A 57,791-nucleotide genomic window follows, 5' to 3' on the forward strand; every position below is an offset into this window, starting at 1 on the left:
GCACAGCCTAGGTAGGGGTAGCATGACCCAGGGCACAGAAGAGCGAGCACAGGGCTGGGACCAGAGGCCACAGGAGGGGAGACGCAACAGACTGCCAGCCAGGCAGGTTTCCTGGAGGTGGCCCCTCGGAGCCCCTCCTAGGCCCTGGGTCGCCATTTACTGTCCCCTCAGTCACAGGTCAGAGTCAGGAGACACCCTGGGACACGGCTGCTCAGTTTGACCCGGGTCCACCACTGCTCTGGACACAGCCTTGGATGTTTCTGGCTCTGATGACGGCAACAGTTTCCTAACAGGCTGCAGCGGGTAAGGTGTGAGCTTCGACAAGAGCTCGGCCAGAGCTGGTGCTCTGCTGCCAGGGACAATGGACCATCGTCCGCAACACCGGACATGCCGCATAGGCTTCTGGGAGAAATAGACGGAGATCCCCCAGATCCTAGACCCAGCCTAGGTATCCCACAGGGACCCTCCCTGAGGAACATGAGGAAGAAGCCCAAGTGAAAACTGAATCAGAATCAGACCCCAAAATGAGACAAGCTAAAGCAGGACACGACAGTGCTGGGCGGGGCTGCCACGAAGTAACTGTCATCAAAAGCAATGCGTTAAGGCAACTGTATTTCATCCCTTGTTTACATTTTTCTGTTCTTTTCTTACATTTTCTAAGGTTATTTTAATCCACTTTTTTTTTTCATTAAAAAAAAAAAAAATCTGTGAACCATCTGCCACGCACGCGGGTGGAGGTGGGGGCAGTGGGATGCTGGTTTCGTCTGACTCCCACCAGAGCCAGTCATCACCTTTCCCTCGGTTCAGGCTCTTACTGTCCCTCACGGAGTTCACACCGAGGAACCTCACCTGCCCTGCTCAGGGGACAAGGCTCCCAGGAGGCGGGTGCTCTGAGAAACCGGGCCTCTCTCTCTCCACGTAGACAACAGGAGCCTGCGATGCCCCCAGACCCTGCCGCGCCCGTCCTGGCTGTGAGCAGAGCGATTCTTGTAGCACTGGGACTGGGAGAGGCCACGGTGACTGAGCCTCTAAAACACCTCCCAACTCTTACCCAGAAGCCAGCCTTGCAGAGGATAAGGTGTGACATTTAACAGCCACAGCCAGGACTGGTACGACCATGCCAGGAGCGGCTGGGGGAGGCGAGGGTGAGAAAGCGCACCAGCTGGCTTCTCTGGCTGGCTGAGGCCCAGCGTGGGCTGGAGCTGCCTTAGAGGAGCCGGGCCAGTTCCCTCCCTGTGTCTCTGTCATCTGTGTCACCTACGACCAGGTCTCACCTGGCAGAAGCCAGACCCTAAGCCACCTCTGAGGGGCCTTGCTCACCTCCACATTCCAGGTGAGTGAATGAAATGAGTTCACTTAATCATCGCAAGACTTCCTATGAAGCAAAGATGTTTTGGTCAAACAAATGGCAGAACTAAAGCCCAGAGAGGTTCAGTGGCCGCCTGAGGTCACACAGATGACGACGGAGCCGGAGGGCAGTGTCGCCATGCTCCGTCTGGCGCCGCCTGTCCTCTTCCCAGGTTTGACCCTGGAACCTGCACCAGGACCAGGGGGGAAAAATAAGGAGGGAGCTTTATTTAATATTAAAGTTGGGGGAGGGATCAGAAGGGAGACAGCCTTCACTTGGTGATGGTGTTCCTGCAGAGAGAAGAGGAGAGTGAGGCTGCAGAGCAGCTGTGACCTGCCCCCCACCGCACACGGGCACCACGCCGCCCCACTCACGCGTTCATGCTCTTGCCGCTGCCGCTGAGCACGATGTACGGGGTCTTCTGGGCCTTCTGCTTCTCCTGGAGCAGAGCCACGGTGCCCAGGGGCGTGTCGCTGGAGCTCATCTTCTTCAGGAGCTGTGGGTTGGGGCCAGTCAGCACAGCAGTCTGACTGTGCCTCAGTCCCCCCGACCCCACACCCTCAGAGGCCACGGCCACCTCCCCGTGGGCACCCACCGCCTCCTCGTCCAGCTTCTTCATCCGCCGCTCCGTCTTCATTTTGCCGGAGCCCTTTCCATGGAAGCGGTGGGACAGCTGCCGGAAAGCCTGCGACCCGGGCAAAACACCGTTAGAGCCACCGGAGCCCGCGGGGCAGGGAAGGGTGGTGGCTCCCCAGTCCCAGCTGAGCCGAGGTGGGGGTGGTGCGGCTGGGAAGGGGCTGGAAGATGGCCCCGGGCCTGGCACCCTCTGGGAGCCCCCGAAGAGAGGGAAGGATGTGCAAGGGGGCAGCAAACCCCAAGAATGTGGGCAGAGAAAGGCGAACAGCTGCCACCAGCTGAGAGCTCGGGGGGCTGCTGGGGAGGGGGCAGGCAAGCAAAGACGCCCTCCTGCCAGGCCTGCAAGGGGGGACCGCTGTGCCCCCAAGCAATGGACACCACAGTCCCCTGGCCCAGACTCCAGGGCGCGGCCCCGCTCACCTCCTTGGGTGTGAGCTTCCGGCCCGTCTCGTCCACGTACTCGATCTTCACGTCGGGTTTATAGCCGTCCTTCTCCTTGAAGTCCTGGGTGAAGCCGCGGTACTCCTCCCGCCGGCTGTACTTGTCATCGATGGCCCTGTGGGAGACACACGGGGCCTCAGCGCTGCCCCCCCGACCCAGGCTCCCGGCGGCGTGGCCCCGGTGGGCCCGCACTCACATCTTGTCCTCGATGCAGTACACGGCCGACGGCAGGGACTTGTTGGGCGCCTTCACCCGGGCCACCTTCTGCACTGTTGTCTCCAGCAGCCCTGGGGGTGGAATCTGTGAGAGCCAGGCTGCCCAGCGCCCCCAACAGCAAGGTGGCCCCTGGGGGACCCTCCAAGCTGTGCTATGGGAAGGGAGAGACATCAGTCCCCTCGTGCAGACAAAGGAAACGGAGACCCAGGAGAAGTCAGGCGCCTGTCCAGGGCCACTGGCTCAGTACACAGCAGGGCTGCGATCTAACGTCAAGGTCTCTGTGCCACCGCCTGGACTGCGGCCACTCCACCCACTCCCCGCAGAGGAGAGGCCGAGCCTCCGGGGCAGTGGTGCCTGGTGGGGCACATATGGGCGCAGGCACTAAGGATGGGGGAGGCGGCAAAGGCCAGCAGCCACTGCGACTGCTGGGCCCGGGGCGGGGGGAGGAAGGGGGTAGGGGGCCGGAGGGCAGCAGCTGCCCAGCCCGCCTTCCGCCGCGGCTCCCAGGCCACTGCGGGGCAGCCCGAGCCCCTTACCTTTGTTCTGACACAGGAGCAGGGCGGCCGCCAGCCCTCTATTCACGATGGGCTCCTCATCCAGGATGGTGGTGGAGGAGGCAGAGAACTGGGGGGGCGGAGCACACAATGATGGGGGTGCTAAGTGGGCTACCCTCCTGCCCGACAGTCACCCCTCCCAGGACCGTGGTCCTTGCTGTGCACCAGGCCCTGCGCGACGAGATGCCTCATTTAATCCACAACACCCAACGAGGTCCATATACCCCATTTACGCAGGAGGAGCCCAGGGCTCTGAGACATGGCAGCCCCATGGCGGGGAGGGCAGAGCTGAGCCCCCAGCCCAGCGCCCACCCCTCCAGGCCCCTGCACCTGGCAGCGCCCCCCGGCCCCCACCCCGGCTCCTCGCCCTCCTCACGTCTTGCTGCTGCTTCTCCTCGTCCAGGTTGACGGTGCTCCAGCCCATGTTCTCCTCCCCGTCAGACTCGGAGCCGCCGTTGGCTGAGCGCTCCTCATCCCGTTCAAAGTCCTGAAGGAGGGATGACCAGGCTCAGTCCAGGCCCCGGCGAGCCCGTCCCCCTTGAGCACTGAGGCTTGTCCCTGAGGACTGGCAGGGCCGCCATGCCCAGTGCCCAAGAGCAGAGCAGGCCCGGGGAGTGTGCGGGGGGTGGGCTGCCCGAGGACCCACCATGAGCTCTTCCTGGTCCTCCCGGTTGCCGGCCAGCCCGTAGGTGGGGATCTCCCCTAGAGTGCGGCAGAACTCAGACGTGGCATTGAACACGATGGCCCCCTTCCGCTCTGGGTCCTCCTCCTCCCAGCCCCGCTGCCGAGACTCCAGCCTCTTGACGATCTCCACCACCTGGGGGAGGGAGCAGCTGTGGGCAAACCCAGAAGTTTCTAGGGGGTTGCCATGGAGACCCAGGAACCACCCCTGCCACCCTCCCTGGCGGCAGAACAGCATGCCATTCCCACTGCCCACAGCGGACCAGACTGCGCTTTCCTCTTCCCTGACCCCTGGTCTGCTCTGCACGATCTCGCTCCATCGCTCCGAAGTCGGCGATGGCTCCCCACTGCCCTCTGAATTAATATACAGAATCTGGCACGGCCCCTTGTGACCAAGCCTCTGTTGCTCCTCCTCCTCCACTCACTCTCGCACCCCGCGCCTTCCTTCTCCCACCGCTCCTCCACCCACTCCTCCCCGAACAGACTTGGCTCAGGACTCAAGTAAACATCCCTCCCCCTGGAACCCCGGCCCTGCACAGGCTGGATGCTCCATGGATCTGCCCCCTGCTTCCAGAGCTGAACCACCAGCCACCCACCCTGCCGCCCCACTTCTCACAGCCAACGCCTGACCTTGCGCCCACCACAGGCCACCCCACCTGGCAGGGCTCCGAGGGCCGCCAGAACTCTGCTCCCGACACCATGCCCGTCCTGTGTAACTCCCACCAGCACACAGGGACTGTCTAGGATCTTCCCCCCTTTTCCCTCTTTTATTTTTGGCTGCTGGGCATATGGGATCTTAGTTCTCAGACCAGGTATCGAACCAGCACCCCCTGAGGGAAAGCATGGAGTGTTAGCCACTGGACCATCAGGGAAGACCCTCTCTGCTCTTCGAAGAATCCTCTTGCAACACCACAGCCTTCCTGCTCTGCCCCTGACAGCAAACTCGTCAGAGAAGTTTCCAGTCTCCGTGTCCACCTCTGCACTCCTTTCCTTACATGACATCACATTTTTAAATAAACGTCATCCTACACATAAAAAGGTTACTTGTAACACACGCGTATGCCTTTAAAAATCACCGCCACCAAACAAACAGCATGTCCCCATGACCTGGCTGAACAGCATTATGAACACCCTTTCAGGCCCCAGAGGCCTCCTCCTCACATAGCTGTGGTCACGATTCACGGCCTTTCCTTCACAGTTTAGCACGTAAAGACCCACCCATGAACAGTCTGTTGTTCTGTTATGCGATTTTCAAACATTACGTAATCGGAAGCACACTGTCTAATCCTATGTTTTCAAGTATACGCATCTGTTTTAAGGTCAGTCTTGATGTAAGCGGCTCCAGTTGAACAGCTCTTCCCCACAGAATCCCGTCCCGAGCTGTGACTGTACCGCGGTGGAGTTCTCCAGTGCACCAAAGACAGCCTCTCCCCGGACCAAGAACCCGACGTGAGCATTCACACGGGGTGCGGTCCGCTGAGACACGCGACCTCACTCTGCAAGGCTCATCAGTGTCCCCCCACTGATGAGACTCCTTTACAGGCCCCTGCTAAGTGTGGACAAGAACTCTGGCTGCCCCACGTCCTCATGGACACCTGACATTATCAAGCCTGACACTTCTGCCAAGTGAGGCGGGTGGGACCTGATCTATCGTGTCAGCTCGCCCTTCCTCCACTGCTACCCAGGCTGGGCCTCACCTTGTGGTTCAGGGGTCAAGCACCCTTGCACCTCTGTGAACTGCCCTTCTGCATGTGGACAAGTATCTTCTCCATTTGGCCTATCTTTTTACATTCTTCACGACATCTTTTTCTTTTTTTTTTTGCTGTGCCACAAGGCAGGTGGGATCTTAGTTCCCTGGCCAGGGATCAAACCAGAACCCTGTGCAATGAAAGTGGGGTGTCCTAACCACTGGACCACCAGGAAGTTCCCTTCATGGTGTCTTTAAAATAAAACTAACTTTTTAAATGAAAATCAAGTTTTTAATTTCTAAGTAGTTAAATGCTGCACACAAGGTGAATATATTTGACACCACAGAACCATATACCTAAAAATGGGTAAGATGATAAATCCTACGGGTATTTTAACACAGTTAAAAAGAACCTCTACCATAGTCATAAACAAAATTCTTCACGCTTTTCTCAAATATTACGTTTTGAAGTTCTTAACCTTTTAAGTGAATTTCTGCACAAGGTGTGAGGTACAAACCGCATTTCACATTTTTTCAAATAGATAACTGATTGTCCTGATACCGCTTATCGAGCTGAGCTCCTTTTACACTGGGCCACGTCGTGTCCTATGGCAGGAGTCTGTTTCTGGGGTGTGGGGGCCACATTTAATGCCCCCAATATCACAGGGCCTCAATTACAACTGTCTAAAGACTTGAAAGTGGCTTCCCAGTGGCTCGGTGATAAAAAATCTGCCTCTCAAGTAGGAAGTGAGGGTTCGATCTCTAGGTTGGGAAGAACCCCTAGAGAAGGAAATGGCACCCCACTTCCGTATCCTTGCCTGGGAAATTCCATGGGCAGAGGAGCCTGGTGGGCTATGGTCCACATGGTCGCCAAAGAATCGGACTTGACTTAGCGGCTGAACAACCAAAAGACTAGGAATCTATTACAGCAAATCCCACCACCTGATTAGTCTGAGGGTCTTGGCTATTTGGGGCCCTTTGATCTTCTGTGTAAATTTTAGAATCACCTTGCCAGGTTCTACAAAAACCTACTGGGATTTCTACTGGAACTGCGAGGATACAGACATCTTTACATTACTTTTATCCATTAATATGGTTGTTATGGACATGCTGTGTCCCCCCCCAAAACATCTGTACATTGAAGCCCTTGCCTCCAGTGTGGCTGTACCTGGAGACAGGGCCTTTTTTAAAGAGATAATAAAGGTCAAATGAGGCCCTAAGAGTAGGCCCGAATCTCATAAGCTGGTGTCCTTGTAAGAAGGACAGACGCACCAGGGAATTACACCCCAAGGCCATGTGAGGACACCGTGAAAAGACGGCCACCTATAGGCCAAGGACAGAGGCCTCAAAAGGCAGCAAACCTGCCAACATCCTGACCTTGGACTTGAAGCTTCCAGAAGTGCCGGAATACACTGCTGCTGTTTCAGCCACCCGGTCTGCGGTATTTCGTTATGGCAGCCCTGGGTAACTGAAACAACATGTCCTGCTTAATCCCTTTCAAAAACGGACTACAGTTTTCCTCCTAGAGATCTTGCGTGTCTTCATTCCTTTTAACTTTGTTGCTAAGCTCATTATTCATTATCCATAATGCCTTCTATTGTTCGTCCGTGTTACTTCATTATCTATACTGCTTTCGTGAATGGGCACTGAATTTACAGTCAATAAATCTTGTTATTCATACAGAATAAGCGTATCCCTTATGTAGACTGACATACTCTAAATTGTTTTTACCAGCTGAGCATGGTAAATAATACACAAGATATCTTTTAAATCAATAGTACCTCAGGAGCACAGTTTGTAACTCACAGTGTCTCTAAACCTTTAACATTTCCTTCTTTTGTTATAGAAAGTTCACTCATTGAATACTTAATATGTACATAATTAGCTTTCCTTCCTTAAAATAAAATTACATTCTCCATCTCTTGCTGGCGTACAGAACAGAGTCAACTCTCACCTACTAATCTCCTGTCCAGCAACCTTGCTAACACCTGCATGATCTGGCCCCCGTTTCCTACCGCCCCACCGAGCCCACCTTGGACGGGAGCATCAGTGACCTCCGTGCTGGCTGACCCCACGGTCAGTTCCCCTCCTCCGGATATCAGAACCCTCCCGAGTCTGCGTCACCACTGCTCACACCTTCCCTCCAGCTGGGTCTTCACGTGGTTTCCAGGACAGCAGCTCTCCTCTCCGTCCTCGCCTTACCTTCTCTTCCTTATCTACATCACTCCCGGTGATCCCATCCAGTCCTCTGGTATAAACCCCATCTACACACTGACTTCCATGCTTCCATCTCAGTCTCTCCCAAGTATACATATGAAGTTCAAGGTCATACATCCAACTGTCTATTCAATAACAATCACCTCCAATGAGGAGACATCTCAAACCAAACTCAACCGAAAGCAAACACTCACTTTCTTGCCCACACTCATTCCTACCCTAGTCTACCCCATTTCAGAAAATGGCCCAGCCAGTAGAAAATCCAACCTTGATGAATCCCACTGGGTCACATAACTGGCATGATCCTTTCAGCCATAAGCTCTTGACTCTGGAACATAACTTTTAAATATAAACGCTATACCTCATTAACTACAAAAAAGGCAAAACTTCCCTCACCTCATGCCCTCTTCAGCTACTGACCCATTTCCTCATTCTCCTTAGGGCAGGGGTGGGCAAACTGTACCCCCCCACCCCACCCTAGTACATTAAGTGGCAATGGCGCTCGGCTCCGCCCCCGGCTACCCAAGCTGGAGGCAGAGCCCTGAGCCTCAGATATTTTCTTCCTGGCCCGTGAACAAAGCGCGCCCACTCCTGGGCTAAGGAATCGTCCCAATGCCCCTCCTCCTCCAGTCCCAGCTCTTCTCAATCCTCTCGAAGCTACTGTCTCCACAGTGGCGTTGTCTCCACCAGGGCCAAATCTGATCTGCCCCTCAATACTGTTTGAAGATGCTCCCTCCCTCTCCTTGAAACCCTTCCCTGGCTTCAGGAAGGCCTCAGTCCGGTGGCTCCCTGCTGCTCTACCCACACGGTGGGCACCCTGGGTTTGCTGCTGCAGCCTGTCTCCGGCCCCACAGTCTCTCCTGCTGGGAGGTGCAGGGTTAAAGTGTGGGCTCTGGAGCCAGGCTGTGCTCGGCCACCTCCCAGTCACGTGATCTTGGGCAACCTGCCTACCACCTCTGTACCCCAGTTTTCTCATCTATAAAAAGGAGGTAACAGAGCCTTCTTCCTAGTGCTGCTGCGAGGATTAAGTGAATCCACACACAAAGCATTAAGCGGTGCCTGGCACGCATCAGTGCTCCGAGAGGGCCAGCAATGACCACGGCCTCAAGGCCCCACTCAACTCTCCACCTCAGCTCACACCATCATTCCCTTCCTCCGCTCCAGCCCACCTGGTCCTCACACATTCTAAGTCATCTCGCCAAAGGACATCTGCTGTCCCCATGGCCTGAGTGCCTGGCACTCTGAGTCTGGGCAAGGCAGACTCCACTATGTCATTTCAGTCTCAGCTCAAAAGGCACCCCCTGAAAGGCCTTCCCGAACACCGGACCTAAGAGACCAACCTCCGGTCGCTCCCGTGTTGTCTGCACAGCCATCACAGCAGAGACCACTCAGCTTGCTCGTGTTCACAGGTTCACTGCCACTTCTGCCCCATGAAACTCAGAGGAGCCCTTGGCTGTCCTTTCCCCCAGTGACCTCCCAGCCCTAGGATGACGCCTCACTCTCAGCGAGGCAACAACACACACCCCAGAAGGAAAGAAAATGGAAACAACAAACCGCTAAAGCACCCCACAGTGAAAACATGGCAGAAACCCAGAAACCCATCAGTCACACGACGTGGAACAAAAAGGGGGTGCAAACCAGAATACGGGGACCGCCTATGATGGCGTGGGACTGCGTGCCCCTGAGGACAAGCGACCACAGGCACACCTGTCACACTGGCCCCAGCGCCCGCCCGCGCCCGACCCCTGGAGCCCCCTCACCTTCTCGCCACTGTCCCGGAGTTGCTGCAGCTGCCGCAGGCGGCGCCCCTTCTCCAGCTGCTTCTGCAGCTCCAGCTCTGCCTCGTCCTCCTCCAGCACCTCTGGGGACCCAGACTGCAGCGCGGCGCCCTCCTCTGGGGGAGACACAGGAGACGCCCGCTCAGACCACCGCCGGCTCCTGCCCAGGCCCTTCGGGTCCCCCACCCCACAGGCCGGGCCCTCACCCTCATCGCTGATATCCATGTTCTCCACGCGGGTGTCATCTGACGGTGGCGGCTGAGGCATGGGCTCCTTCTCCCCCTCCTCCTGGGGCTCCTCGTCCGCCTCAGGCACCCGGCGCCGCCCCCGGCCCCGCAGTCTGTGGGCAGAGGCTTCTCTGTGAGGCTGGCTCTAGGGCCGGCCCAGCTCCCACACCCAGCCGTCTCCCAGCCCACCTGGAACCGAAGTCCCCATCCTGAGTCTGGTCCCCAAGTGGCAGCAGGTCATCGGCCCGCATGATCACCTCCTTCTCCTTCTTGCGGATCTTCTTCACCCTCCGCTTGGTCTTTTTAAAGGTCACCTGAAAGGAGAAGAAGGTGGGAGAGACGTGAGGGCGAAGCGAGGCAGCAGCACAAGCCCATGGGAGTGCACGCTGCTTGCTGCTACGCAGCAGTTCACACACAAGTGAGACGAGAGTAACCATCATCCCATCTGTGAGATGAGGACAACTAAGGCAGCAAGAGATCAAGTACCTTGTGCAAAGTCACCAGCTCCTAAGCAGGAGAGCCAGGACAGTGAAATCCCGGAGTCTGGTTCCAGAGTCTTGCTCTCAACCACACAGGCAAGCAACCTACTGAGCCTGAGGTCTACCTGCATGTCCACACAGCACCCCGAAGGTGACACCCTACAGAACAACCGCTTACCAGACCACCACCAACCCTTGGAACAGTCCCCGTGAGGTGGCTCCTGCCACCCCCATTTCAGAGGAGCCTCAGGCTCACAGCTAAATGACACCCCAGGCACAGGCTGGCGATGCGGCAGAACCTGCACACCAGCTCAGGGGCACCTGGCTCACAGTCCTTGTTCTGTCTGCACTGACTGCCTCCCCGCAGCACCCCGACGGGGCTGCCGGTTACTGCTCATCCACAGGGACCACGTACCACGCGATTACCCGATCCCCCTTCTAGTGCCTTCTGGCAGCCTGTGGCCCCTGAGGAGAGGAAGGGGCAGGTCTGGGCGGAGACCTCAGGACTCACCATCTCCTCTGGCGTGAGGTACTCGGAGGCAAGTCGTGGTCCGACCGTGCTCAGGGACTGGGCCTGCAGCCGCAGCTTGGCACGGATCTCCTCTAGCTCCCGCTCCCGGAGGCCATCAGCCACGCCGCCCTGCTCCAGTCGGAAGGACTGCGGCCGCTCGCCTTCGAGTTCCTCGTCGTACTTGGACAGGATAGAGCGAGGTTTGTGCTGCAAGGCAAGAGGAACAGGTTGGAATGCAGTCTGGCTCCTGAAAAACCACAGAGCCACCATCTCCTCCCAAACCAGCCACCCGCCGCCAACACCCCCTGCCCGGTGCCCACGCTGCCCGCCTGCCTGGGCCAAGTCGTCCACGCTCTCGTCCTCCACGTACGGCAGGTAGTCGGGCTTCTTCTTGCGCAGCTCCACGTTTTTCTCCGCCCGCTCCTTGTCCAGCAGGTTCACGTTGACCAGCACATCCTCCTCCTCCTGCAGCACTCCTGCAGACACAGTGGAAAAGGCGGGGCGGGTCACGCGCCCTCCACCCAGCAGGGCCTGGGCCCCCAGCCAGAGTGCCCCAGTGCAACCCACCTTTGTCCTTGAGGGTGAGGATCACCGTCTCCCCCTCACGGAAGGAGTCGATGGCATGCTCCACAGTGAGGCCCTGCAGGTCCCGGGCGCTGTACAGGTCCTAGAGGCGGAGCAGAAAGTGCAGCCCAGTCTGGACCCCGCCCAGGGATCCCAGCACCTGGGACAGCAGCCTCCCCGGCCCCTCCCCGCAGCTACCGCAGCCCCACCTGCCGTCTCTGCTCGAACTCCTCCTCCACCAGGGTGCTGACACCAAACTCCTGGTCCATCTCCTCCAGCAGCTTGGCCTACGGGATAGGGATGGGGCGGTGACCCATGACCTCAGGCTGTTCTGGATCACCGGAGGACTTGGGGCCTTACTAAGTGGGGATGCAAAAAGCACAGACCTAAACAAGCAAGCCTCTGGGAACCCAATGCAGGCGCCACTGAGCACAGGCCTCCCACTGCTCTGAGGCCCCGCCTCACGGCCCCACAGCCCATCTGCGGCCCCCTAGCCATCAGGCCACCAGAGGCAGAGTGACCCCCAGCACCTCACCCTCTTCTCTGCCAAGTCCTTCTCCTTTTGAAGCTGCCGGCTCCTCTCGATCCAGGCCGCGGTGTCATCCAGCCAGGGGTCGTCCTCCCCCAGGGTCTTAATCTTCCTGAAGACAGAGGAGAAAGATGCTCTGGGGAACCAGCTCCTGCTCCCCCAACCCCGACTCCAGATGTCCTGGGTGCCTCCTCAGACCCTGCCTGAGCCCACCTGGCGGGGACCCTCACCCCAGTTTTTGGTTCAGGATGCGCTTTTCTTTGGCAGCCGCCAGCTTCTCTCGTAGCTCCTCTCGCTGTCGCAAGGCCATGGGGTTGATGACATCGGCGGTCACGGGCTCCTCCTTGGTGCCCGCCTCTGGAAGGGAGGCCCAGGCGTGAGGCTATGCCTGCCCAAGGCTGGTGGGGAAAGGAGGGAGCCACTCACGCTGCCCCGTCCCACTCAGGGGCCAGAGAAGCCAGAAGCAGGGGAAGAATCCTCTGCCTCCTAACTCCCAGGCAACCCCACACTCCCACATCACCCCTACAAAAAGATGGGACCCTCCATGCCTTCCAAAGCCCCTCTGGTCATACTTTAAAAAAAACAAACTAAAACAAACAAAAAAAAACCAACATGCACAGCGCAGATGAGTTTGCAGCGCTGTGCGCATCTCTTGGCCCCTTTAACGCTACCTCGCAGCCATACTGAGGCTGCCACACTGACTGCTCAAGCTTAAAGAAGCAGCCGAGTCCCAGACCCATCACAGGAGCAAGGAAGCCCCAGGCCCGCAGCCAGCACCCACGCGGGACCACTGAGTGGTGCTGACCTGCACTCCAACCCCACTTTCTTCAAAAATCCCTCCAGACAGCCTCGCTCCTTGACCCCAAATGCCCTCCCTCCCACCACCCTCAGCCCCACACTCACCCTTCTTGACGGCATTGACCTCCAAGGGTTTCAGCCCCAACTTTGCCCGGAGTTTACTGAGGACAAGAGATACAAGTGTTATGAGCTGTCCAAGAAATGGGGGCACCAAATGCATTTCTGTACAAAGAGGGGGAGAAAACAGGAGGGGACTGAGTGGTCCGAAGGGTCTCAAATCTATGCCCTGACCCAGCAGTGGGAAGAGCACTGGCCTCCCAATCAGGCGGAAGGCCTGGCCTGCCCCCTAGCCGGGGCAAGGCCAGCCTCTCCTCGGCCTCAGAGTCCACTTTGGGAACTCGGATGGTTGGCTGGGATGATTTACATGACGCTTCCCACTTCAATCAGAATGTGTACTACGCGAAAGCCTCCCCAGACAGCTACCCCAGAAGCTGCTTGTCCCACAAGAAAACACAGAAGTGAAAAGGAGACAGGACTTACTTGGTCTCCTCGATGCTGAGTGACGAGGCATCGCCTGAGCTAGCTTTGGAGCTGGCAGCTGGAACAAGAAGCAGCAAGGCTCAGGAGCGGAGCACTGGGCCCAGGAGCCGCAGCCCTGGCTCCAGGTGCAGGGCCAAGATGAGGTCAGCACCTGGGCCTGCTTCCTCCCCGCCAGGAGCTCCTTCCACCCGAGTCCCAGGCTCTGAGAATGCTGCTTCTCCCCACACCTTCCTTTCCTGATCCAAAGGGTCCAGCTTTCTACGTCCTTCACTTTGCCACCTCTCCACTTTTGCGTATCCTGTGCTTTCAACCTACACTGCCCTCTCTGGCCTCAGGCTGTTAACAAAATCCTATCAGACCCCACTTCCTCCCTGGAGTCCTGCTCCGTTACTGATCAGCATGAACTGCTCTCCTCTGCACAACACGGCCACAGTCATTTCTGGACCTGCTTCTCCTCACAGGGTAGGGACCGTCTTGGCAGCATAACTACGCCCTCTGTGTAATTCATGCAGTGAAGAAATATACTTTATTGGAGCCTCTTCTGTGATGCTGCTGAGATCACTGAGGTAAAAGAGCATTTAGGACATCCTCTACTCACCTCACAAAGAGCAAGTGACTTCACTGAACACCACATGCAGAAGTCAGATTCCGACTCAGATGGAGCTGCCCCCACCAGGCGCCACCACAGCTCATGGTTCCAGCATGTTCACCTCACAACCTACCTCTACCTCTTATCCCACTTGAACTCTGAACCCCAACGACTCCAGGCTCTCTCCAAGATCACCAGCCTCCTTATTTCAAAACCCCAAGGATTCTTTTCAGCTCTGGTTTTCATCTGGTCTCCAGTAGTGTGTGACACAGATGAGCACTCCCACAGATCCCCTGACACGACATTCTACGGTTTTCCTGCTTTGGGGGATAGCCTACCTCCTTTTTTCGTGGCCTCCTGCTCAGCCTTCTACTAAAACACTGGCATTTATCAGGTTCTGCTACCACCCCTGGCTTCCTAATCCTAGTCTCTCCGTGGACTTCATATGCCACCTAAACACTCATGATTCCCAAACTGCTCTATCCAGCCCAAGCCCTGGGTTTCTCCATGCACATCAAATTCAACACTCTCCAAAACAGAATTCAGTTGTCTCCCTCCAAAAATCTGTTTCTCTTCCAAACTCCTGAAGTTCAGTCGACTGGACTGGGCATGCGTGCTTCAGTCAATTCAGTTGTGTCCAAATCTTTGAGACCCTATGGACTGTAGCTCTCCAGGCTCCGCTGTCTATGGGATTCTCCAGGCAAGAATACTGGAGTGAGATGCCATGCCCTCCTCCAGGGGATCTTCCCCACCCAGGGATAGAACCCGTGTCTCTTTTGTCTTCTGCAGAGCAGGCAGATTCTTTACCACTGAACCACCAGGATAACATCAGTAGAGATCACTACCACTCAACTAACTGCTCAAGTCAAAATTCAAGGCGCACCCTCAATTCCTTCTTCTCTTTCCAGCTCTCATCCAAACGCTAAGCTCCATCACCTCCTCCTCCAAAACACCTCTCCAATCTGTCCACGTTTCTCCATCCCATGGCTAATGCGTCCGTGCAGGCCACCATCAGCCTTCATCTCACCTCCAGTCTCTACTGCCCTTCTCCCAGTTCTCAACACAGTGATCTTTGCAAAATATGAATGTGATCAACTCACTCGTCAGTTCAAATTCATGGCTTCATCTCAAAACACGTTTCAATTTCTTAACAGGGCCTATACGGCCCTTAGTGTTCGGAACCGGGTCTCTCTTACAGACTGCTGTCTCTGCTATGAACTCTACACAACTTTGACAACACGTTTGTTCTTGCCTCTGCCCATGCTGCCATCGCTTCATTCATTCAACACATTCAGGGAGGGCTCGTGATATGCCAATTGAGGAAAACAAAGAAAATCTCTACCCTCAAGACAGTTTAACAGAGAAAGACAACCTTCAGTCCCAAATAGCCACAGAAAGACCCTTTAAAGAGTGCTGACGAAAAAGCCAGGGGATGCCTCGGCCTGATGCGCTCGGCCTCCATACCCAGAGCCCACATACCCGGGGCACCTCCGGTCGCCCCGCCCTCTGCACAGGCCCCTCACCGGCCTCGTAGCCATCATCCCGCTTCTCCCGTTTCACGCGCCGCTCGGAGGGCTCTGTCTGGCTGCGCTCCCGCCCATGCGTGCTGCTGCGGGCCTCATTTTCGGCCCCGCGCCGCCCGCTCCCGCGCTCGCTCCCACGCTCTCGGCTTCGCTTCCGTCGTTCGCCGCCGCTGCTGCCGCCGCCGCTGCTCCGATGCTTGTGTTTTTTGTGCTCCCGGTGCCTAGGCGGCTGTTCGGTAGCGCCCCCGGTGCTGGCCGCTGCTGTAGTTCCTGCCGCCTCCTTTTCCCCGCGGTGCTTCTTTGACGACCCCATGCTGATCTGTCCACCCCGAGCCCGGCCGCCGCCGAGCCCCGACGACGCAAAATGGGAACACTTCCGGGTCGCCCGACAGCCGGTGTCCTGTTGCCGGAAACCAAGAGCGGCTGCTTCCGTCGTTTGCCTCGGAGCCCGCCCCAAAGGCTCCTGGGAAGGCCGGGATCTGAACCCGACTGCGCAGTCGCAGCCAGCAGAGCCGGGGTAGCGGTCTTTAAGCCGGTGGGTCGACTGCGCGTGCGCGCCTCAAGGTTCGCGACTGGGTCTGGGGAAGACTGTATCCCAGAATGGGACCTAGGGACCATCCAAGCCAGGATCGCCAGAGCTGGAAGCCCCTTCCCGGTTTCCCTCCGTTTTCACACCCTCAATTTCGGATATTCACTGGATCACGGACTCTCCCTGGGCAGCGCCCACCTCTCCAGTAGGCGTCCTCCTAGTGTACTGCCTGGGGTCGTGGCTCCATCAGGTGTTAAACGACTTAGCATGTTCTCCTCCAGAGACCCCCAGCTCCACAGTCCAGCTTCCTTCCAACTCCTACATCTAGTATTGTCTGCCAACGCTGCCTTGCCACGCTCCTTGGATTGGGTTTTTTAACCTGAGCTCTGTGACTGCCCCGGAGGTCGAGTTGAGCTTCTGTGTATCTGTAAACCCCCTGAAATTGAATGCAAAATTTGGCACATCCGTGTGTGTGTGAGCTTTTCTTTTCTTTTGAGGAGACTGTAACTTGTAGTTACTTAAGTGTAAAAGCTCAGTTCACACAATTCCTCCTGACACCCCCACTTGCCAGTTGCTCGATCTGCCAGCCCATCTGTTAGCGTGTGATTATGCGCCCTCTTAAAGGCCCGCCCCCTCCCGCACAGGACTGGGCGTTCCCAAAGGCGGAAGGCATTCTGTCCTGTTCACTCTTGAATTTCCAGGACCCAGCATTGGTAGGCGTTGCAGCTGTTGCTCTTGGGAGATGCCCCACTCACTCCTCTGGGCAGAGATAGAGCCCTTTGTACTGGGCGGGGGCCGTCGGAACAGCCAGAGTTCCTGGGGGATGTGAGCACAAGCCAAGCGTGCTGCATACCCACCTGTCACTGCCTGCTCCCAACCCACAACCACTTCCCACCACCGCCAGAAATCCCACACTGTATTTTCCACAAAGCATTTAATTTTTCTCTCAGGGACTCAACTCTTGGTCTGGATTTGGGGCGAAGTGCTGGTCAGCCTGGCTGCCAGTGGGTTCCATCTTTGGAGGACTCTGAGAAGAGGGCTCCATTCTCGCCCCCACTGACCTGTGGCTCCTTAAAGATGAAGACACAGATAGAGACCACTGGGCTCTGCAACTCCCCACCCCCATAACCAAGGAGACCAGGGCTGTAGGGGGGCAAGGCCTTCATCACCAATGTCGGTGGTTTCAAATGTGGCTCTTACACTCTGAGACCCTGAGCGGGAGACTACCCCCGCCCCCCAAGCCTGATAACCTCTGCTCTGCACCAAGTTGTTCTGAAGTGTAAGCGTTCTGTGGGGAAATAACCTTGGCCCTTCCTTTCTCAGGTGATGTTGAGGACAGGGCCTGGGGACGGCCCTGCTGACTGCGAAAGCTAGACTGAGTCCTTCTGGCCAGGGAGTGGACAGGGCAGGACGGAAGTCTAAATTCAGGGTGGACCCATGCGGCTGCGGGGGAGGCCCCTGGGCAGGCGGCAGCTGAGTGAGACCCCGAGGGGCAGGCGGCAGCTGAGCAAGACCCCGTGGGGCAGGGTGCTGGTGGCCTATCTCCCCACAGCTGGGCCTCACCTGTGCCTCCTGGGGGCGCCCTCCATGTCCCTCTTGCCCGCCTTGGCCAGCAGCTGCTCCTCATCCAGTCCCAGTGCCGACAGCACCTGGGAGAAGCGCCGGGTCACGTTGAGCCGGGCGTTGGCCTGAGGAGAAAGCAGAGGGGTCCCCTCTCTCACCTGGGCTGCCCCAAGCACACAGTGAGACTCTGATTACTGAGGGGGTCCCAGGGCTTTTCAAGGGTCCAAACTGAGGGGGCCCCTCCCGCCTCATCTCCCTACCCTCTCGGCCGGTGAGAAGCTCTGCTCTCAGGGAGCCCACACACTTGCCCAGGTGCCAGCCTCACCTGCATGGCCTGCTGGAACAGGTAGGGCCGGGCCTGCACCCGATGCTGGATGCCTTGCAGCTCTGCCTGGTACTCAACAAAGCGCTGTCGCTCCTGGCGCCTGAGGGAAGACGGGCCTCTGGGCAGCTGACCGTGGACTCGAACCATCCCCACTCATGAGCCCTCACTAAGGACTTCCTGTTTGTCCTCCCGCCCTTAGCTTTACAAAGTCATTTCATTTCCGTCTTCGGCTGGGATTCCCCCTGACGTGAATGGAGTGAGAATCATCTGCCACCGTTTTGTCCATGACACGCCTGAGGCTCAGGAGGGACAAGGGACTTGAGGTTGCACAGTTGGGAAGTGAGGGGCTGAGCACGGAGCCTGGGTTGGCAGACCGTGCCAGGCTCGCCCATCCTCCCAGCCATCCCCGAGGAAGAGGGGCCAGCACTGGCTTCTGAGCAGCTGGACGTCTGTGTGCACAGCCCTGCCTTCCCCTCGTCCACCCCTGCACCCTCTCTGCCTGTGAGGAGAAGCTGACTGTTGGCTGTGGCTTTGGGCAAGATCACGCTCTGGACCCTGGGTTCAGTACAAGCTTGCCAGAATTCTCTGTGCTTCTTGTAAGCCAATAGTTTAGAAAATGGGACAGTGGAACTAAAGAAATGTATTGCAAATGAAGAATTGATGCTTTTGAACTGTGGTGCTGGGGAAGACTCTTGAGAGTCCCTTGAACAGCAAGGAGATCAAACCAATCAATCCTAAAGGAAGTCAACCCTGAATATTCACTGGAAGGAATGATGCTGAAGCTGAAGCTCCAATACTTTGGCCACCTGATGTGAAGAGCCAACTCATTGGAAAAGACCCTGATGTTGGGGAAGATTGAGGGCAGAAGGAGGAGGGAACAACAGAGGATGAGATGGTTGGATGGCATCGCCCACCCAATGGATATGAGTTGAGCAGACTCCAGAAGATAGTGAAGGACAAAGGAGCCTGGAGTACTGCAGTCCATGAGGTTGCAAAGAGTCGGACACAACTTAGCGAGTGAAAATCAACAACAAACTGCAAGAGAAAGAACACATCCCAGAAAGATCCAGATTCCACTGGAGAAGCACAATCCCATTTACAAAAACGCAGTTGGTGCACTTGTCAGAAATCTGTCAGCTCTACAAGCTGCGAGTCCTGGCCGTGAGTGAGAAGGGTCCTCTGACCACGTCACACGTGGGACCAGGCATCCTTCTGCCAAGCACACAAGAGAGGCCGAGGGTTGTGGCAGCAGCACTCAGAGACAGGGCAGGAGGGGAGAGGCACACAAGACTCAGCCTCTGCTGGGAGCCTCTGGCAAATGTGCGGGGCCCCACGGGAAAGCACACTGGCTTGCTGGGCCAGGACCCTTGGCTATGCGCCAGGTAAAGAAACTTCCTCCATTCAAGAAAAAGATGGACTTGAAAACCATGACCGGAAACAGAAGTCACTGCGAAGAAGAGTCTTCAATATTCAAGGGGGGATTTTACAGCAGTTTCAAGGAGCAGAGGTGGGGGAAGCCTGAGCTATATCTCTGTCTTGCCCGTGATGTCGCGTACATTTTTCCTGTGTGGTTCTTGAGGCTATTTCTGTTAGAATTGAAAGGACATTCATGTCTTGGAGCTCTAAGTGAGAAAGGAAGTCGTGTTAGTGGGCTTTTGCCCTATTATGTCAGAATAAAAGGAAAGTTTGGAGCCTCCCTGCCACAGGGCAATGCCTTTTGTGCCCTCCCTCCTAGGAAGAGCAGAATCTTGCATGCAGCACAGAGCTAAGGTCGAGGGCTGGAAGCACTGAGACACCCTCCATGGGAAATATCTGCTCCCAAGTAGAAAATGAAAGGATTGTGTTTGGAACACTCATCTCACTGACCCCTGCCACTGGAGTGGGAGACTTCCTCTTCCTGCCTTGTGAGAAAAAAAAGGTGAACTTGAAGTCCAGCAGGGAGAAGGCATCTCCTGGTTCACTGATCAAGGATTTCCTCATTGGCAAAGTTGGGGGTGATATGGCTGAGCCTCAAAGAGTAGGTGATCGGAGCCCCACTGGATCCTCAGTGGCCCCATCGCAGGGTAGAAACCCCCTGGTCTCTGAGCAGTACCCCACTCCCCTTGACCTAGTGCTTCTCCCCAGATGGAAGGGCTGCCTTGGTGCCAGCTGCACCCTAGAGGTGCTCAGTGTCAGTGGCATCAGTGATCATATTTCTTTGAGTTATCTGGTTCACCAGCTTGGGCTTTGCGGGGAAGATCCTGGTATACTATATCTGGAGACTGGGCATTTGGGCCCTTCATGGTGGCCAAATGGCTGCCTGGGTTGGAATCCCAGCACTGATGCTCACCTGTGACTTTTGACAAATTATTTAAGCTCTTGGAGCTTCCTTCATCTGTAAAATTATGGGAGTGGTGATAATACCTATTCTTATGAGTCCAAAAAAGATTTGCTTTTAAATCTTAATTTGCTTTTTTATGATCAAAACATAAGAAGAAAATGAAATGGATGACTCTGCCCCTGACCACGAACAACTGTCTCCAGGACTCAGACCATAGGCGCTATTCACATTCTCCACCAACTATCTCTGTAATACATGAATTTTTATAGTATGCACACCTGGCATCTGAAATCAGAAAACAAGATTTGAAAGTGTGATGATGCATGTAGAACAATTCAAACTTGAGCCTTTGACAGCTGTTGGGATGGTTATTATTAGCCAGGTGACCTTGAGAATTCCCTGGCTATCCAGTTGTTACGCTGTCCAGCTGTCCACGCTTCCACTGCAGGGACCTGGGTTCAATCCCTGGCCAGGGAACTAAGATCCCGCATACCACAAGGTGAAGCCAAAAAAAAAATAAATAACAGGGTGACCTTGTCCCAGCCCCTTTTCCTCCTGGGCTTCAGTGTCTTCATCTGTAAAGTGGCCCAACCTGCCTGCCTGGCAGGGAGGATGGTCCTGGGGGCTCAGCCCCATGGGTGGGTTGAGGACAGGGTCTCCTTGGTCCTTCTGTCTGACACTTAGCACCACCTCCCTGCGCTCTCCCCTCCAGGCCCCCCACAACCCTGGGTTTCCTACCTCAGCTCCTCCAGCTTGCGCTGGGCAGCCCCTGGCCCCCGGCTCCCTCTGGGTGCGTAGGCTGCCAGGCAGCGAGCCACCTGATGCTGTACTCGCTGCTCCCGGGCCCGCCGCACCTCGGCCTGCTGCTGCTCCTCCCGCTGCTGCAGCTCCCAGGCCCGCAGCAGGTTTCTTGGGTGAGGGGAGAGGAAAAGCAGAGGGGTAGGAGAAGTCTGCAGGGAACAGGAGCCTCGTGGAGGCCCAGGGGTAGATAGGGGCCTACGGGGACCTAGAAGGAGAGATTTCCACAGTCCAGAGAGCCAGGGGCCTAGGGAATGGGGTTTGTCATGGAAGTCGAATTGGATGGAGGCTGCCTCTGGGAGCTCAGCCCTCGGGCCCAGCTCAGGCCTTTCTCAACTCTTCCTGGAAGCCTTCTGCCTATTCCAGCCAGTGGTGTGCCCCAACTCTGACCGTCTTCAGCCTTGTGGAGCTTGGCACACATACCCGTGACCTCACCTTCCCCTTGCAAAGCAGCTTTCCTTGACAGAAGGGCCCAGATCTTTCTTTCTCTCACCCCACATCTAGTAGGAGCTAGAGTAACGCCTGTTGGTTTGAGGGACAGACAGATGAATGAATGGGAAAGAGAAAGAAACGGTGAGAGGATCCGTGCGTGTAATGAATGAATGGTGTGGATGGTTGAATAAACAGAACCTAATCCACCTGAAACACCCTTCCCCCAGGTCTGATGATCAGTTCTTCTTGCCAATCAGGTCTTTGCTCAAAGGTCAGAGAAAGTGAGACCTTAGCACCCCATCTACCTCCCAGAGATTTTCCATCTCTAGCTCTACGTTTTGTTCATTTCTTTATTGATTATCCTTCTTTCCAAGTAAAATGTAAGCCTCATGAGAGCAGGATTCCTTGTCTGTCCTCTTCACCGCCAGTGTATCCCAAGCACATACAACAGTGCCTAACATAGATGGAAACTCAATTTGGGTGAGTTCATGCATAATTGTTGTCACGGAAACTCAATATGGGTGAGTTCATGCATAATTGTTGTCATTCTCTCCCTGAGTTGTGTCTGACTGTTTGTGACCCCTTGGACTGCAGCACACCGGGCTCTTCTGTCCTTCACTATCTTCAGATTTTTTGCAAATTCATGTCCATTGAGAAGTGACACCACCATCTAACCATCTCATCTTCTGCTGCCCACTTCTCCTTTTGCCTTCAATCTTTCCTAGCATCAGGGTCTTTTCCAATGAATTGGTTCTTTGCATCAAGTGGCTAGAATATTGGAGTTTCAGATTCAACATCAGTCCTTCCAGTAAAGACCATGAATCATAGTCAGATAGAAAGATGGAGAGGTAGACAAACAGAAGGGTAAATGCAAACATACACTCAGCACAGGTTTATTGAGCACCAACTCTGTGCAGACCCTTTTAGGGCACCAGATGGGGGCTGTTATCAAAAAGATCCGGCAACTTCCCTGGAGGAGCCTTCACATTGTGCAAAGGGATAGACAGATAGCCCAGCACCTTCCCAAGGGATCTGGGCTTTGTCCTTGGGGTGCTGGGGAGCATGGGAAGATCTCGAGCAGAGATGACAGGGGGAGACTCATAGGGTGCTATCAGAATGCTGAATGGATCTCACCCCACACTTCTAACTGGTCACCAAGGCCCACTAAGCCAGCCTCCAAATATCCTTTCAGATAAAACATCCTCTCTTCACTCACATGACCACCTGGTTCAAGCCTTTGCCTAGATATTGCCAGCAGCTCCCACCCCGTTCTTCCCTCCTGCTCCCACTGTCTCTGTTCAAGCCCCAAGGATAGTAACGATCTAACTCTTCTGCCATTGTCCCTTTTTCCCCCATCTGTCTCCTTTTCCAGCTGACTTTGAGCTTCTTAGGGATGAAACCAAGTCTTTTTACCTTTATATCCTGAGTACCCGTGAGCAGATACCCGAGGTATGTTGCATTAATCACTTAACTAATAGATTAATGAATGGGTAGAAGTGAGTGAGAAGTGTCTTATGTCGATAAACAGCTGGCCAAGGGGATGGATGGATGGATGGATGGATGGATGGATGACTGGATGATCAGAAGGACTAGTGAGTGGATAAATGAAGGGATGAATGAGAGGATGAATGGATGAGTGTCTCTTGGAGAACTAGCTCCTTCTCTAGTCCCTGTGCTTCGCTCCCACCCTCCTTCTTCTCCACCTCACCTGGTGGCCTCCTGTCGTTTGTGGAAGGTGCGGTTAGGGAAGTTTGCAAACAGAAAAGTCTCATCATCTCCCAAGGGGTGGGCCTTCCTGCTCCAGTTGGAGGCCTGAACAGCAGCCCGCAAAGACTTCCAGGGCTGTTTCTCGGGGCCTGTCCACAGAGTGACAAGTCAGGGACTATTGATCCTCCTGTCCCCTTGGGCAATCCCTCCCCGCACCTGAAGCCCAGCCTGGCCGTGTCTGAACACCTGGCCCAGGTCACTGGCTCCGGCCCCTCTCCACGCTGTGTGACTTTGTGGGGAACCTGGGCTTTGAACCCCAGGACTCACCACAGTCCAACTCCTGCTGCAGCTTCCTCTGCAGCTTCTCCAGGTCCCACGGCCCCTCCAGCTCCTTGGCCCTTGGCTTCCTCCTCTGTGGTTCTCGGAGGTTGGTGGAGCTGGAAACACTCTCCAGGCGCCGCACTTCACTCTCTTCCCAGGCCTCCTCACCAGAATTCCGCCCCTTTCTTCGAGAACTGGTCCTCCTTCTCCAGGGGGCCCGGTGTTCCCCGTCCTCGGCCTCCTCTGTGGCCTCTGAAAACTGCTCCTCCTCCAAGATCAACCCCCTCCTGGGGAGCTGGGGCAGTTCCCCTGGAATCAGACCCCTCTCAGCTTCCTCGGCTCCCAGGCCTTCCGGCTCAGACTCCTCGGGCTCCAACCCGGACCCTGAGGACTTCCTGGGCGACTGCAAGCCTCCCTCCCCGGACGGCTCCAGCTCCTGGCTGGTCCCCCTGCCCGGAGGGATGGAGGTGCAGCTGCAGGCCCTGAGCTGCTGTCTCCTCTCCAGGTTCGGCTCCTCTGTCTTCCAGCAGAAGCTGTGGGCCTCTGGGAGGACGGGCGTGGACTTGCGCCGGGACTTGTGGTGATGGACTGCCAGGGGCAAGGGCAGGGCCTGGTGGCCAGGGGCCAAGACAGAGCTCGGCTGATGCAGGGCCCGGCCATCTGTGGTGAAGCTCTCCCAGGCCCACTGGAAGGGGAAGGAGGGTTTCCGAGGAGAAGAGGGGACGACACTGAGGAGGGAGAGGGCAGGGGGCAGGGGTCAGGGCCCAAACTCTGGCCCCCAGTGGGGCCTGGCCCCCTGCATCCCTCTCGGCCCTCCACAGCCACTTACTCCTCAGCTTCTGCAGAGCTTTGCCCTTTCTTGTTCCGGCCTCTGAGCCTCCGGTCCTTCTTTGGTGTCTGCCCCGCGCTCCGAGACCTCTGCTTCTGGGCATGGATAACACCATCACCGCTCCCAAGACTCCTCTGGGCGAAGGTAGGAGAGGAGGCCTAGCTCTGAGCCAGTCGCCCAGGGGACAGTCCTATGCAGCCCTGCAGTTACCCCGGGAACTGACAGATCACGGGAACTGACAGATCACGACCTGAATTACTAATATTAAAATAGCAACAGTGGGTTTCTCTGGCAGTCTAGCGGTTAAGAGTCCGCTTGCCAGTGCAGGGAACCCGGCTTTGAGCCCTGATCCGGGAACATCCCACGTGCTGCAGAGCCACTGTACCTGTGGGCCACAACTAAGGAGCCTGCGCTCTGCAGCCCATGAGCCGCAACTTCGGAGCCCGCACGGCGCAACTACTGGTGCTTGAACACCTGGAGCCTGTGCTGCGCAACCAGAGAAGCCTCTGCGATAAGAAGCCCGAGCTCCACAAGGAAGAGCAGCCCCTGCTCACTGTAACTAGAGAAAGTCCACCTGCAGCAACAAAGACCCAGAGCAGCCAAAAATAAGTAAATAAATCTTAAAAAGCAACAGTGCTATTCACTGAGCACCTGCTGCATGCCCAGGACTTTCTTGCATTAACTCACTTAACCTTCCTTCCCAAGGACCCTATGGGGCTTCCCAGGGGGCTCTAGTCATCAAGAATCTACCTGCCAATGCAGGAAACGCAAGAGGTGTGGGTTTGATCCCTGGGTCGGGAAGATGCCCTGGAGAAGGAAATGCCAACCCGCTCCAGTATGATTGCCTGGAAAATTCCACAGACAGAGGAGCCTGGCAGGCTACGGTCCATGGGGCCTCAGAGAGTCAGGCTTGACTGAACCATTGAAGTCACACAGGCCCGCACGCACACACACAAGCACACACACACACACAAGGATGCTATGAGGTCCCTGCTCACTCTCACCCACATCATGCAGATGAGAACACTGAGGCTCAGAGAGGTGAAGTCCCTTGACTAAAGTCACACAGCCGGGAAGCAGAGCCAGGAGCTAACGTGTGGACTGTCCTAGAGCCCAGATTTGCCCCCTTTGCTCTGGGCTGCCTCTGGGCCCTGGACAGCTCTTCTCAGTGCCCCAGAGGGCTCTGGCCTTGCAAAGCCAAGGAGGGAAAAGCTCATCATTTTTCCTGAAACCCAAATCCTCCCAATTTGCCAAAACTGCCCCATCAGAAACCTGAGAGTCATAACTAGGCATCATCCTCCCCTTCACCCCACGTCCCTGCCCGTCTCAGACCTCCCTGACTCTCTCCTGGGCCTTGGCTCCAATCTTGTGGCCTCCCTCAACCTTGACCTCCCACCCCAGAGAGCCAGCCTGCCTCTGGGCGGTTGGCAGTCCCCCCGCGGGGCCCCCCTCTCACCTGCTCAGCGTAAGGGGTGCTTGAGAGAAGCTTGAGCAGACCTGTGGCGGTCCCCGGAGCCTGCTGCCGTTTGTCATGCCCAGGTCTCCCGGAAGAAGTCCTGACCAACTGTTGGTGGGCGTTTAGCATATTGGTTTCTTGCCCCATCCCCCACCCCCATCTGCCAACCTTAGAACTGCCCAGCCCACCATCTCTATGGCAACCAGTCCTCAGCCTGTCTCAAGGGCTCTGGCAAAAGCAGACCAGGAAGGCTCTAGGTAAGGCCAGCTTCCTTCCAGAGGGGAGAGTTCGGCAGGACGCTGAGGAAGAGTCCAGGCCCGGGAGTCCAGAAATCAGGCCAAGTCCTGCCTCTGCAGGGCTCCCTATGATCTCGGTATAATCCCCCTACCCTTGCTCAGCCTGTATTTCTCCATCTCTCAAAGGAATCTCCGGACTCTCCATCCCAAAGGGTCTTCACACCCTGTGAAGAAGCAGATAGTACCTGCCGCGTCCCTCTCCCTCTATCTGCCTCCTGGTTTAAAAAAAAAAAAAAAAGGTATCTATCTCATTATAATTAAAAATAAAAAAATCTTTTGGCCATGCCGCATGTGGGATCATAATTCCTCTACCAAGAATTGACTTCCCTGGTGGTTCAGATGGTAAAGAATCCGCTTGCAATGCAGGAGGCCTGGGTTCAATCCCTGAGTTGGAAAGATCCCCGGGAGAAGGGAATGGCTACTCACTCGAGTATTCTTGCCTGGGAAATCCCATGGACAGAGGAGCCTGGAGGGCTACAGTCCATGGGGCCGCAGAGTCAGACACGACCAAGTGACTAACATGTTCACTTTCTTCAAAGATCGAACCTGTCTGTACCCCCTGCATGGGAGCACAGAGCCTTAACCACTGGGCAGACAGGAAAGTGCCCTCATTGTAATTTTAACTGAGTTGTGCTGATTACTTCTTTGACCCGCTCTTCATTACTTTTTTGCCTCTGGGCTCATCTTGTGAGCTGTTTGTTTCTGTTCATGGCCGCGTATTATGCTTCTGGGCTTTTCTTTTTTAACTTGTGCAGGAGCTCTGTATTCACTAGATTGCAACCAGCTGTCTGTCAATATTATCTGAGGGCCTTTGTGGAACAGAAATCCTTAATTTTTTTCATTTTTTAAATTGAAAATTCAATTTAAAAGTTACATTGTAATTCAACTTAAATTTTCAGTTGAATTACAGTGTGTTAATTACTGCTGTACAGCTAAGCGACTCAGTTTTACATGTGTATATCTGTCCTCTTTCATATTCTTTTCCATTATGGTTTACCACAGGACATTGAATATAGTTTCCTGTGCTACATAGTAGGAGCTTGTTGCTTATACATTCTATACATACCAGTTTGCATCCGTTAATCCTAAACTTCCAATCCAACCCTCTCCCACCCTCCTCCCCCTTGGCAACAAGCAGTCTGTTCTCTGCGTCCCTGATTCGGAGAAATCCTGAATTTTGATGTAGTCAGATCCATAAAGGTTTTGCATGAGGGTTTGCCTTTTGAATGTCTTAAGTCCTTACCCTACTCCGAGGTGGGGCCTTCTCCTATATTTTATTCTGCTGCTGCTGCTAAGTCGCTTCAGTCGTGTCCGACTCTGTGCGACCCCGTAGACGGCAGCCCACCAGACTTCCCTGCCCCTGGGATTCTCCAGGCAAGAACACTGGAGTGGGTTGCCATTTCCTTCTCCAATGCATGAAAGTGAAAAGTGAAAGTGAAGTCGTTCAGTCGTACCTGACTCTTAGCGACCCCATGGACTGCAGCCTACCAGGCTCCTCTGTCCATGGATTTTCCAGGCAAGAGTACTGGAGTGGGGTGCCATTGCCTTCTCTGATATTTTATTCTAGTAGATCATAATTTAGCTTCCAGGTTCAGATTGAAATGCTCTACACTTTTCCTTTTCTGATACTGTCCTTATCTGGTTTGGGAGTCATATAAGAAAGTGGGCAGCCTCTTCTCATTCTCTGTTTTCTGGAACAACTAGTATAAGATAAGGACCATCTGTTCCCCTTCCACTGGGACTCTTCTGCACTGGAGTCTTAGATTATAATTTTCTTTACTGGTTACTGATCTATTTTTTCTTAAAAGGCCTTTACGTTAAGTTTTAATTTTTACTGACATACAATCATTTGTAATATTCTTTGATATTTTGACATTTTAAATTTCTGTGGGGGCTCAGAGGTCGGATCATGTAGGGCCCAGTGGCTGTGGGAAGGTCTTGGGATTTGCCCTAAACATGATGGAAAGGGTGAAAGGATATTGTTATAGAAGAACCCATTTTGCCAACACAAAACTCCCAGTCTGCTTCAAGATTATGAAGGGTTGGAAGGTGGATTCTAAAAAGGGAATTCTGTGATGAGATTGGGGCTGGGGCTGGGGGCTGCTTTCAAGTCCTAAATCTGGGGAATTTGAGATGGGCTCCCTGAGATCCTGGCAAGCCCGTGGGTCAAGTGTACAGGAGGCTTTCAGAAAGACTTCAGAGCCATGATCAGAATGGCCAGCACTCTGAGGAAACACGGCACAGGAAGTCAAGACTTCATCTGGGGGCAGAGACAGGTTTCCTTATGGATTTCACAGGGACATTGGGAGATAAATATTATCTTTTATTATACCCCATGCATCTCATTTGGTCAGGGAGAAGAGGTTGTGGGCTTCTCTGGTACCACTAGTGGTAAAGAATCCACCTCCCAGTGCAGGAGATGCAAGAGACACAGGTTCGATCCCCGGGTCAGGAAGACCCCCTGGACTAGAAAGGAAATGACAACCCACTCCAGTATTCTTGCCTGGAATATTCCATGGACAGAGGAGCCTGGCGGGCTGCAGTTCATGGGGTCGCCAGGAGTCAGACATGACTGAGCACACAGGTGGCAGAGGAGGTGAGAGGAGCTGACTCAGGGTTTTGTGTGTTTTTTTCACATTTTTATGTATTTATTGAATTTAATTTATTTGGCTGTCCCAGGTCTTAGTCTCGGTACATGAGATCTTTGGCTTTGGCCGCAGCACGTGGGCTCTTTAGTTGAGGTATACAGACTTTTAGTTGCACGATCTAATTCCCTGGCCGGGGATCGAACCCGGGCCCCCTGTGTTGGACTACCAGGAAAGTCACCCTGAGTGAGGTTTTTAAAATCCCCCTTTGGCTGCTGTGTAGAGACTAGCCTGGAGGCCCAGGGTGGAAAGAGGGACTGTTGTCCAGGAGAGGGACAGGAGGACTTGGGCCACAGAGGCAGAGAGAGGAAAGAAGAGGAGAGGTCTGGATATTGAGCCTGGGCCCGCCACCATTCAGAGATCAGGGGAAGATAGGGAAACACAGCCATGGACATAGGACAAGAGAGGCTGGTAGGGAGGAAGTCAGCCCAGAGAGGGAGGGCTCCCAGCCAAGTGAAGTAAGTGTTTCAGAAATGAGTGGGTGATCAGCTCTGACAAGAGGCACTGAGAGGTCAAGGCAAGGCTGACTGAGTGAACTAAATTTGGCAACCTCACTTGTTCCCTAGGCCCAACTCCAAAAACCAGACATACAAGGTGCATTACAGACATTGGCTATTTAAATGTGGCTGAAATTGGCCTCAGAAAAATATTCTTTCCTCTGAGAAACTTGTACCCTTTGTTATCTCTGGAGGAGGGAAGCTGAGTTATTACATCTCCCTTTTTGCTTTGGCTCCCTGGAAGCTCAAAGCCAAATTTGATCTGCAGATAATAGAATGCTTTATACGCGCATGCTAAGTCACTTCAGTCGAGTCCAACTCCTCGTGACCCTATGGACTGTAGCCCCCCAGGCTCCTCTGTCCATGGGGATTCTCCAGGCAAGAATTTTGGAGTGGGTGGTGATTCCCTCCTTCAGGGGATCTTCCTGACCCGGGGATCGGATTAGCGTCTCTTTCGTCTTCTGCACTGGTACGTGAGTTCTTTACCACTAGCACCGCCTGGGAAGCCCAAGTGTCTTATGGGCTTCACTTAACAATAGACCGGCATACTTATATCTTTATGTTCTTGCTCCAGAGCTTCACATTCTCTTTTCAACTATCTTCTCACATTCCTGAGTCTCCATTTTTGTTTTGAGATTTTATCTTCTTTGTTCTTACCAGAAGTTACCTCACTTATATTGGGAATGAGGCAGGTATGCAAATTAATTCTACCATTTAGCAAATATATGGAGATGCCTTATACTAGTTAAGTTTTTTGGTTTGCAACTGACAGAGCTAAATTAAGCCAAAAGGATAAAATAAGTAACTGGCTTATTTTACTAATAAATAAACAGGGCCTGACCTCATTTTTGCCTGGATTGAAAGATTTGAGCCCCTTTGCATGTGTGTGTGCGTGCGTCTGTGCGTGCGTGTGTGGTGTGTCTGTGTGTGCACGCATGCGTGTATGTGTGTGTCTTTCTCTTCCTCATTTCATCGTCATTTCTCTCTCTGTGTTGGCTTCATTTTCTCCAGTGGGAGTGTTGGCTGCAGGCAGCACCAGATTTCTGTCCTTGGCCCTTTGCCACCAGAGTAGCGAGAGGACTCTTCCCAAGTAGGATTCTGACATTTCCTGCCTTGAGTCTCATGGCCACCCCTGGACCAATCACAGGGACTTAGTGGGACAAGGACTGTGACCCGCTGTACTGTGGCACCTTCTGGGTGGAGTGGGAGGAGCAGTGTTCTAAGGATAGAAAACAGTATGGAGTTTCCTCCAAAAAATTAAAAATAGAACTACCATACAATCCTGCAATTTCACTCTTGGACCAACGAAAACTAAAACACTAATTCTAAAAGATATATGCAGCCCAGTGTTCAACACAGCACTATCTATAATTGCCAAGATATGGAAGCAACCTAAGTGCCCATCGATAGATGAATGGATAAAGCAGGTGTGATATGTAAATAGATATTGATAGATATTAGAATATTTGCTAAGTCACTTCAGTTGTGTCCAGCTCTTTGCGACCCTATAGACTGTAGCCCACCAGGCTCCTCTGTCCATGGGATTCTCCAGGCAAGAATACTGGAGTGGGTTGCCATTTCCTTAGCCAGATATTAGATTATTACTCATCCATAAAAAAAAGAATGAAACCTTGCCATTTGTGACAAGATGGATGGAACAGAAAGGTATTATGCTAGTGAAATAAGTCAGACAAAGAAAGACAGATACCGTACATTTTACTTCATGAAATCTACAAAACAAAACTAATACAACGAAACAGAAATAGACTCACAGATAAAGAGAGCAAACTAGTGGTTGCCAGAAGAGAGTGGGGTGCGGGGATAGGCAGATAGAAGGGGATTAAGAAGTGTCAACTGGGCTTCCCAGGCGGCGCAGTGGTAAAGAATCCCCCTGCCAGTGCAGGATACTCAAGAGATGCAGGCTCAGTCCCTGGGTCGGGAAGACCCCCTGGAGGAGGGCACAGCAACCCACTCCAGTATTCTTCCTGGAGAATCCCATAGATAGAGAAGGCTGGCAGGCTACAGTCCATAGGGTCACAAAAAGCTGGACACAACTGAAGCGACTGAGCACACACACTTGCAAGAGATATAAACAACCAGTTATACATGTATATATATACATATGTACACACACACATATATATATAAAGTTAATAAAAACCTTGGGACTTCCCTGGCTGTCCAGTGGTTAAGACTCCACATTTCCAATGCAGGGGGCACAGATTTGATCCCTGGGTGAGGAACTAAGATCTCACAAACTGAGGCATGGCCAGTTAAAAAAAAGAAAGAAAGAAAGTCAACAAAATAAATGTCACAAGGATGTAATCTATAGCACAGGGAATATAGTCAATAATATTATAAATAACTTAATATGGTAAGTATCTATAAAAATACCAAACCACTATGTTGTACATTTGAAACTAGTATAATATTGTAAGTCAACTATACTTCAAATTTTAAAAAGGGAAAATTTTAATTGCATTAATTTTTTAAAGATTGGGGATGTGAGGTGAGGTGACTTGAAGGCAGAGGGTCAGGGCAGACCATAGTACAAAAACGTGCTTATCGTGTCTCTATAACAGACATCCTACAGATGCAGATATGAATAAGATGAGCCTCCCTGCCTTGAGACGGTCACAGAGCATGAGGGAGGTGAAACATGCACACACGGTTGTAATCCAAACCACCGGAACTTCGGAAGAGGGATGGGCAAAAGACGTGCGGAGTTCAAAGGAGAGAGGACTTCCGATTCTGGCCACAAACAAGTCAGGTGGATCCTTTGGCTGCAAACAACGAAGAAATTGGATTGTTCAATTGCTCAGTCATGTCCGACTCTTCATGACCCCGTGGACTATAGAATGCCAGGCTTCCCTGTCCTTACCATCTCCCAGAATTTGCTCAAATTCATGTCGATTGAGTCAGTGATACCATCCAACCATCTTATCCTCTGTTGCCCGCCTTCTCCTCTGCCCTCAGTCTTTCTCAGCATCAGGGTCTTTTCCAATGAGTATAAGAAACAACCCTGCTTTCAGATGTTAGGAAATTGGTAGCACAGGACTGTAATCCCTCAGAAAAGGGAATCAGGAATAATTCCCAGAGCTCACACAGGTCTAGAAATCTTTATAAGATTCTCTCTAGTTAGAGAGATTTCACTGAATACACAGAAAATTCAGTAGAGAACCCAGAAGAGCCATGTCTTAGAAGTGAGCCTAAATCAGCCCCTAATGAAGGCTACTCACCATTCAGGAGCTTGTAACAAATCTCAAAATGATCAGGCTAACCCAGGAGTAACAACCAAATCGCCAGGAAGAGTCCAACACTCTTTAAAGAAATTCAGTGAAATCCAGATCAATAATGTAAAATTCGCAATGCAATGTTTGGCATCCAATAAAAATTTAACAGATATACAAAGAAGAATACTCTGATTAATAACCAGGAGAAAATATCTGTCAATTAAAACAACCCAGAAGATGGCAATACTCTCCACACCAACTTAACTCAATCTCTATTGAAATCTCAGCTGCCTTTTACAGGAACTGACAAGCTGATCCTAAAATTTACATGCAAAGTCAAGGGGCCCAGAATAGCCAAACAATCTTGAAAAAGAACAAAGTTAGAAGACTTACATTTCCCGATTTGAAAACTTAGTGCAGGGACTTCCCTGGTGGTCCAGTGGTTAAGATTCCACACTTCCATTTCACTAAGATCCCGCATGCTGCATGGCACAGCCAAAAAAAGAAAACTTAGTGCAAACCTATCTATATCCCAGCAATCTTGATTCCAGCTTGTGAGTCATCCAGCCTGACATTTTGCATGATGTACTCTGCATATAAGTTAAATAAACAGGGTGATAATATACAACCTTAACGTACTCTTTTCCCAATTTTGAACCAGTCCACTGTTCTATGTCTGGTTCTAACTGTTGCTTCTTATCCTGCATACAGGTTTCTCAGGAAACAGGTAAGGTGGCCTGGTATTCCCATCTCTTTAAGAATTTTCCACAGTTTGTTGTGATCCACAATGCCAGAGGCTTTAGCATTGTCAATGAAGCAGAAGTAGATGTTTTTTGGGAATTCCCTTGCTTTTTCTAGGATCCAACAGATGTTGGCAATTTGATCTCTATTCTTTTGCTTTTTCTAAATCTAGCCGTACATCTGCAAGTTCTTGGTTCACATACTGCTGAAGCCTAGCTTGAAGGATTTTGAGGATAGTCTACTAGCATATGAAATGAGTGCAATTATACGGTAGTTTGAACATTCCTTGGCATTGCCTTTCTTTGGGATTGGAGTGAAAATTAACTTTTTCCAGTCCTGTGGCCACTGCTGAGTTTTCCATATTTGCTGGCATATCGAGTTCAGCACTTTCACAGCATCATCTTTTAGGATTTGAAGTAGCTTACTTGGAATTCCATCACCTCTACTAGCTTTGCTCATAGTAATTCTTTCTAAGACCCACTTGACTTCACACTCCAGGATGTCTGGTTCTAGGTGAGTGATCACACCATCATGGTTATCCAAGCTATTAAGGCCTTTTTTGTATAGTTCTTCTGTGTATCCTTGCCACCTATTCTTAATCTCTTCTGCTTCTGTTAGGTCCTTACTATTTCTGTCCTTTATCACGCCCATCTTTGCAAGAAATATTCCCTTGATATCGCTAACTTTTTTTTTTACAAGATCTCTAGTCTTTCCCATTCTATTGGTTTATACTATAATGGAAAGAATATAAAAAAGAATATCTATCTATCTATATATATATATGCACAACCAAATCACTTTCCTATATAGCAGAAATTAGCACATTGTAAATCAACTATTCTTCAATGAAATAAAATTTTAAATAACTTGTGCGTCAAAGGACACCATCAAAAAAGTGAAAAGACAGTCCACAAAAATGGGAGAAGATATTTACAAATCATATATCTGATAAAAGAGTAGTATCTAAAATACAATGGGCTTCCCAGGTGGCTCAGTGGTAGAGAATCTACCACAGTACAGGAGACACAGGCTCGATCCTTGGGTCAGGAAGAGCCCTGGAAAAGGAAAAGGCAATCCAGGCCAGTATTCTTGCCTGTAAAATCCCATGGACCAAGGAGCCTTGGTGGGTTATAGTCGATGGGGTCGCAAAAGAGTTGGACACGATTGAGCGACTAAACAACAACATGGGAGTCTTTACGACATACCAGGCTTGGGCCCTCATCTAGTTAGATCAGAATCTCTGGAGATGGACCCTGGGCACCAGTCACCTTCCAAGATCCCCAGTAATTCCAATATGTGGTCAAAGGTGAGACCCCTGTACACGGGGCCCAGGAGCCGAGTTTGGTCACAGCCTAAGGCCAGAGCCTAGAACAGCCTGGCACAAAGTAGGTGGTTGGCAGATATCTGTAAATATCTCCATGCATGCGTGTGTGCTCAGTGGCTTCAGTCACGTCCAACTCTTGGCAACCCTATGGACTGTAGCCCGCCAGGCTCCTTCTTCCATGGGATTCTGGAGTGGGTTGCCTTGCTGTCCTCCCAACTCAGGAATCAAACCTGCATTTCTTGTGTCTACTGCATTGCACGTGGATTCTTTACCACTGAGCCACCGGGGAAGCCCAAATATCTCCGTAAACAACCCTAATACGATGCTCATTTAATAAGGAAACTGAGGCACAGAGAGGTTGGGTTACCCGCTTAAAGCCACAAGGCTGGTAAGCAGTGGTGCTATAACCAAATTATTTAATACATACAAGGAGTATCAGCCCAGAGCCAAGACTCTTCCTGGGAGGACTCCAGTCCCTTGAGAATGATGGGTAGGTGGATCCCGAGTGGAGATGGGACCAGGTCAGGAATGAAATGGGGCCTTTAGAGGAGGAATGGAGCCCCCACCCCAAAACTGATCAGCTTCCCTGCTTGACTTCAGCTGTGGCTCCAGACAAAGGTGGTGGGTGGTGGCAGGGAACCCACAGGCAGAGACAAAACTCAGAGAATTTAGGGGAATAGGAAAGTGAAACCAACCCCAGCACAGGGCAGGGGGTGGGAGAGAATTGGTGGCTGGAAACAAGGGCGGCACTCGCCCCTCCCCACCCCCTGCCCCTCACTCAAAGGGTCAGGCTCCCCTCACCGCACCCCTGCCTGCAGCTGCTTCCACACCCCGGCCTCCTCCAAGTTCCCAGAATAGCCAGCACACTGCTGCCCCGTCCCTCTCCCCTCTCCACGCCTGCTTTTCCTTCACAACACGTCCCACCCCACCCCACCGCACCCCCACCCCCACCCCCTGGGCACTGGTTCTCTGAGCAAATGTTCACCAGAGCAATTTGTCCTTTTTCTTTTGTGCTCTTGTCCCCAGAGCCCAGAGCAATACCTGGCACAGAGTAGGTGCTCAGGAAATATTTGTTGAGTGAGTGAAGGAAGGAGACACCTATGAGCCCAAGAACACCACAGGGGCACTGTTTGCCTGCCTTTATAGACAGTGTCCAGGAGGATCAATTGCTTTGGCCCTTTCTGAAGATGACAATTGACAATACTTCTTGGTTTTGCTTTCAGCATGGGTTGCACGGACCTAGCACCCTAGCTCCTCGGTTTGGGCATTCCAGGTATCCCCATGGTCCTAAAAAGCCTCCCTTTAAAATGGATCTTTCAGGGACTTTCCTGGTGGTCCAGTGGCTCAGACTCTGCTCCCGATGCTGAGGGCGCACGTTCAATCCCTGGTTGGGGAACTAAGATCCTGCATGCCACGCAGCATGACCACAAAATTAATAATAAATAAGTAAAATAAAATAGACTTTCCCTTTCACCCATCCCCAGTCCCATTCCTGCTCCCCACAGCACCGCACTCTTGTGTGTCTAGCTCACGTCCTTCCAATCTGCTTTCCAGGCATTTATTTCCATACGTGTCAGTTACAGGCACCATTTACTGAGTGCTTACTATTGAAACCTGAGAAGTGGAGCATTTCCTGCCATATCAATAAACAAGGCTGTCGCAGTCCTCAGGGATTCCAGCCCTCCAGGGCACTCAGGAAGAAGAACAATACCGGGATCCAGCAGCCACCAGGCTGTAGCCGCTCCCTAAGGAGAGCACTGAGGAAAAACACAGGATGGTGGCCCCAGATAGCTGAGATGCGTATGAAAGGAATGCATCTTCCCATACGTAGAAAAGCCCTAAATTCCTTAACTTGAGACATCTGGTTTTCTTTAATTCACAAAAATACTTTTGATGTTCAGACTACCTGCCCTTTGTTGGCTGCAAACGTCTATGTACCCTGACCTCACCCCACCCCCACTTCCTCTGAGCAGTTCTCTTGGGTCACTTGAGATGATGTCTACCCAGTTTGAAGTCCTAAAAATTCCCGCCAAGTAAAACATATCTCGCAACTTTTAGGTTGTGACTATTTTTGAAGTTGACAAACAGGTTGCTGTGATTTTAGGGCTCTGAAGAGCTCTGGTACCATAGTCTTTTATGTCTCGATGCAGAGAAGAATTCATTGAGAGCAAGTGATAGATAAAAAGTGATTTATTACCGTATGTAAAATAGATAGCCAACAGGAATTTGCTGTATGGCTAAGGAAACTCAAATGGGGGCTCTGTATCAACCTAGAACAGTGGGATGGGGTGGGAGAAGGGAGGGAAGTTCAAAAGAGAGGGGATATATGTATACCTACGGCTGATTCATGTTGAGGTTTGACAGAAAACAACAAAATTCTGTAAAGCAATTATCCTTCAATAAAAAATAAATAAATTTTTAAAAAGTGATTTATTAGAATAGGATGCTTGTGAAGCTTACAAGTGGACAGGCGAGGGGATATCATGCCCTGAGAACTTACTGGGCTATGGTTTTATAACCAAAGGAAGAGTGGGGAGGAGGAGAAGAATTTCTTTGTCTTTCTTGAGTAGACATCATGCTTCCATTATCATTTCCTCCTCCAGGTTGAGCAGGGACGTTTTCCTGTCCCTACATGGTCAAGCTAAGTCCACAAAATTATTGTTTTTATATGTGCAGAGAGCATGCCCTAGGGATCATTAACTTACTGAGCTCACTGGGCAGGATGTGGGTCTCATGCTACCATTGTTTTATTGTTTGGGGGCACGTCTTGTGCTTCTCAGCCTGCTTGGTTTTGTGGTTAAACAAACCTGCTTTCTTGAGTAATCATTAACTTACAGGGGTCTCCCATAGTTTTTCTACTTACAATACCCTAGTGGGATTAACTACTTAAACACCTACTTTGTCCCTTGACTCTGTCCCTATCACTATGTGCTAGATCCTGTGCTAAGCACTCTATGTGTCATAGGAGGTGCTAGGATTGTCCCCTCTTTAGAGATGAGGAAACTGAAGCACAGAGAGCTTAAGTCACTGGCTCAAGGTCACAGAGTAAGTGACAGAAATATATAGCATTGTTGTGCTGTCTGCGTTTTGACTTTCCATAAACACTGCTGCGTTATAGATCTGTTCTGCATTTTCCTGTTTTTCTGATGCAGTGAAGATTTGGTCACACTGCTACCAGCCATCGGAGAAGGCAATGGCACCCCACTCCGGTACTCTTGCCTGGAAAATCCCAGAGACGGAGGAGCCTGGTGGGCTGCCGTCTATGGGGTCTCACAGAGTCGGACACGACTGAAGCGACTTAGCAGCAGCAGCTACCAGCCATGCCGCGCCCCAGTGACAAATAACTTGGAGCCTCCAACTCTCTGCCACCTCTAACCACGCCTATGACATGTCTTTCTTCCTGTGAGAGGTCTTACCCAGAAGTGGAACAGCTGGAGGTCACTTAGCTGCCAAGCTGCCTTTTCAAACATGCCCCTAGTTTACGCTCTCACCAGAAGCACTAGACTTCCACGTACCCACTCCCACCAGCCATCTGTTTTACCTGGCTTGCCTTTTTGGAGGGGGTAGGGCTTGCAGTATCGTCATTCTCCGACCAGGGATTGGCCCCAGCGTTGGGAGTGTGCAGTCCTAACCGCTGGACTGCCAGGGAATTTCCTTTTGACTTTCTGTTCTTGCCAGTCTGATGGGTCTTGTGTGAGATCTTGTTTTCCCTTGTCGCTTTCCGATTACTGGAGTGGGCGCACAAGTGTTAGTCCTTGTTCCATTTCTAAAAATAGCATTTGAACACACAGGTGCACACAAAATAGAAAGGACATGATTTCAGAACAAAGATAGCTCAACTATAATTATGGGAGTTGAGTGTCACCCATGTCCTGCCCCTCTCCCCAGCAACACGGAGCCCCCTGAGAGAGTCCAGAGCCATCTGCCACTCTCACCAAACACTCTGCACAAGGAGAGGAGGGACCAGGCCCCTGGTGGAGCGCCTGGGTCACAGCTGCCATGCCCCCGCCACAGTGCCCATAGCCCAGAAGAGTGGGAACCTGGTCCCATCCATGTCCTGGAGACAAACTTAACCACACCAGAGAAAGAATGGGGGGGAACCTCGTGAACACCACCTCCCCACACTCTGGACCCCTGCACAAGCCTGTGTACAATCTCTGTGCCAATGAACAAACTCAGGCCACTCAACTCACTTGCTGAGCCTCAATCTTCTCCTCTGTGAAATGGGTGGTGATGAGGACACCTTTCTGAGAGAGTGGACTCAGATAAACAAGAGCAGGATGATGAGATACTGCCTCGCGTTTGGTCTCCTGGCAACCATGAGGGGCGGTATCAATAGCTCTGGGTGGGGACTTCTCTGGTGGTCCAGTGGTTAAGAGTGTGCCTGCTGATGCAGGGGACAGGGGTTCAGTCCCTGGTCCAGGAAGATTCCACATGCCACTGGGCAGCGAAGCCCATGTGCCACAACTACTGAGCCTGTCCTCTGGAGTCCGTGCTCCAACAGGAGAACCCACCACAAGGAGAAGCCCATACACCACAACTGGAGAGCAGCCCTCACTGCTCCAAGAGAAAGCCCGGCAGCATCGAAGACCCAGGGCGGCCATGAAGAAAGCAAGCTGCTCAAGAAAGAGAAAAAGCAAGAACTTTTAAAAAATCGCCCCATATGATGGATGTGGAAGGCTGGAGAGGTGAAGTGGCGAAGTCACCCATGTCATGCAGCTCGGCAGGTCCTTCCTCCAGGGCGGGGGCAGCAAGTGAGGTCACTCCCACCCCAAATCTCTCCGGCCCCTCCCTTCCTCCTCAGCCCCTGGGCCTGCACGTCTGGAAGCGACCAGGGCAGGTGTCGGGGAGGAGCCCACACCGCTGCCTTCTCTCCCTCCATGAAGCTTCTGGGACTCTGAGGGGCAGCCAGCGCCCGGACACCCCCTCAGCTGAGGTGAGCCGAGTTTGGGGCTGGTGGCTCCTGAATTGGGTCCTTGGGTGGTGGAGGAGGAAATGAGAACCAGCGGTGGGGAGACCACAGGGAACCTGGTAGAATCAAGTCTCAGTCCCTGCCTTTGCCCTCACAGTTCCCGCTGCCCTCTCCCCACAGGTAGCTTGTGGCCTGTGCACTCCTCGCTTAGTAGGGTTTTTTACTGAAATCTCACGTTATCAGTCTCCCCTGAGCACTGCATAGAATGACTGGACCAGCATCCTGCACGGGACTCCCCACTTCTTTATTACACTTTCCTTTCCCAGCACATGTCTCACCATTTGACATACTCTTTATCTTCTTTATTGTCTGTCTCCTCCCATCAGAAAAAAACTCCAGGAAACACTTTGTTCATATAATCACCCCTACCTAGAAGAGCAGCTGGCATGCAATATGTTCTCAATAGACAGGTGCGTGTGTGTTAGCCGCTCAGTCATGTCCGACTCTTCGCGATCCCGTGGACTGTGCCCACCAGGCTCCTCTGTCTGTGGGATTCTCCAGGCAAGAATACTAGAGTGGGTTGCCATTCCCTTCTCCAGGGGATCTTCCTGACCCAGGGATCGAACCCGGATCTCCCACATTGCAGGCAGATTCTTTACTGTCTGAGCCACCGGGGAAACCCCCACTAGATATGTACATAAAGTAAAAGTTTTCAGCAGGTATCATAAAGGTGCGTGTATTTTAAGTGGGCAGCTTGATCCATTGTTATAAATAACCACCACCAGTTCAAGCTATAGAAAATTTCCAGAAGGTTCCCGTGTGCCCCCCATCAGTCCCCATACCAAGGTACTAATACTGACTTCCATCACCATCAGTTAGTTTCACCTGTCCCTGAACTTTATTTAAATGAACTGTTGTAATTTGTTTGGTTGCTTTTTGTTGGTTGGTTTCTTTTGCCAACATAACATCTACAAGATTGACTCTGATGTTGTGTGGCACGGTGGTTTGCTCTTTCGTGTTGCTGCTCTGTTATCCAATATTCTATCATTTCTTCACTTGTGCTCTTGTTCAAGCTGTTTCCAGCTGGGGATACAGACATTCTTGTGTGTGTCTGTTAGTGGACGTGTGCCCAGGGGTAGCATTGCCAGGTCATGCAGAAGTGCATGTTCACGGACTCCATTAGGATCTGCCAAACCGTTTTCTAAGGTGGTTTCACCGAGTGCCTTTCCCCTCAGTAGTGTGAGCTCTGGTGTCACCACTTCCAACCCTAGCATTGGTGATATCAGACTTTATTTATTTAATAAAGGAGCTATTCATTTACTATTATTATTTTTGGCCACGTGGCACAGCTTGTGGGATCTTAGTTCCTCAACCCAGGATTTAACCCGGGCCCTCAACATACCCGCTTCCCAGGTAGCTCAATTCAATTCCTGGGTCGGGAAGATTCCCTGCAGAAGGGATTGGCTACCCACTCCCAGTATTCATTGGCTTCCCTGGTGGCTCAGATGGTAAAAGAATCTGCCTGCAAAGCAGGAGACCTGGGTTCAATCCCTGGGTTGGGAGGATCCCCTGGAGAAGGGCATAGCAATCCACTCCAGTATTCTTGCCTGGAGAATCCCCATGGACAGAGGAGCCTGGCGGACTACAGTCCATGGGATTGCAAAGAGTTGGACATGACTGAATGACTAAGAAAGTGGCTCAGTGGTAAAGAATCCGCCTGCCAATGCAGGAGACATGGGTTTGATCCTTGGTTCAAGAAGATCCCCTGGAGTAGGAAATGGCAACCTAGTCCAGTATTCTTGCCTGGAAAATCTCATGGACAGAGGAGCCTGATGGCCTACAGTTCATGGGGCTGCAAACAGTCAGACAGGACTGAGCACACATGTGCCTCGGCAGTGAGTATGGAACCATAACCACTGGACCACCAGGGAATTCCTGATATAAGCCTTTTTAATTTCAGGCTTCTGATGGATGACTGTGGAACCTCATTTCCCTGCTGAGTAATGATGCTAGGTGCTCAATAAATGTTTGCTGAATGGATCCCCAAATGGGCTGTGGAGCGGGGGAGTGGCAAGAAGAGGTGGACCCACACTCCTCATCTGAGAATCACAGTCCTGGCTGCCACGCTGGCCCCAGAAGCTGCTCCTCTGTTCACACTCTGGTCACGCTTATACCTGGGGCACAGTCAACGCTGGGCTAAGGCATTCAGGCTCAAGGCTCTCCAGTGGATGAAGAATGAAAATCATCTGGATCCCAAAAAGAGCTCCGCAGATGGGGTGCTGACAGGTGCCCTCCCCATGCCCACTGATACACAGAGCAGGGCAGAGCCATTTTTCCCCCACTCCCAGGAGATACCTAGAGGCCAGGCCCAGCCAGGAACACTGTCTCCCTGGGCCCCTGCCCTCTGACTGAGAAGGGTGCACTCCTAACACTTGTTGAAAGCTGGGTCAGACCCTTTTCAAAGGCGTGTGAGCTCCTTTGGCTGAAACTGGCTCGTCACCTAGGTTGGCTCAACCACCTTTCCCAGCATCCCTCGGGCGGGACCCTGTGACAGGTCAAGTGGAGAGACAAACGGAGGCAACGGGGCCACTGCCTGTCCTGGCCAAGGAAGACTTCCCTGGCCTCCGAGATTTCTCCTTCCACAGTGACCTTGTATTTTTGTTTACTTATTTACTCATTTGGCCACGCCATACGACACGCCAGACCTTAGTTCTCCTACCAGCAATCAAACCCACGCCCCCTGCGATGGAAGTGCAGAGTCAACCACTGAACAGCTAGGGAAGTCCCTCTACAGCGATTTTGAAAGCCATGAACTGAGGATGGTAGGGCCACAATATGGAAGGAGTTTGAGCCCAGAATCCCCTCTTAAAGAAGCACAGCCCACTGATCAGATAGATCTCATTATGAACCTTATGTGCACAAGAAATAAACTTCCATTATATTTGAACCTATACAGTTTGAGTTTCTTACATTAGTCCTTCACCCTGGGGCTTCCCTTGCAGCTCAGTCAGTAGAGTCTGCTTGCAATGCAAGAGACTCAGGTTCGGTTCCTGGGTCAGGAAGATCCCCTGGAGAAGGAAATGACAACCTACTCCAGTATTCTTGCCTGGAGAATCCTTCACCCTAATTAATAGGTACAACTAGCACATATTTTTGTTGTTGTTCATTTGCCAAGTCATGTCCGACTCTTCGTGACCCCGTGGACTGCAGTACGCCAGGCTTCCCTGTCCATCCCCATCTCCTAGAGTTTGCCCAAGTTCACATCCATTGAATCTGTGATGCCAATTCAACTATCTCATCCTGTCGACCTCTTCTCCTTCTGCCTTCAATCTTTCCCTGCTCCAGGGTCTTTTCCAATGAGTTGATTCTTCCTATCAGGTGGCCAAAGCACTGGGAGCTTCAGCTTCAGCATCAGTCCTTCCAAAGACTATTCAGGGTTGATTTCCTTTAAGATTGACTGGTTTGATCTCCATGCTTTCCAGTGGACTCTTAAAAATCTTCTACAGCACCACAGTTCAAAAGCATCAATTCTTTGGTGCTCTGCCTTCTTTATTGTTCAGCTCTCACATTCATACATGACTACTAGAAAGATTATAGCCTTGACTATATGGACCTTTGTCAGTAAAGTGATGTCTCAGCTTTTTAACACATTGTCTGGGTTTGTCATAGCTTTCCTGCCAAGAAGCAATCGTGTCCTAATTTCATGGCTACAGTCACCATCCACAGTGATTTTAGAGCCCAAGAAGGTGAAATCTGTCAGTTTCCACCTTCTCTCCTATTTGCCATGAAGTGATGGGACCAGATGCCATGATCTTAGTTTTTTAATGTTGAGTTTTAAGCTGGCTTTTCACTCTCTTTCTTCACCCGCATCAAGAGGCTCTTTAGTTCCTCTTCTAGAATATATAGTTCAGTATATATAACTAACATAGGTAATAACTAGGCCCTGTTATACAAATGAGAGAACTGAGACAGAGAAGTTGAGAACTTGTTCAAGGTTCATAAGTTAAGAAGCTAGGATCTGAATCTGGGACTTACAGCATTCTGCCAAGTCTGAGCCTGAAAACACAGAAGCCCAGGCCAACGGCTCCTGGGGGCCTCATTCCCACCTGCACCCCCCGGGGGAATGGAGGCTGCCCCCTGCACCCTGGCCTCCTTGCCATCCCCCAACCATCACCAATCCCCTCGGTACAGAATCTCATCTTGTGAACAGATCCCAGCAACGGGCTTCCAGGGTTTATTCCTCTCCTGCCTCCACTCCTCAAACAGCTTGCCAGGCCTTCAACTCCATGGATCCCAGCTGCCCACCCTCTCTGGGACTGGGTCCAACCTGCTGCTGGAGAAAACCATTTGCTCCCTCTCTGAGGCTGATGGGAACCACCTCCCTTTCAGGCTTCTTGCCAGCCAGAGCTCTCTGAGTTACAAGTGTCAGAAACCTAACTGGCTTCAAGGGGAAAAATTATTTTTATTGGCTCACGTGACTAAGAAGTCCAGGGTGTACAGGCGTCAGGGTCAAGGTGCTCAGAGGTCGTCTGGAGTCTCTACCTCTGAGCCTCCTGGTGCTGCTATGCTGGCTTTGTGCTCAGTCGGGATCACCCCCTGGGGTGGGAAGTGGCCTCCGGCCGCCACCAGCCTCCACTCCGCCAGCCCTGCTCCCCCAGTGTGGCCACTGCCATCCTCACCTTGACTCCTGAGAGGGCTTCCAGCTGCCACCCCAGCGCCGTGGGGAAGCCAGTGGTCTTGTCAAAACCCTTTCCCATGAGTCCCACCCGAAGTCCCAGGGCTCAGGTGTTTTGCCCACCTGAGTCTTGACCCTGCCCGTGGGCCTGTTTGGTTGACCAGGCTGGCAGTTCCCATGCCTCAATCCCATCTCCCAAAATGAGGTCAGCTGCACACACCACAGGCTGAGTAGAAATGCTTCCCCTAAAGAAAGTTAGAGTTGCTCAGTCGTGTCCAGTTCTTTGCAACCCCATAGACTATACAGTCCGTGGAATTCTCCAGGCCAGAATACTGGAGTGGATAGCCTTTCCCTTCTCCAGGGGATCTTCCCAACCCAGGGATCAAACCCAGGTCTCTCGCGTTGCAGGCAGATTCTTTACCAGCTGAGCCACAAGGGAAGCCCCCCCTAAAGAAATCGGCTTTCTTTTCTTACACCTGGAGCAGGAACAGATGAGCAGCAGACAGGACGTGTCCCCAGGCTCCAGCTGCTCTGGGCCCATCCAAGTTGTCCCCCTGCCTCTGACTTCATAAAGAAGTCACACGCCGCCAGATAAAAATTGAATATCTCAATATCCCACCAAAACCTACTCACCTTTTCCCCTCTTGGACTGGGGCTGCCCTCAGGCAACCCCACCTCACTCCATTAGTCGTCTTCTCCCATCCCTTCAGCCACTTCAGCCTGCACTTCTGCCATCTTAAAAAACAAAACAAAACAAAACAAAAACCAAGGCTTCCCTGGTGGCTCAGTGGTAAAGAATTCGCCTGCCAATCCAGGAGACATGGGTTCCATCCCTGGTCTGGAAAGATGCCACATGCCATGGCGCAGCTAAACCCGCGTGCCACAACTACTGAGCCTAAGCTCGAGAGCCCAGGAGCCACAACTACAGAAGCCCGTGTGTCCTAGAGCCCACGATCTGCAACAATAGAAGTCACTGCAGTGAGAAGCCTGGGCGCTGCAACTAGAGAAAAGCCCAAGCAGCAGTGAAGACCCAAAACAGCCCCAAATAAATTAAATTTTAAAAAACAAAACCAAAGCTGTTCCCCTGTCATTCTGCGCCTCTGTCCTCTCCCACCTCCACCGCATGGTTCTGAGTGCTGCTCCCATTCACCTCTGAGTTTCTCACCTCCAGCTCTCCCTGTCTCCACCACCAAGGCGTTTGACAGCTGACCTCTCCTCCCAGACGCCCCTGGGTGGGCCCCACAGAAGCTCCCAGGGGCCCTCGGGCTGGCTGCTCTTCAGTCTCCTTTGGTGGGCCACTCCAGCCCTCCCCTCTCCCTGACTCTCAAGGCTCACACACCTGTCTTTAGCCCACTACGTCCAAGTGCCCACCCCATGCCTCTCCTCAGTGGCCTCACAGGCACCCCAAACTCATCACAGCCAAACTTGAGATCTTACTAAGATCCCTATTGCTCTTACTTGAGATCCCTCTTCTATGTCCCCATGTCCCCACCCGAAGAAACCCAAAAGTCCTTGAATATCCCCTCCCTCCTAGTCATCAGCGCTCGAGTCTACTGCCAACCCAGGCCTCCAGGCTGCCTGCAGCACTCCAAGCCTCCTGCGGGCCTCACCAAGCCGCTTCTCCCGGAAGACACATCTGCCTCGTGCGCGTAGCTCCGGGGTCTGCTCAGAGTCACTGCCTGCTCCCCAGCCAGCCTTCATGGCCCCCTACCACACCACCTTCCTCTGCCCCCACCGCCCCTCCTCGTGTCCTTTAAGGCAAGTGGCCCAAGCTCTAGTTTTCCAGACTCATTTCTGTTACCTGCCCCTTTGTACCAACCCAGAGTAAACACAATGGTCTACATAAGAGAGCCAAGAAGAAGCCATTCAGAGGAGAGGAACCTACCCAGGGACACACAGCACCATGAGACAGGTTGTCCCCCAGCATGACCAGCACCAGCTGGCTCAGACCCTCTGCCATTCCGACCGGCCTTCCTTCCACTGGCACCCCTGGCCCTGCGCTGGCAGAACTGTGGCCTCCAGCCCTCCCTCTTCAGTCAACTGCTGCCCAGCCCTCCGGGGCTCTGGGTCCCAGCTCAGCATCAGGAAGGAGGTAGAAGGAGAGAAGGAGGCCACAAACTCTGGACAAAAACCGGGACAGACGTGAGTGTTCCCTTTTATTATTATTTTATTAATAAATTTAAGAACAGCTCTATGGTCTCTCTTCCCCCCAGAGCAACTAAAACAAACCAAAGGGGGTGTGGCCTGGGGGGCAGAGGGCGCTAGGAGTCATAATCCTCTTCTTCCTCTGCGTCAGGTGCTGAGGCGCCCGGGGGTGCTGGGGGCACAGGCAGGGTCGAGGTGAAGGGCATGAAGGGTGTCGGGGGGCTGCAGGGGAGAGAGCAGTAAAGAAAGATCAGGCCACTCTCTGGTGCCCATCCCGGGCCACTCAGCCCCACCAGGGCATCCCCAGAGCCCACTACCCACTGTACCAACAGGGAGCAAGCCCAGAGAAGGGAAGGACCCAGGGCAGGTCACACAGCCCCACCTAACAGAAGGGGACCTTCTGAGAGCACAGTCCCCAGCCTTGAAGTCTTTCTTAGTTCTTCCTCTTCCATCCCCCAAATGTGCCAAGACCAACAGAACCAAGTGGCCAGGGAGGCCAGGAGAGAGGCCAGGGTCAGTCTTGGGGTCAGTGGGCCCCCTCGGTGCCACTGAGCTGCTTACCTCTGAAAGTGGGCAGGGGGGTGGCTGGCCTGGGGTGGGACCTGTGGTGTCTCCTCTTCTCCGTCACTGTCTGTATCCTCAGATTCATCCTGAGAACAAAGCAGGAATTAGAGACTAGAAGGGCATGGCCCCATCACTGGAAAGCAGGGACAGGAGGCTGACCTCAGTAACCCCAATTTACAAAGAAACCAATACAAAGGTCACAGGTGAGGGACCAGGCCCCCAGCCAGCTCATCCTGGCCTGGTATAGGGCTGCCCTGTCCACCCTGTGGGGCAGAAGCCTAGGGCCTCACTCACCTCCTGCTCTGAGTCCGTCCCTGACAGCTTCTTGTCCTTGCCTTTGCTTCCCATCCCACCGTTCTTCCGGCCACTGCTGCCTGACTTCCGGCCCCTTCGGGAAGGTACAGTACATCTGCCCTCAGGTCTCCCCACTCCTTCACCACTCCCCAGCCATCCCCAAGCCCAGGGGCCTTGGCCTTCCCCACCTGGACACTGGACCCTGGCTCCCTACCTGCGGGGACCCTTGTCCCCATCCATGTGGTTGTCTTCTCCATCCCCCTGCATGTCAGGCACAGATGCCACCAGGTCCTTCAAGAAGTCAAACTGCTGCTCCAGCTCAATGCACTGCTTCCTGGAAGAAGTGGGAAGGGGGTGGCACTCGGATGGGGCCCAGACATCTGAGCCCTCAGCAAGGGACAGTAGGGACTCTGTGGATGTCAGGGGAATGGAACCTGGAAAATTTCCACCCCAACCCTCCTCCTTGGCCAGAACATCCTAGCCCTCCTCCTCAAATCCACAGACCTCACAGAAGCCTACCACTTCCTTATCAGGGCACAGCCTCCTCCAGGTGTGTGAACTCCTGGAGGAAGACCCCAAACCGGGCCCTCTAGGATCGGAGCCACTCACAGGTGGGATGTAGTCATGGTCTTGGCGTTTCGGGACTGGGTCACTTGGCAGGCTTTCTTCAACAGGGACTCCAAGAAAAGCTCGAGCGCCCGAGCTGAGGAGGGTCAAGGAGAACGCGGGGTGGTGGCCCAATCCACAAAAAGCGACCCCGGGGCTTCCGGGCTCCCCCACTCCCCCATCCCGACAGCTCCCGACAGGATACAGATGATGACAGGCACGGCCGCCGCCACCTTCCCAATCTCTTCATCCGTCTGCATGATCTTCTTGATTCGTGCCTGGGGAGGGGACAGACAGCTCGGACCCCTTCGCCTCCGTCCCAGAAAAGGTGCTTAAGCCGGGCAAAGAGAGGGAGCATCCCGAGAGAAAGGGGGCGGGGGGCACCCACGCTGGAAGGGCACGGAAGGGGGCGGGGCGTACGGGGCCCCGAACACGGCGATGCGCCCGCCTCCCTAGCCCGGCCTGGGCCGGAGCCTCCCGAGAGCCCGGCCCTTTCCTCCGGGGCCCGCTCACGTGCTCACCGGCGGGAACCGCGCGTTGTACTTCTTCTTCTTGCTCGGCATCTCGGGGCCTCTCCCGCCGCGCCGGGCCCAGCGCCGCCGCCCGCAGCCCCCCGGCACCCGGGCCTGCTCGTAGCCCGTCCGCCGCGGTTCCCCCGGGTCCTGGTGCCGCCGGCTCCGCCCCCTACGCTCCCTACAGGGTCCTAGCGCCGCCGGACAGGACGCCGCCGGCAGGGCCTGAGTGCCCTCCCACTTAGAGCCTCCCGGGCTTGGCGCGTCCGTCCGGGACGGAACCGCCACTCCCGCCCGCCCCCAAGACCTGAAGAGCGAACGTTAGCTCCGCCCCCCGAAGGCCCGCCCCTCCTCGCCTTCCCCGATGGCCCCGCCCCCGACGGCCCCGCCCCTCCCGGCCCCGCCCTGTGCTGCGTTTGTCTATAAAGTTCTTGTTGAGGCGCCGGGATACTAAGATGGCGGCGGCGGCGGCAGCCGTGGCGGGGGCGGGGCGCGGCGGTGGCGGCGGCGCAGAGCCCCGGCAGGAACGGAGCCGGGCCCGGGGCTGGGCCGGCGCCGAGCGCAGCGAAGGCCGGAGGTGACGCTGGGGTTGGCGGGAGGGGGCAGGGCGGGGGCGCAGCTCGGGCCGTGGGCACTAATGGCGGCGGGCGCGGCGGGGCGGGAGGCAGGCTCTCCTGCAGCCTCTATCCAGCCTGGGTTCGAGTCCAGGCACCGCCCCGTTGGTCTCGGATCGGACACTGCCCTTTCTCGCCTCAGTGCCCTCGTCTTTAAGTAGGCTGGATAACGCTTGCCGGGAGGCCTGGCCCCATGGGCCCTGCCTCGGTGCTGCGAGGACGTGTGCTTTGCCTTCCTCCATTAAATCCCAGCGCCCGGGAGAGCGGCCAGGCTTTGGCAGGACCAGGAGGCGTAGCTGGGCTGGCGGTTCCCACATTTGAATTCCCATTTCGGTCCTGTCACTCACTGAAGGTGTGACCTGCAGTGAGCCCCTTCTCTCTGAGCTTCGGTTTCCTCGTTTGTAGGTCAGGGAGAGCAGTAATAACACTAACTACATTTATACAGCTTTTGTTCCACCTCAGGCGGTTAATTCTGCACAACTGCTTGTATCGTGGGGATGCGGCAGCCGAGGCCAAGGCCCACACCGTTCAGTTCAGTTCAGTTCAGTTCAGTGCCTGGCACCCCCTAGGACTCAGCAAGTTGAGTCTGTCCCGGCCCTGCCCTGATTCGGTTCCCTCCCGCAGGATGGAACCAGGTGAGGAGCTGGAGGAAGAGGACTCTCCAGGTGGTCGTGAAGATGGCTTCACTGCTGAGCACCTGGCTGCAGAGGCCATGGCAGCTGACATGGACCCCTGGCTGGTGTTTGATGCCCGCATGACACCTGCCACAGAGCTGGATGCCTGGTTGGCCAAGTACCCGCCGTCCCAAGTTACCCGCTATGGGGACCCTGGCTCGCCCAACTCTGAGCCCGTGGGCTGGATTGCAGCATACGGGCAGGGCTACATCCCCAACTCGGGTGATGTGCAGGGCCTGCAGGCTGCCTGGGAAGCTCTGCAGACCAGCGGGCGGCCCGTAACGCCTGGTACCCTGCGCCAGCTGGCCATCACCCACCAAGTGCTCTCTGGCAAATGGCTGATACACCTGGCACCTGGCTTCAAGCTGGACCACGCCTGGGCTGGCATTGCTCGGGCCGTGGTCGAGGGCCGGCTGCAGGTGGCCAAGGTGAGCCCACGGGCCAAGGAGGGGGGGCGGCAGGTCATCTGCGTTTATACAGACGACTTCACGGACCGCTTGGGTGTTCTGGAGGCAGATGCAGCCATCCGTGCGGCAGGCGTGAAGTGTCTGCTTACCTACAAGCCTGACGTCTACACCTACCTGGGCATCTACCGGGCCAACCGCTGGCACCTCTGCCCCACTCTCTATGAGAGCCGTTTCCAGCTGGGGGGCAGTGCCCGTGGCTCCCGTGTGCTGGACCGTGCCAACAATGTGGAACTGACCTAATAGTGCCACATGAGGCAGACGGCCGTTGCCCCGCTGCTGGGGCTGGAGCCTCCGCCTGTCTTCCCCCTCCTTGTCCCATGGAGGCCGAGCCCCTCCAGCTCTGAGGACTGGGTCACTCGGGAACTGCCTGCATCTTCGATCCCTTTGAACTTCTGTCCTGTGTTCGGGCTGACTCCAGTCCCTGCTGGCTGGAGGCAGTGGCTCCCTGAGGGCCGGACCCTCAGCCTCTCTTCGCTGCTGCCTCCCCTCCGTCATCCAGAGCCACAGGCAGGGTGCAGACGCCAGCAGGAGAACCTTCCTTGGCCACCCTCATCCCTGGCTGCACCTCCCCCTCCTCCTGCATCCTCCTTTTCTCTTCCTCTTTCTCAAGAGAGAAAACTAGTGCTTCCAGTCCCTCTCCTCGGGGCCTTCACAGTGCAGGGGCAGAGGTCCTGCGGGCCTGAGCATGCCGTTTTGTTGAGGGAGAGTGGGTGATCGTTCCCACTCCGCCCCCAGCACAGAGAGGGGATGCCAGGGCCAAGGACATGGGGCCTGTCCCTGCCACCTCATAGCCCGCACCACCTTCTTCCTTTCTTTGGCTCCCTTGTCACATGCGTACTCCTGGCATTTCAATAAACCCAGCCTGGGTCTGTGTCTTGAGTGTTTTTTACAATACTGTGTTGGTGGTTACCTGCATTGGTTGGTGTAGAGAGGCAGGGCCAGGAGAGACTGCCCCCTCTGTCCTGATTGCTTTCAGTGGCCAAGCTGGGAATGTCTCTGAGAGCCTCTTCAAAGTCAGTCCTATCTCACCTCCATCCAAGAATCAGAATCAGTTGTTCAGTGATTTCCCATAAATTCAAGGACTTGGCCCAGTAAAGTCTGAGGGACTACTACTAGCCCACAGGGTGTGTTCGTGCCCGTTAGAGAAGGGTACCTCCTTGGTTCTGCCCTGCTTCTCCACCAGGGCACATGGTCCAGTGAGTAGAGGTTGAACTGGGTTTCGACCTGCTTGGCTGAAGTATCCTTGTGCAGTACTCAACCTTAAAAAGCCTTCTAAGTCTTCCCATTTATACTCACCTCCTACCACCCAGACCATCAGAGGCCACCAGTCTGTTTGCAAAGCACTTCCATATGGACTATTTAATTCTCACAACCTATCAGAAGATTTTGGCTCAATTTATGGTCAAGAAAATAGAGACCAAGAGGGGAAGAGAGTTACCTGAGTCATGGGCAGAGAGAGTTAAAAGACTTGTGCCCCAGGAACTTCCTGGTGGTCCAGTGGTTAAGACTCCACCCTCCAATACAGGGGACATGGGTTCAATCCTTGGTTGGAAAACTTAAGATCCAGTGTGCCATGGGGCACCTCAACTAGAGAACCCACGTGGCACATCTAAGATCCAGCCAACACAACTAAAAATAAGTAAACATTTTTAAAAAAGTCACCCTAGTCCTTACCAGGCTGATGGGGGTCTCCAGCCTCACCTAGAGTGAGCTCTTTACAATGCAGCTGGCACGTTCACTCACATTCATCTTCCTGGGCCATGCCCTCTGCTGAGGCTGCAACAGCTTCTGGAAGCTTGGCTCCACACCCCTGGCCACAGCCCTGGCCCTGGCCTTGGCCTTGGTTGGAGGCCAGGGTGTCTGGCAGGGAGCCCCTAGGGATTCGGCTCTCGTGCTGGAACTGACTCAGCCTCCAGCAGCCTCATCGAATTGGAATTTGGAGCAGGGGAGCGGAGATGCCACCAGGCTGACTGAGTGGAAGTAGGTGAGTCATGCTGGCTCGGCCCCTTTCCCAGCTTCCTCCTTCCTGAGCTGAGTCCCCCTCCTGAGCTGAGTCCCCCTCGGCCCAACCCTGGGAAGTCCCCAGCTGAGTGGTCTCCATGTTGGAGCCCCGGGCCCTGCCTCCCTCAGACAATGAGTGTCTTGCACTTGCCCAAACTGAGCCAAGGCCTGGGTGGCTCCTGACCAGGCCTTCGTGGGTCCCACAAAGATGCCCAAGTGCTATCAACACCACCTGGTTCTTCCACAATTAAGCGTTTCCCACACTTAGTCCCTGTGCTCCCTCCTCACGGCCCCACATTAGCCCTTTGCTCACTCTCCCAAACCATTGCCACGTGCCCCATTCTCCCCCTCCCCCCACTGCCAGCTGTCCTGCAGAGCAGCCTCTGTCCAATGTCTGTCCGCTCCCCAAAGCCCGTCTGTGACCCCCCACAGCCTGTGACTTGAGCCCACTCTTGTGCCCGTTATGACCTAGCTGCCCACCCCCAGCTTCCCTCAGGCTCCCCTTTCTGCCCATGCTTGCCATGCTGGAGCCAAGTGGCTCTCTCTTCACCCCCTGGCACACAGCTCTGGGCCTCAGGCTCTTCCTTCTGCTTGAACAACCTGCTTTGCAGCAAGGATCAAGTGGTTCCTTATGTAATCACTGTATTAATGTCTGTCTCTCGCTAGGCCCGCAGACTCTGTGCTCCGTGAAGGCAGGAACAATGGCTAAATCTGAGCCCTGTCCCCAGAGAGCCTTGCACAGTGTGTGGCCAGAGCAACCTTTTCATACGCTATTGAATGAATGAATGACTCAAATCCATCCCCTGCCAGCGCCTCCAGCCTCACCTCCTCCACTCCATACTTGACTCCTTGTTCCAGAATCGGGAGTTGCCGGCGCCTGTGGTTCTCTTGCTCACACCCTGGCCTTCCCCACTTTGGTGCCCTTTTCTCAGGCCGTTGCCTCTGCCTGGTAGGCCTGACCCTCGCCTGCCTCCCTGGCTGACCCCAGATCTCAGGTGTCATCCTCTCAGAGGCTCCCCTCCCTCATCCACCTGCTCCCCAGTTTCCCATAATGCCCACTCACCTGTGGTGCTCGTCTGGGCATCTGAAGCCCCTCAAGGACAGTGGCTGCACTTTATCCCCAGGGTGTCTTCAGTGTAGGACCCAGCCTAGCTAAGTGCCCAAAAAAACTGAATAAATGAGTGACTGACTGAAAGTCACCCTCTGTGTGTGGGCCTCAGTTTCCTCATTCTGTTCATAACAAGAGCCGGGCACTGTGCTAAGTACATACCTGTGTTTCTCATCTAAGCCTTGCTCAGCTCTGTAAAACAGGTCCAGAGAGGTTCACTAATTGGTTCAAGGTTAGAAAGTTCAGTATGTGAATCCAGGTCATCCAACTCCAGGCTTCCCTGGTGGCGCTAGTGGTAAAGAATCCACCTGCCAATGAAGGAGACGAAAGAGACACAGGTTCGATCCCTGGGTCAGGAAGATCCCCTGGAGTAGGAAATGGCACCCCACTCTATATTCTCGCCTGGGAAATTCCATGGGCAGAGGAGCCTGGTGGGCTGCAATCCATGGGGCTGCACAGAGTAGGACACGACTGAGCACACATCCAACGCCAGAGTGCCCAATGCATTGCTGAGCCCCCACTGCATGAAAGTGCTGTTGGGGAGAAGGGGCGCGCTGCAAAGATAAACAAGGCCCAGCAAGGACTTAGGATCTGATGTATAAAGCACATAGGTTCGGTCCTCTGAACCACCTGAGAGAGGCTGGGCCAAGACTAAGATTCCCATTTTACTGATGGAGAAACTGAGGCCCAGAGAGTATAGTGACCAAACCTACTGAGCAGGAAGGAGCTGCCTGCCTACAGTGGGGACTGCTCCTCTGCCAGGAGCAGTGGCAGCAGCTCCCCTGAGTGGGACCCCCCGCTCAGGCTGGCAGGGGCTGCTGCCCTGTTTGGCCATCCCCTTCCTGTACAGGACTCAGGAAGCAGCCCAGACCTGGGGCAGGTTAGGCTGGGTAAACTTGGACAGGCCCTGTGCTCTGCTCCCTTTTATGAAACCACAGGACGACTGAGCCAGGAAAAGGATGACATCCCCACTCCACCTACTCCCAGCCCCACCACAGCAAACCCCCAGCCCCTGGAGAGAGGGTTCCAGAGGGACTGGGCTGTGAGTGAGGGGACCCTGCCGACCCCTGATTCCAGCTGGGGCTAGGAGCTGAACCTGGGGGGACAGGAAACAGCCGAGTTGGGAGAAAGCTTCAGCCAGAGCTTTGGCGAGGTTTTGGGGATTTTCCCAGAAGGGCAACTGTGCCCCACTCCCGCCCACTGGGAGGGGCCCTGGCAAAGACCCGGCTTGGGTCACACAGCTGATTCATCTGAGGAGGGAAACTCCCAATTTTCTCTGACTCGCCTCCCCCAAATGCTGAGGGGTAACCCAAGGGCACCTAGCCCAGAAACCCACCAAACCCATCTTTCCTTGATTATCGGCTTCCCAGCAGGGCTTGAAAACCACCCAGGGACAGAGTTGGGCAGGGCAGCAGGGCCCTGGGGCAGCTTCCTAGGAAATAATAATGGAGATTGCAACCAAAGCAAAAAGCAGATGAGGGGCTCCTCAGGTCCCCCCTCACCCATTTTTCAGGTAAGAACACTGAGGCTCCCAGAGCCAGAGCAAACACACATGCAGCTCTGCTCTGCTCTAGGCACTGCTCTAAGCAATGTGTACACATTCACTCGTTTCAGTTCTCACAACCCTCGTTTTCCTGACGCGTAAACTGAGCAGAAAGAGGTTAAGTCACTTGACCACAGTCAAGGCTGGAGATGCTCCGGAGGCTCTCCACAACTCCCAAGAGCCCTGCACACACCCCCCTGAGGCAGGGCGCTCTCCCCTGGTCCCTGAGCAGAGGCCTCCCTGGGGTGAAGTCTGGAGTGATTTCTGGGGACCTTCTACCCTCAGGTCCCAGCTCAGGCCCCTGGAAACCCTTGACGACAGGCAGGTCATGCATGGGGCCCTGGGTCCTCCCAGGCCAAAGGGAGAGCTGGCTCCTGCAGAGAAAACTCGGAACCCGCAGAGGTCAGGAGAGAGCAGTGAGGCATTCCCGCCAAAATCTGCCTCTGGAGGCTTTGACTCGATTCCAAACCCCAATCCTTTCCTCCCGAGTCAGAGCCTCCTTTCCTGTCTGCCTCCCCCCTCCCTGACCCCACACACACACTCACGCACGTACACACAGGCACACTCGTACACACAGGCAGACTCTGCGCGCAGAGAGTCTGGCCTCCAGGCCCTGGTCCCAGTGGGCCCTGCTCCCTCCGCCTTGGGCCAGGGTCCCCCTAGGGGCTGGAGGGGAGCTGAGAACGTGGCTCTGGGAAGTGTGGCCCAGGGAGGGCTCCATGCAGACAGCCTCTGCCTCATCTGGACCCACTCACAGGCCAGATGACTCACCCCCTCGCCCCCCATGACTCAGTTTACACTGGTGCCCTGAGGTCCTCCCAGGGAGGGTTTAGCGTTTACTAGGCCCAGCCCAGGCCTGCCGGCCTTTCATCCCAGGATAAGAGTTTCATCCCTGGGCTGGCCCACAGCCGGTCCTGGCACCCAGAGCCCGGGGGTGGAGGGAAGCCTCAGCCTAGAAGGGTAGGAGAGTCCAGGAACTCTGTGACAGGCCCTAACCGCCCCAGGCTTGGGACTACAGGGGACAGGAGCTACTCTAAGAAACCTAAGGGGCCAAGCTGAGCGGGCAGAGCCTCGTGGGCTCCAACAGCAGAGCCCCTGATGTCCTGCATTCAGAGGAAATGGTCCACATGACACAAAATATAACAGCCAGGGGAGTTCCCTGGTGGCCCAGCAGTTAAGGACTCCACGCTTCTACTGCAGGGGGCTCGGGTTCTATCCCTGGTGGGGGAGCTAAGATCCCACGTTACTCAAGCCAAATAAACAAAACATAAAACAGCAACCAACAGGGTGTAGAGCAGTTTAACTTCTGGGTAAAAAGATACACAAGAGACCGCTTACAACACGGAGGGATGCTTTTCCCTGTAAACGCTTGGGTGACTTCTGGATCTTTAAGCGTGTAAATGTATTTCCTAGTTGAAAAACAAACGCGATGAAACTTTAAAAACATAAGACAAAGTAAAAAATTAAAAATCAAGTTTTAAAATATTTTTTCTCTTGCATACGCATGTACACACACACACACACACAGAACAAGAGATAGGGAGAATCCCCCAAACATAAAATTCTTAAAAATTATTCTGAGATTAAAAACACATAACAGCCTGTATTACAGTGGTGGTATTGGAGAAGACTCTTGAGAGTCCATTGGACAGCAAGGAGATCCAACCAGTCCATCCTAAAGGAAATCAGTCCTGAATATTCATTGGAAGGACTGATGCTGAAGGTGAAACTCCAATACTCTGGCCACCTGATGCAAAGAACTGACTCTTTGGAAAAGACTCTGATGCTGGGAAAGATTGAAGGCAGGAGGAGAAGGGGACGACAGAGGATGAGATGGTTGGATGGCCTCACTGACTCTACGGACAGACATGAATTTGATTAAGTTCTGGGAGTTGGTGACGGACAGGGAAGCCTGGCGTGCTGCAGTCCATGGGGTCACAAAGAGTCAGACACAACTGAGCGACTGAACTGAACTGAATAGCCGGCATAGTGCTGTGGGGCTCTGTTGCATGAGGGATTAACCTGGGTGAAGGACTCGAGGAAGGCCTCCTGAGGAAGTGGAGGGGAAACTGACACCTGCAGGATGAGAACTGGCCAGGCAAGGAGGTGAGGGCGGGCATCCTGGGCAGAGGGAACAGCCTGTCACCATGTTCAGGATTCTGGCTGCTTTCAAGAGACAGACTAACAGGGCAGTGAGGAGCTCAGGCTCTGAAGACTGACTGCTTACATTCACAGCCTGGCTCCACCATTTCCTTACTGTGCAGTTTTTAGCAATCTGCTTAATTTCTCTATGCCTCCATTCCCTAATCTATAAAATGAGTGTACATTATTATCCGTCTCTACAGGATGGTTGTGAGCATTAACGAATTACTTTGAATAGTGGCTGGTTCATAAGAGATACTGGGAGAAGTAAATGGCAACCCATTCCAGTGCTCTTGCCTGGAAAATCCCATGGACAGAGGAGCCTGGTGGGCTACAGTCCATGGGGTCGCAAAGAGTCGGATACAACTGACAGACTAAACAACGACAACAAGATACATGGGTGTGAGACACTAGTGTGTGACTCTTTTGACCCTTCGAGCCCCTCAATCAACACACAACCTAAAACAACACAGAATATGTCAAGCTTCTGGACCCTACCTCTTTCTAGACCCCAGACCCTCCCAAGAAGCAATTTGAAAGGTTGGCTTGGAAAGGTCCAAGTCTGAGGGCAAAGTGGTCAGAACTATGAAAGATTCCTCTGTGAATATCGTCAGGGTTTTAAAAATTCCTCAGGGGACTTCCTCAGGGTGTTTAGGACTTGCCACCTTCAGTGCCAGGGACCCAGGTTCGATCCCTGGTTGGGACACTAAGATCTCACAAGCCAGGAGCCCAACATTAAGCAAATAAAAATAAAATAGAAAATCCCTTGGGCTGCTGTGTGGGAAGTGGAGGGATGGGAGCAAGCTGGAAGCTGTGGGTAGTATCCAGGTTAGACAGGATGGGGCCAGGCCCAAGGGGAAGAAATCTTTGTGGATGTGAACTGAAATGTCACCTCTAGATGTAGGGAGACTGGAACCTATTGCTGGTGGGATGGGAAATGTTGGAGAGAATCAAGGCCAAACTAACGAGTACCCTGTGACCCGCAGTTCCACCCCTGGGCTCACAGCCAAGAGAAGTGAGTGCAATTGGCCATGGAAGGACATATCGAGAATGCACAGACTTCCTGGTGATCCAGTGGTTAGGACTCCACAGTACCACTGCAGGGGATGTGGGTTCGATCCCTGATCAGGGAACTAAGATCTCGCATGAGTTTGGGCATGACTTCAAAATAAAAAAGAATGCTCACAGAAGTCTTATTCA

General features: G+C 53.6%; 4 protein-coding genes and 1 long non-coding RNA gene across 6 annotated transcripts; 1 reads left to right on the forward strand and 4 right to left on the reverse strand.

Moving 5' to 3' along the window:
• Positions 1-594: 594 nt before the first annotated feature.
• SART1 (spliceosome associated factor 1, recruiter of U4/U6.U5 tri-snRNP) lies at positions 595-15,697 on the reverse strand. The gene is made up of 20 exons (XM_027531582.1): positions 15,319-15,697; positions 13,207-13,264; positions 12,772-12,827; positions 12,099-12,225; positions 11,875-11,980; positions 11,549-11,626; positions 11,343-11,442; positions 11,109-11,251; positions 10,776-10,982; positions 9,975-10,099; positions 9,765-9,898; positions 9,541-9,674; positions 3,842-4,012; positions 3,572-3,682; positions 3,178-3,265; positions 2,622-2,712; positions 2,405-2,540; positions 1,944-2,033; positions 1,723-1,844; positions 595-1,638 (listed from the first exon to the last, which is right to left on the reverse strand). The coding sequence occupies exons 1-20, from the start codon at positions 15,629-15,631 to the stop codon at positions 1,620-1,622; spliced, it is 2,409 nt and encodes an 802-aa protein (XP_027387383.1). The 5' UTR covers positions 15,632-15,697; the 3' UTR covers positions 595-1,619.
• An 836-nt stretch (positions 15,698-16,533) lies between these two features.
• On the reverse strand, positions 16,534-26,102 carry TSGA10IP (testis specific 10 interacting protein). 2 transcript variants are annotated; one of them, XM_027531583.1, is made up of 8 exons: positions 25,599-26,102; positions 24,143-24,276; positions 23,320-24,041; positions 22,994-23,141; positions 20,794-20,964; positions 17,736-17,835; positions 17,411-17,535; positions 16,765-16,917 (listed from the first exon to the last, which is right to left on the reverse strand). In XM_027531583.1, the coding sequence occupies exons 1-8, from the start codon at positions 25,743-25,745 to the stop codon at positions 16,794-16,796; spliced, it is 1,671 nt and encodes a 556-aa protein (XP_027387384.1). In that variant the 5' UTR covers positions 25,746-26,102; the 3' UTR covers positions 16,765-16,793. The 2 variants fall into 2 exon arrangements, with proteins under 2 accessions (XP_027387385.1, XP_027387384.1); XM_027531584.1 differs by lacking the exon at positions 20,794-20,964 and having other exon boundaries at positions 16,534-16,917.
• Positions 26,103-31,487: 5,385 nt separating this feature from the next.
• On the reverse strand, positions 31,488-44,652 carry LOC113886436. Its single transcript, XR_003509439.1, has 5 exons — positions 44,555-44,652; positions 37,876-38,100; positions 32,663-32,751; positions 32,276-32,357; positions 31,488-31,819 (listed from the first exon to the last, which is right to left on the reverse strand). It is a non-coding gene; the product is annotated as an uncharacterized LOC113886436 (long non-coding RNA).
• Positions 44,653-46,060: 1,408 nt separating this feature from the next.
• Positions 46,061-48,295, reverse strand: DRAP1 (DR1 associated protein 1). Its single transcript, XM_027531858.1, has 7 exons — positions 48,052-48,295; positions 47,736-47,808; positions 47,534-47,627; positions 47,139-47,258; positions 46,925-47,018; positions 46,628-46,716; positions 46,061-46,288 (listed from the first exon to the last, which is right to left on the reverse strand). The coding sequence occupies exons 1-7, from the start codon at positions 48,091-48,093 to the stop codon at positions 46,183-46,185; spliced, it is 618 nt and encodes a 205-aa protein (XP_027387659.1). The 5' UTR covers positions 48,094-48,295; the 3' UTR covers positions 46,061-46,182.
• Positions 48,296-48,471: 176 nt separating this feature from the next.
• On the forward strand, positions 48,472-50,689 carry C29H11orf68 (chromosome 29 C11orf68 homolog). Its single transcript, XM_027531857.1, has 2 exons — positions 48,472-48,619; positions 49,281-50,689. The coding sequence occupies exons 1-2, from the start codon at positions 48,498-48,500 to the stop codon at positions 50,035-50,037; spliced, it is 879 nt and encodes a 292-aa protein (XP_027387658.1). The 5' UTR covers positions 48,472-48,497; the 3' UTR covers positions 50,038-50,689.
• Positions 50,690-57,791: the final 7,102 nt, after the last annotated feature.

Source organism: Bos indicus x Bos taurus, chromosome 29 (assembly GCF_003369695.1).
Source record: "Bos indicus x Bos taurus breed Angus x Brahman F1 hybrid chromosome 29, Bos_hybrid_MaternalHap_v2.0, whole genome shotgun sequence".
NCBI lineage: Eukaryota > Metazoa > Chordata > Mammalia > Artiodactyla > Bovidae > Bos > Bos indicus x Bos taurus.

Excerpts from the sequence above, each read along its gene's own strand:
- TSGA10IP (XM_027531583.1), bottom strand. The coding sequence starts at position 25,745 with ATGGGGCAAGAAACCAATATGCTAAACGCCCACCAACAGTTGGTCAGG. Across the intron at positions 24,277-25,598 it reads GCACCCCTTACGCTGAGCAG|AGGAGTCTTGGGAGCGGTGA; the intron begins GTGAGAGGGGGG and ends ACCTTCGCCCAG. Across the intron at positions 17,536-17,735 it reads TGTTCCAGCAGGCCATGCAG|GCCAACGCCCGGCTCAACGT; the intron begins GTGAGGCTGGCA and ends CTTTCTCCTCAG.
- DRAP1 (XM_027531858.1), bottom strand. The coding sequence starts at position 48,093 with ATGCCGAGCAAGAAGAAGAAGTACAACGCGCGGTTCCCGCCG. Across the intron at positions 47,628-47,735 it reads GGCCGTGCCTGTCATCATCT|CTCGGGCGCTCGAGCTTTTC; the intron begins GTATCCTGTCGG and ends GACCCTCCTCAG. Across the intron at positions 47,259-47,533 it reads ACCATGACTACATCCCACCT|GAAGCAGTGCATTGAGCTGG; the intron begins GTGAGTGGCTCC and ends CACTTCTTCCAG.
- C29H11orf68 (XM_027531857.1), top strand. The coding sequence starts at position 48,498 with ATGGCGGCGGCGGCGGCAGCCGTGGCGGGGGCGGGGCGCGGCGGTGGC. Across the intron at positions 48,620-49,280 it reads GAGCGCAGCGAAGGCCGGAG|GATGGAACCAGGTGAGGAGC; the intron begins GTGACGCTGGGG and ends TCCCTCCCGCAG.
- SART1 (XM_027531582.1), bottom strand. The coding sequence starts at position 15,631 with ATGGGGTCGTCAAAGAAGCACCGCGGGGAAAAGGAGGCGGCAGGAACT. Across the intron at positions 4,013-9,540 it reads TCCGGGACAGTGGCGAGAAG|GTGGTGGAGATCGTCAAGAG; the intron begins GTGAGGGGGCTC and ends TCCCTCCCCCAG. Across the intron at positions 2,034-2,404 it reads GGAAGCTCACACCCAAGGAG|GCTTTCCGGCAGCTGTCCCA; the intron begins GTGAGCGGGGCC and ends CCCGGGTCGCAG.